Source organism: Cyanistes caeruleus, chromosome 8 (genome assembly GCF_971803275.1).
Source record: "Cyanistes caeruleus chromosome 8, bCyaCae1.hap1.1, whole genome shotgun sequence".
In the NCBI taxonomy this organism is placed as follows: domain Eukaryota; kingdom Metazoa; phylum Chordata; class Aves; order Passeriformes; family Paridae; genus Cyanistes; species Cyanistes caeruleus.
In genome coordinates, this window is record NC_141708.1 from 38,393,853 (window position 1) to 38,464,611 (window position 70,759).

Below are 70,759 nucleotides of genomic sequence, written 5' to 3' on the forward strand. Positions count from 1 at the left end.
GAGAGGAGAGAGAAAAACAGAGAAGGAGAGAGGGGAGAGAAGCTGAGAAAGGAGAGATAAAAGCAGAAAGGAGAGAGAAAAACAGAGAAAGGAAAGATAAAAGCAGAGAAAGGAGAGAAGCGGAGAGGAGAGAAAAGCAGAAAGAAGAGAAAAGCAGAGAGGAGATAAAAGCAGAGAGGAGAAAGAAGCAGAGAGGAGAAAGAAGCAGAGAAAGGAGAGATAAAAGCGGAGAGGTAAAAGCAGAGAGGAAAGATAAAAGCGGAGAGGAAAGATAAAAGCGGAGAGGAGAAAGAAGCAGAGAGGAGAGATAAAAGCAGAGGAGAGAGAAGAGACAGAGAGAAGAGATAAAAGCAGGAAGGAGAGATAAAAGCAGAATGGAGAGATAAAAGCAGAAAAGAGAGAAGCGCCTCACCGGAGCGGCCGCAGCCGGCTCCTCCCGGAGAAAATGGCGGCCGCCGCCCTTCCGGTGTTTAAGTGGCCTCGGTCCCCCCCCTCGCACCTGTGCCGGCCCCGCCCCGCACACCTGAGGCGGCCCCGCGCCGCGCACGCGCTCTGCTGTCCCGAGCTGCGCACGCGCTCCGTGCCCCCGCCCCTGAGCCGGCCCCGCCCCTCCTTGGCCTCGCCCCCCTCGTGCCGCTGTCCCGGGGCCGCCGGGGGCGGCGCGCTCGCACCGGGCGCTCCGCGTCCGCCAGAGGGCGCCCTGCGGGGTCCCGGGCCCACACGGGGGCTCCGCGGCGGGAATCGCCGCCGCCATCCCGGACCCGGAACCGATCCCGGACCCGAGGCCGATGCCGCCTCGATGACGGAGAGGCGGCGCCGCCCGGGACCCCTCGGCAGTTCCCAGGCGCGCTCGGGCTGTGCCCCGTGGCCCCGCTCCTCATGCGGCCCCGCCCCCCGTGCCGCCGGCCCGGGACTCTCGCTCGGCGCCGGGCGAGCCCCGGCCCGGGGGCTGCTCCCGGCGGGCTCCGCTCCGAGCCCTGCGCGCTGCGGCGGGGCCGCGGCTCGGGACGGGGTCTGCCGCGGGGCAGAGTCCTGCCGGTGTCCGCCGGCGGAGCGGTGCCGCCTCTCCCCCGGCCGGCCCCGGGTGGCGGGTCTCGGGGGCGGCGGAGCACGGCCGGATTGGGGTTGAGACAAGGCCGGGGGGACTGGGCACTCCCTCGCCGGGACTCGACTCCCCCCTCCTGCCGCGATGCCGGGACGGGGCTGACCGAAAGCGGGTGACGGAGCCCACAGCCGGAGCCGGGATGCGGGGGTTCGGGTCCTGCGGGTGTCCGCCCTGCGGTCCCGGGCGGTGCCGCCTCTCCCCCGTGGGGCGGATCGGGCTCGGTCCCGGGCTCGGCATCGCGGCGGGAGGGCGGCGCCGGCTGCGGGAGCGCTGCGGGTCCCGGTTCGGACGCGGCGCCCCCGCCTGGGCCCGGCCGGTCCCGCAGCCCCGGAGCGCTCCCGGCCCGGGCCCCCCGCTCCGCCGGCCCCGAGGCCGCGGCGGGGCCCGAGCCGAGCTGGGCGCCCGCGTCTCCCTCCTTCCCTTCCCCGGCGCAGCAGCTCCGTGGGGCTCCGGCCCGCCGCGCCCCAGGGGAATGAGGGAGACCGGCGGGGCGGCGCAAGAAGGGACACCCCGATCACAGCGGGTTTTGTATTTTAGCTTTACTCTCTTCCGGAGGCCAACGAGGAACCCGGCTGCTCCTCGGCTGGCTCACGGGGGTGGCAGATGCCTTCGCCACCCTGCCCAGTTAAGCCCGGGAGAGCTGGAGCAGCACGGAGGAAGGGCGGCGGTGCAGTCGCTAAGACGGGAGCAGGGGGAATTGACAGCTGCCCCTCCTCACCAGACTAAAAAAATACCCGTATGACTTGCAAGTGCACCTGCTTCACTTCCCTGCCCTGGCCCTGGCAGAGGCCGCCGCTGTCCCTCGGTGGATGAAGGTTCCTGACGGTGCAGCAGCGGCCGCCCGCCGCCTTCGGGGCGCCCCGGGGCAGCTCCACCTCGCTGTTCAAGGGGAGCTCCTCGGGAGCACGCACCACCCAGCGAGGTGTCCTGCCTTTGCAATGGCATTAATTCCTTCAGGAACACGAATAAAGTGTTTTTAAAGAGCTTTCTCATGAGTGCCTCAGGGGAAAAAAAAAATGAAATTACGGGACTAACATCCTCATCTTCATTTCTTGTATCAGAGGTGAAGTGTGAAGGCCCAGAGTCTACAATTCACCAAGTGTTCGGGAGGTCCTGGACAGAGGAGTCCATTTTGGGCTACCAAAAGCACTGGGTACTCCATACCTGGTAGAGAGCATCCACCTTGAGAGTAAATCCATCAACTCCGGGCATGCTGCTCACCGAGTGGAACTCGGACAGCTGGGAAGCAAAGTGGGCAGAGTCAAAAGGCACAGCGTGGAAATACTTACCCGTCACTTCTGTCTGGTTTCGGTGCTGGAAAGTCAGAGAAGTGTGGTGAGGGATGCTGTCTGCTTTCCCAAGGGAGGCTGGAAGCCAGAGCCCCACCAAACACCTGTGTCAGGGATCTAGTCCGAATGCCCCATCTCCACACGTACACGTGGGCACCGATTGAGGAACACACTCAAAGGGTGGGGGAAAACTGATCTGGTGTTCACAGCTGGCAGCAGCAGCAGCAGCAGCACAAAACATCCCCCACGGGCTCCCTTCCTCATCCCTTTGCAGCCACCGCCTGCCGGTTGCCAGAGCAAATCCCAAACGGGAAGAAGCAGGAGCAGAGCACTCACCAGGAGGAGGAATCGGTGCTTCAGGTACTTGTGGGGCTGGATGCAGCCGTACTGGGGCCCCTGGTTGTAGACGGTGCCCGTGGGGTCGAAGAGGGGCACGTGGCCAGCCCTGCCTGTGCACAGGTAGACCTTCTCCAGCTGCAGCTTGTAAGCGGCGTTGAGGTTTTGTTCGGGGGGCCAGAGCACGCGCCCGTACAGGATCTGCCCGGGGGGAGGTCGGGACAAAGAGGGGCAGGTGAAATTTCCCAAGCAGGAAAACGCTGCCAGAGCCAAGTGTCCGTGTTCAGAAGGGTTGGGGTTGTTTGGGAAGGGCTCGGTGTGTGGGAGTGACAAAACGCGGTGCCAGAGCACGCTGTTCTTTCACAGGGCTGTAAGATGTCAATTACTGCTGTAGAAGAGGCAAAGCTACACGTGGGTTCTGCCCTTTCCTCTCCAGGGAATGGAAGCTGTGAAAGCAGAAATGCTGGGCACAGGCAGAAGAGGAGAGGTAAATCCTACCCTTGGATAAAGCCCCCTTGTAATCCATTTCTGCCAGAGACCTTTCCGATTTGGTGGGGTCCATTAGAAAAACCTTCTCGTTGTTACAGAGCTGAAACTCTGTGTTCAGGGAGTAAACAACTGGAAGTGGGCGGTTTGTCTGCCGGAAGGCGATCGGGATCAAAAACCTGCAACTGGGACAAGGAAGGAAACAAAGGGGAGATGAGGTTTGGACGGGTGTGCACCCCAAAGGGGCCGAGCCTGCCCTCCTGCCCTCTTACCGCTCGGGAGCGTGAGCCGGGCAGGGCAGGGCAGGAGCTTGGCTCCAGGCTCTGCCCACGGCGGCGTGAGCTGCACCGTGCAGGGCATCAGGAAGATGGTGTATCCTCCAGAGTAATCCTTCCTGGGAACAGACAGAAGACCCTGCAGCCACCAAGCACAGCTCAAAGCTCTTCACCCAGGGCAGCACCTCTCCCTTGCCCCAGCAATGTCATCCAGCAGTCCCCGAGGGACAAGTGTGACTCTGGGATCAGTCTATCCACGAGGCCGCACTGCTGGAAACATTCCTTTCCAAGAGGCTGAGCTGATTTTTCTCGCAGTACAACGGTGCTCCAGCTCTGACCAAGCTCCTGAGCATTCCGTGCTATTGCTGGCGTGGCTGCTGGAGGGGTGCCAGGGAGAACGTGCTGCTGTGGGGGAAGCTGCTGGAGGGGACTGCACCCCCAGCCCTCACCTGTTGTAGGAGCTGGTTGCTCTCCAGAGCTGGTAGGGAGAATCAAAAGTCTGAGCGCTCCACAGCAGCTGCAGGGCAAATTCGATGCCTCCCAGGTGCTCTGGAGTTACCAAAGAGGACCTGACACCTGGCAGGCTGTGGTGCTCCATGACAAACAGCCCTGGGGGAGGACAAGGAGGTGACGGGAGGCAGAGCGCGGAGAGGCCCCACCTCACAGGGGCAGAGGGGCTCCCGGCGGGGACGGGGACTCGTTCCGCTGCCTGTGCCGTCAGAGCAGAGCTCTGTGTGACCCTGCTCTGTGTCCCTGCCAGGATCGCTGCCCTCACCTCTGAACTTGGCCTGCGTCTTGAACTCGATGACCGGCCGGCTGTCCTCGCGGATGTAGATGGGGATTATCTGCAGGCAGGCCGAGAGCGCGCTGTCCGTCTGGATCCCTGCAAGGACAGCAAGCGCCACTGGGAGCCCACACAGCACCCTCGCTCTCCTCTGCTGGGCTCTGCCAGCCCCAGAAGCGCTTGGGACACCTCCACAAGGCAGGGTTCAGCTGGGATCAGCCTCCAGTGAGCCAGCTGCACGCTCCCTCCGTCAGCCACCGGCTGCCTAAGCCCCCCGCAAGCACAGAGGAAGGCAATATTCCGAGTTCCCCGCTCCCTCAGGACTCTGGGGGCAGTGCAGGAGCTAAGGGGAAAACATGAAGGAACCACTTCTTCCATAGCCCTTGGAGCGCCTCAGGCTCACCTGTCCTCCAGAGAACGGTGTCGTAGAAGAAGGAGAACTCCATCTCGCTGCGGTGCTCCGGGGAAGCCCAGCCCCTCGGTGCCGTCACACAGATGTAGGACACGTAGAGAGGGACGTGGACTGTCAGGAAGGACTGAGCAGAGTCCCTTGCCTGGCAATAAAACCCCAGAAAGGGGGTTATGCGCCTTGCAGTGAAGTCAGAGGTGACTCTGGACGTTCTTTACGTGCAGGTACCTCAGACAAACCGGCGTTGTAATGCGGGGGCAGTGCTAAGGCTCCCTGGGACCATGGGACAAAGGAACTCTGGGCACAATTTCACCTCAAAACCCCCCTGATTTCCAAGGCTGTGAATTAAAAATGAGCAATTCTGCTTGCTCAGGCCTCCCAGAGGTCTCCATTTATTATCTGCAGAGTGCAGCTGTACTTTGCAGGCCCTGGAGAATTCGGGGAGATGTTCCAGCCTGGCTGGGGCCAGGCTCCACATGCTCCACTGGGCAGTTTCTCCGGCCAGGCGGCTCCTCTGGGTTTGTGCAAACAATTGGAGCTATAAAAGGAAACTTCATGAACTAGTTCCAGGCTGGCAGGAATTAAGAGAGATGATGCTGGTCCAAGCAATTTAATGGGAGAGCCTGGGGGAGATGGAGTGGGCTGCACGTGGATAACGCAGCCAGGAGAGGACAGTGAGACACCCCAAACAGGGAAAGCCACTCGTTTCTAGAGGAACATTTTTGGCTTCTGGTCTCTTAATTAGGGAATGAGCCAAAATATCCCATGTTGTGGAGCATGGCCTGAGCCGCCTCTGCTCATTTCTATTGGCCGAGAACACAGTCAAACTTATAAAAGGGAGCCCAGCTGAGAACGTTTTGTATTTCCAGTACGGCCCTACATTAAAAGAAACCAGTATTTTCCTGGCACTCTGAAGATTTAGAGAATAAAATAAATGGAAAATGAATGAAATGGAAAATAAATGAAATAAATGAAAAGCACCCAGACCTCCCAGCTAGTCCCAAATCCAATGAGATTTTTAGGCCAGAATCTCCGCAGCCCCACCGGTGCCTCCCCGCCCGCGTACCCTGTGGTTGACGCTGGTGAAGGGCGTGTTGTCCGTGATGGTCTCGAAAGGCCAGCGGGCTTCCGTTCCCGTCCGTGGGGGCGGCCACTTCCCAGCTGAACTGTATGGAAGACTGGTTGATCCCGGCCTCGCCGCAGCGCTCCTTCATCAGGGCGTACTTGGGGACGTGAAGGTCACAGGGAGTGACACAGACGAGGGGGTAGCCTGGGGAGGGGGATTTCTTCGCACCCTCCTTGGTCACTTCTTCCACGCGGTCGTAGTGACCAGCCACGGTGACCACCTGTGGGAAACCAGAGGGCAGCACTCAGCTGGAGCCGAGGGAAAGGGTGGAAAAAGCCATCCTCGCCTCCCACGTTGCCACGGCAGCCCCACTTTCTATTTCCCAAATCCCACTGCGGTTTCCACTCTGTGCTTGAAGGGCACCAACTCACATCCACTCACCACGGGAGGTGCTGGGATAATCGGGCTCCCTGCTGCCTCCTGATCCAAAATAGTCACTGTGGCAGTGCTGCTGTCTCCTAGAACTGCTTCCACAGGATCATCTGGGCCCAGCACCAGAGAAAAGGACTCGTGCCACTCCCGGTCTTCGTTGGACATGATCTCCACCTTAAACATGATGTGGGCCACGCCTGAGGGAGCGAGTACAAGAAAAACAGAGAGAAGTGGATTCATCACCAGAGACTGCTCTGAAGTTCTCATCCGGACCCTGCTCCCAGCTGTGACCACGGAGACATTAGGATAAAATACGCATTATAAATTTTATTTCCACTCATTGCTGCTAATAATTTACCCAGAGGAGCCCACTATAAACATAAAACTCCAGCTATGACAACTGATCCAATCGATCCGGTGATAGATTTACTAGCAGATGCCATCTGAGGATTAATAGCGACTGTCTTGTAGTAGCTGCCTGAAGGAAAAATCTGGGATGCAAAGCACATTCCCATCCCTCGTCTTCCTCACACCAGTGTGCAGAGCCATTTGGTGAGGGCTTCTTGGTCCAGCAACGTGGTCTGAGGTGATCACAGGCCTATGTTCCTTCAGGAGGACTTGACTCTGCCAAGTGCCAGCGCTTCCTCCTCTGCTCTGATCAGCCTTCCTTTAAACACATCAGCTAATTTTGAGTAACAACATTACAGCAAACTTCATGCTTTTCCAGTGGCTTTTCCCAAACCTCCTGGAAGTCCCTGGCGCGCACAAAACGTCCCTGGTCGCATCCCCACCTCAGACCCTCCCCGCCAGGCCCCTTCACCTGGGCTGAACTTGAGCATCCAACTCTTGGGGTAGTAATCCACGCCGGCCTGTGCCGAGCCGTCGCGGGCGCTGCAGCGCACCTTGGACGTTCTGTTCTGGTCACCTCTGCGGATCACCGGGATGTTCAGCACAGCCACTCCCTCCGGGCCCGGCGGCTCCCGGCACCTGGTACGCGGCCTCTTCGAACTCGATGCTGGGGGCTGCAGGCACAGCAGGGAGGGGAAAAGCTCCGGGTTTGCACCCCTGACTGGCTCAGCTCAGCTCCTTTCAGACTCGTCTACACGCCTTCGGAGCGAGGGGCTCCTCAAAGCAGGGGCCAAAAAGGCTTGGGTGTGACTTAGGGCAGAACTTAACGAGGGCGTTGGGTTACAGAGGATGGCAAATGATTCTCCCATCCCTGGCATCCCTCTTCTCCCCCCACAGATCTCTCCAGGCTGTGATGCTGTGGAGGGAGAGGAACATCTCCCAGGGGAAGCACAGCAACTTCCAGCAATGGAAACAGGAGAGGTGGTGCGTCTGAGCTCTCTTAGCCAAGCCCTCCCTTCAGCCCAGCACAGGGCTGTGACCACGGCACCGAAGGCATTCACTGCAGCCCTGGGACTGTGCCGACTCCCTGGGAAGCAGCAGGACATCCTTGCAGAGCAGCCTCACTCACCATCTTCCTCATTGGTGACAGTTACGGTTGCCACGTCCATCTTCCCAACCCGAGCTCCGCTCCAATGGTTTCCAAGGGGGCTACTCAGATAGACCTGGAACTGCTCTTCTGGTTCGAAGGCAGAGTCATCACTGATGTGGACGCTGCAGTTCTTCACCTACAGCCAAGTGAAGAGGAGAAAGCAGCGCACACTGATACATCTGATAAAGCCCCGTAAAGGCCAGGCTGTGCCTCACTATCCAGGGTTGCTGTCCATCCTGGAAGAAACCCTTCTATTTTTAGGGCTGCTACTTCAGTGTGGACAAAGCACAGCCTGTTACAGGAGGAGACACATCAGCAAAGACATCTCTTTCCACAATCCCACAGCTCTCTGTAGAACAACCCTGAGTCCTCCTGATGCATCACATTTACATTTCATAACGTAACCAGTTTCAGCATGAAACGCACAGCCCCTTCAGAGTGGCTCACGCTGCTAGGACAAGAATCTGTGCCACCTGAAACCAGCCTGGACAACTCTGCCAGCTCCCTCTGACGACAGAGAGCCGAGGAGGAGACGTGAACCTCTCTCCCAGCACCGGTTCTTCGCTCCCCCACGAGGCAGGTCCAGCTCACCTTCTCCCCTTTGAAGAAGGTGACGCGAGACTCCTCTGCATCCCTCCTCTCCGCGAAGTCCTCCGTGACCTGCGCCGTCTGGCTCCGCGTGTAGCACCTGACGGAGGACTCGTAGCTCAGGTCCCCCGTGCGGAAGATGGGGATGTGCAGGGTCCCTTCCTTCTCCTTGGCCGTGTAGGTGTCCTTGGTGAACTGCATGCTGGGCACTGCAGAGGGGCAGAAACAGAGCCCAGCAGAGCTGAGGATCCTCAGGGAGCCAAGGGGCCAGAACAGAGCAGATAGAGCTGCCAGGGGTAACTTACCGTCTTGGAAAATGTCGTTAATGGCCACGACAGCCTGGAACGGCTTTGCCAGCTCGGCTCCGTAGGGGGAGCTGAGGTAAACAACAAATGTCTCCAGCCCTTCTATCACTGGGTACTGAGCATCGTCCAGGATTGTCAGGGGGCAGAACTGGGAGGAAAGTGGAATTCCTGCTGTTAGACGTATAAAGCTTTCATCCCTCTCAGCACTCACATCTGGCAGTCTAGTGTAAAGCCATTATGTCACTGGGTTTTCTGAATCCATTAATCAATGCAAAGAACGTTCTACGTGAATCCAGCTTATCATTTCAGAGAACAGGGCAGCCATCCTTATCATGGAAGAGGTGGCACGACCAAATCTCTCCTGGCTGGAGTGCTGATGGGATGGGAGTCTGTGCTTAGCAGACTCATTAACAGTTCTCAAGTGGCCCAGCGAGGATATTCAAAACAAATGGTAGATATGCACAGAAACACAAGACAAGTGTCACCAGGCAAAGCAGACCCAGCAGGAATCCAAGTGGCTCCTCACCTCTTCTGTCTTGCCTGGCCTGAACTCTATTTTTCTGGAGCTGGGGACATAATCAACTCCCGGGCTGGCCGAGGGCGGGTCTGACGTCCGAGTGGCACACCACACCGACGTGGGCGTGGAGAGGTCGGGTCCCTGCCGGAGCACTGGGATCTCAATGTGTCCTGCAGCAGCACGTGCACATGAGAGAGAACAAACTGAGAGAGCACAAACTGAGAGAGCAGCCACGTTCCACAAACCCCTGCCTTGCCCTGAAGCACTGCTCCTGCCCCCAGGCTCCCCCTGGGCACACAGGGAACCAGAGCCCATCCGCACATCTCTGAAGTTCTGCTGTGCCCCGAATCGCTCCTTCTGGCACCTCCTGGTGGTGAAAGCTTCTACAGTGAGCATCCCAACACGACCACCTGCTCCTCACCTGCAGCCTCGCTGACAGTAAAGGTGGCATTCCCCAGGAACAGCGTGGAGGCGTCGTTGGGACCGGCGATGACCGCGTTGGCTGAAGCCCGGCTGCCGATGCGGGCGCTGTTCGAGGTGTCGGCCAGCACCACCTCAAACTCCTCTTCCTCTTCATATTCGCTGTCGTCGATCAGAGTGACATCACAGGTCACCAGGGTGACACCTGGCCCCAAAATGAGGCGGCTCTCATCCGACAGCCCCCGGGACTTGAAGTCGGAGCCGGATTCCAGCACGTGAAGGCTGCTGCCCTTGGCCGATTGGGGGACGGTGTAGCAGATGCAGACACGGTGCTGCTGGCATCCCCTAGGAAGCAACAGGGAAACTCCATAGATCTGTGGAAATACTTTTAATCTGTTTGCTGGAGATACTGGTCACTTAAAAAATAAAGCAGCATTCGGAAAAGAGGGCGAGGAATGAAAAAGAACACCGTCCCTGCTCCTGAACTTGCATGGCAGCTGGCTTAGACATGACTTCCAGGCATGCTCCTAAATCCACACTCAGAAAACCGGTGGCACTTGCCTATTAACATGCAGCCCAGTGACAGGGTCCACATAAAACACTGTCTAGGTCACAGAGAAGCAGCAAACAAATACAAGGGTTTGCTCCTGCTGGGAGCTGAAACAAATCCAAACCCAAGAAGCTTTAACAGCAGAGACAGGAACAAACACACTGCGTGTAGCTTGACGTTTCACAGTCGTGCCACATAACATCGGAGAAGACCCCAAACCAACAAGCAGGCACAGCCCAAGGGCTCGCTCTCTGTCACGAGGGTTCCCCCATGGCCCTCCCATGGGGCTCAGCATGTCTTGCCCAGCCCGACCCACCTTTCCTTTGCACGGGAGCCGAGAGCAAGCCGGCGCTCTCGCTGACGTGGAAGGCGTTCCCGTCAAACTGCAGCGTGGGCTCGTCCTCGGGGTCCGCGACGGTGACGGTGGCCCGGGTGACGTTCCCCAGCAGGGCGTAGGCCGGCATGCTGAGCTCTACGGAAAAGCTCTCCGTGCCCTCGAACACGTCGTCGTCGTTGATGGTGACGGTGGCAGGACTTGGTGTCCTCCCGCTCCTCGAACTGCACCTGGAAGGCAGAAATCCGGCTGCTGTCCTTGGACCGGGCTCTGGAGCTTCCCGTCCTTCCCGTCTCACCCTGCTCTGAGGCGTTCCCTCTTCTGACAGCAAATAACTCGCGTGACTTTAGGAATAAAACACACCCTCCTCGGTGTTTTTAGCACTTTTTGTCTGTTCTTTCCTCCAGGCTCTGTGTGAGGCAGGTGTGGTCAGGCCCACCCACCTGCCCCGCATACTCCACGTAGTCCTGCTCCCCGGGCCGTGATGCGGCTCCAGCGGTGGCCGTTCCCTGCTCGGTGCGGCACAGGACAATGCTGTACCGGTTGAGGTTCCCCACCCGCCTCACGGCGACGCTGACGGAGCCGGCGCTCTCCCTGACCTCGTAGCTGGAAAAAGGGATCGAGCACACACAGGTAACGGGCTGGGGAGCAAACCCCGTGCGGGGCTGCGGGGGTGAGCGTGGCCTCCCTGGGAGATCCGAGGAACAATAACAACCGGGGACTTGGGCGCGGGGCAGCTGCTCCACGCTTTAGGCCCCTCTCCTCACTGACAGAATTGCCTTCCCATGCTGCAGGGAGCTCAGCTAAGAGCCCAGCCCCCAGCCAAGTGCCCCTCGTGCCACTTACCTGCCGTGAGTAAAGCTGAGAAGGGACCGCTGGACGTGGAAGACGTTGCCGCTGACCACGTTGAGTTTGCTGTCCTTCACTAGGAACTGAAAGCTGTCCGCGGTCTCCTGGACCATCTCCTCGTGCGCCACGTACCGAATGAGGCCCTGGTTCACATCCTCTGCCGGGAGGGAACGTCCAAGGAGTTGGGACAGAAATCCCAAGGCAGCTTTGGAGATGAGCAGTGTGGGTCTGCACGGCCACATGGAGCGAGGATCACAGGGAGCAGTTACCCCCTCACCTCCCCTTCCCTCAGCCCTGCAAGAGTGAACTCTCCCCACATTTTGCTGGCTCTGCACAGCTAGCCACACCACTGTGATGAACACCTCCTGCAAGATCTATAACCCCTCTTCACTGCCCCAAGTCACAGCTCCAGCTCTAACAAGCCTGGAGAACCTGGGACAAGCTGCAGGACACAGGTTGGTGTCTCCAAGAAATTACAGGATTTCTGCAACTGACAGCCAAGTTCAATGCTTACTGTCAACACACTTTGGAGATCTGCCCCTTGTCTTCTCCCCTCACACCTATTTTTCCCTTATTTTAACAAACTGAATCAAGTGATGGAAAAAAGCAGCAGGACACAGCCCAGCTCCATACCCTGTGTAAAGGTGGTCACAGCTGTGCCCGGCTTCAGCTTGTTCTCCACGTGGCCATTTCTGGGACCGGCTGTTATCTCATAGATCAGCTGTTCGTCATCTGTGTCAGGATCTGTCATCAGTAATTCCTTCTTAGTGATGAGATTGGTGGCCTGGATTAAAGCCAAAACCAAGGGAGTCAAACTGAAGCTCCAGCAGTGCAAGTCTGATTGTTCACACAAAAAGCCCGACCATCCCTCTGTTAAAACAGACAAAGGGAAAATCTAGGGATGTGAAAGCACAGAGCGGCCTTGAACTGAGATATCCCACAACGTGTTTGACAACACAACAAAGATTCAAATTTTGCCTCGCATCTGGTTTAATTAAGCCAGGTTTAGTTTAATTAAGAAGACAGATGTGGCTCAAAGAAAAGCAAATTCCAAAGCAGCTGCCCAGCCTTATTTAGCTGGGGCTAAAAGCTAGGACAAATCTTTGGGTTTAACTTAGAAAGTTCTGTTCCACGAGCTGTGCTGACGCTCAGATGAGGCCCTGCTTGGCAATAAAACATCTGCAAACAGCCTCAGATTGAAGGACTCACTCAAGACAGTTCGCACAGCCTTGGAGAGCCTCCAGGAGAGCACTTTTCAAATGCCCTCAGGTGGATCTGATTCAGTTCTACCACATTTTGCTTTCTCTTCAAAAGCAGAATGTTTTTGACAGCAGGAGAAAGAGAGAAAATTGAGCTGCTCGAGGAGCAGGAGTGCTTTTCCTGAAGTGAGGAGTTTGAGCTGAGATAGCCATTTCTTAATGCAATTTCTTACTACAGCGTTTTCCACTCATTTTTTTCTGGGAAGAACCAAAGTGTTGCTTTACAGTTAGTGCTGGCTCCTCAGAAACAAGCTGAGAGTTTTATGGGGTTTTGTTTGGATTTCAGCACAACAAAGGCATTTGTTTCACAGCAAGAAACTCCTGCACCGTATCCTTGGAAAGCCATCTATCTCTGCCGCACATCATCAAGACATCTCCACCGTCAGCAAAGCTAAAAATGTACCCTGGGGAGGGTATTCTCCATCCCAAAAATCAAAGTGCTGAAGGATGAGGATGCTCTCCTGCGAAGCCCCTTCTCCTGGAGCAGCCTGAGAAGCAGCCCAAGCTGAGGCCAGGCAGCTGTTACCTTGCCATCCGTGTACTCCAGTCACTGCAGGCCCAGGTTGGTGACCACCCTGGGTGTCCCGTCATCCACAGGGAGGATGTCCACCTGGAAGCGCTGCGGTGCTGCCGTCACCACCTGACACCAGTTCAGAGACACGGGGGTTACTGTGCGAGTCAGAGCCTCAGCCACCACGTCACCAGCTCGGCTCCCTTCGGCTCTGCTGGCACCAAGGGCAGAGTTTGCAGGGAGGGGAAGAAGCAAAGACGTGACCGAGAACGTTCAGTCAGCATCTCAGTCCCCCCTGCCCCGAGAGGAGGCAGATCCCTGTGAGCTCCCAAGGCCCCCTCCCATCCCTTCTCCTCCCTGACCTTCTTCCCTCCCTCCTGCACCACGAAGAGGGGGCTGGTGCCGTCGGAGACGGTGAGGGTGAAGCGGTCCCTGAGCGCGCTGCCGCCGCCGTGCCTGCAGCTGCCGCGCTTCTGGTAGATGTGATGTCATCCCTGGTGAAGGTGGTGGCCTGCAGAGGACGCTGCCCGCGGCCGCTGCGCTCCATCAGCCCGTGCCGGGGCGGCTGCACCGCCCCGAACGTCAGGGACTCCACCTGTGCCCGGACATGGAGGGGCAAAGCTGGGGACACGACCTCAGGACACTGCCCTTCCAGCTCAGGAGGCCCGGACAGGGATTCTGGCCGGGCAGCTCCCCTGCGTTGGTGTTCCCAACACAAGGGTTAGCACAGAACATTCCTGGTTCCCCCTGAGCCCCGCCCTGTCCTTGTCCCTCTCCCAAGGGATTTTGTTTTGTAGGTGTCTCCCTATAAAACAAGGCACATCCCACCGAATTCCTGCTTCAGCTGGTCTGAGACAGCTCCCACCCACCCCTGTGCCTGCTCCACGAACACAAGAGCAGCCCCCAGTCCTGCAGCCATTCCGGGCAGTGTGTCCCTTGCCACTTCTGCCAGGGCAAAAACCTTGGGGGCAGGATTTTGGCTCAGGCAGCCAGATCTCTCGCTGCAGGGGAAACAGCAGTGAGATAGAGCCAGTGTTCGACAGCTCAGCCTCTGGCCAGACCCAGGAAGAAGAGGAAGTGCCATTTCCATCCATGCTGAGCATAAATTCAGCATTAAGTCTTTAAACACAAGCCCAGATGTGCAGCACAAGAGGGGAGCAAGGAGGCTGGGGGTGGTCCTGCCTTACCTCTGTGTCAGCATCTGTCGCTTTGAGCTCAAACTCCGTGATGGTTTTTCTCACCCCTTCCTGAACTGTCATCCCAAAGATTTGCACGATGGGCAAGGAGTCATCCACGGGGTTTATGGTGATGTCAAATGTCTGGCTCACCTGGGACAGGAAGAAAAGCTTCCCTTGCCAAATTCAGCCTTCCAAGAGTGTGACTTCACCGCAAGAGCACAGCGATCCCCAGTTTGGGTCTCTTCATTTCAGCCTTGTCTGAGCTGCTAAGCCCAGATTACTTCTTTATCCCTCCCCACTCATTAATTCTCCCTCTTTCTGTGATATTTACGGACATCCACTTTCCCTCCCTCTCTCACTCAGTTTTGCTCCTCTCCCTCTATGTGCAGCTAGACTTCTTCTCTTTCAGAAAGCAGGAAAAAGGCATTTCTCCAGGGGCTGGCTGTCGTCACTACGCTGTCAGTGCACTGGATCAAAGCTGAGCTCCAGCAACAGTTGGCAAGCAGCTGAAAACCAGGCACCCAGCTCTTGGTGAGCCCACAGGGCAGGTGGCTCCCTGTTCCCTGCACAGGCCTTCCTCCCTCCCTGACCTGAGCGATGTGGGAAATCCCACAGCAGGAGAAGGAGGAACAGCCACATCTGCCCACTCAGGCAAAAGTCAGGCTGGGACTGACCTCGTTTGTCCCATCAGACACAGAAAAGGTGAAGGCATCCGTGTGCTTTTCCTCCTCACTGGTGTGGATGTACTGGATGCTGCCAGAGGCCAAGTCTGCCTGGCTGAAGGAACTAATTCTTGTCCCTGGAAAACGAACAACAGGGAGGAAATGTGCAGCAGAAAGAGCAAGGCAGGGAAAAACTACGGGAAGCAGGACATATTTAGGCATGAGGACTCGGTTTTGGCTGGTTCTGATCCAAGGCAGGCTGCCCCGTGAACCCTCAGCTGAGCCAGGGATTTAGCTGGCACAGAGCCTCCTAAAATTTCCTTCTCAAAAAGAAGTCCAGGCTTCTTTTCATCTCCTCCTGTTGGGAGTGGGCCTCCTGGGGCAGAGAAGCTGGGAGAAAAACTGTCCATGTAACACTTGGATTGTCGCTGCTGGGCAGGACTAAGCCAACCGTGGCATCGCTGGGGATGAACCGAAGGCCTCCTGGCCTCACAGCAGTTTTCCAAAATGCCTTCCAAGGATCTCTTCTCTCTGCCCTTCCTTATACCCCTGCATTTAGTACCCAGTCCCATTTTCAGCACTGATTTATAGTGACATCTTTACAGCCCATTAGGTGTGACACAGCCACAGAAAGGTACCTGACAAGCATTTTAAAAAACACTTGAGCATTTTTAAATCTCTTTGCTACGTTCAACAGTTTTTACTGCTGCTGTCAACCAACATCCTGACAAGAAGTTTGCCACCAATATATCACACTAAATGGCTGCTGACAAGTGCTGGCCACACTACAGAAGACACCAGGATCTGATTTAAATAAATGAGCCACAATGGAACGATCAGCTAATATTTCCTCAGAGCTCATCAGCTGGAAAGGTTTGGGTTCTCTTTTGAACACTTCAGTATTCTCTCCTTAGGTTTAGGTCATTTGAATCATTACAGCTACTTCTCAGTCTGTGACTCGGTAGCCTTATTGGTCCCTCACAGACATGAAAAAGCAGAGAAATCAGAATCATCATCAGATTTTAAATAACAGGAGGAATAAAGCCCTTAATTCAAGTCTCCCAAGTACAAGATTCGCTGGTTAGTTTGCAATTTAGACAAAGATACTGCAAGTTTTTAATTTACTCTCACAGCAGAGAGTAGTTTGCTTATTATAACTCATTCACTATTCCTGCCCTTTCAACATGTTTTTGTGAGAAGATGAGGCAAACCACACACCCAAACTGAGCTGTACAGGGACCGTCTGCATCTTGAAAACACAGAGCAGATATTTCCGCTTTCATCTCACGTTAACGAGAAATATAAAGTTAAGAAGAAATACAACCTTAGATGAATATAATAAAATCAGAAGAGCGTATTTTATGACACCACAGATCAAGATTAATTCATCAGGGAGAGGCAGCACACTCGCACAGTCAGCAGGCACGAAAGGCAGCTCTGAAATTCAGATCACATCTGCAGAACTGACCAACCCCCTTCCCTGAACAACCAGAGTTCATTATCCAGCACAACCATCACACCCCAACATCGCTTCCTGTTAAACTCAGTAGACGGTTCCCTTCCTCTCTCCACAGCACAGCTTAGGGAAACAGGCTGGGCTTTAGGGATCAAGGGACATACTGGCCAAGAGGAGGACAGAAAGCACCAAGGAGGACAGTCTGTGCACCAAGATGAGCCGTTCCCAAGGACATTAAGGGATGGATTCTTTGCTGTTCACAGCAAAGGCCAAAGGTTTTCCTGGGAGAAAAGGAAAACCTACTGCAGAAGCAGCAGTAGGGCCAGAAACTGGCCCAGAGGCTGAATAAATCCTAAACTGGGATTATTGGGCTGCTCTGCCTCCACTCACCTTATTCCCTAACCCTCTGGGCTCATTTATTTTAGCTTTGATTTCTAACAGGAACTGGAATTGTGTGTCGCTGCCTCTGGGCATGTTTTTCCTGCAATGAATGTTTAGGGCTCAAAAGCCTCCAGCATTTTGCTGCTGTGAGAGCCCAACACCTCCCAGCTCACCTGGGGAAGCCACGTGCTCCAGATGCCCCAGCTGTGGCTGCCAGGTGACCTTCAACTGGAGCTGGGAGGCTTCGCTGTCCTGGTCAGTGGCCGAGAGCTGGAGGGTTCTGATTGTCTTTGCCGAGTTCTCATCCAACACCAGCCCCTTGTTAGTGATGATGGAGGGGGGAAATCTGTCCTCTGGAAGGGTTAAACACAAAGCTGAGTTAGGAGATGCTTCTTCCCGTGGGTGCTTGGGCAGGAAAACAAAACACACGCACAAATGTTTTGATAATTCCAAACCAGGAACTTTAGGCCTTGCCATTGATCGGGGTTGATAACATTATAATGTCTTATAGACGATCTCAACAAAATGTGAAAGATACTAAGGGGAATTTTTCTACCTTTTCACTGAGTTTGTCAGAAGCCAAAGAATGAACCCTTACATCTGCAAAATCTCCCCGTGCCCCTCACTTCAAAGGCCTTGGAATTGACGGCGCATCAAAACCGAGTCTCAAGAATTACATTTCGCCTTGCAGTACATGTGGGATGGAATCTGGGAGCAGCCCTGAGCGCTGCAGCAAAGAAAGCATAACTGCCTTTTACCTATGACATGGATGTAAAAAACCCGGTCCATCAGTTTGTTGCCATCTGCATCCATCACATCAAAGGTGAAGGGGAAGTTTCCACCAGGATCCCTTTCCTGTGGCTGGCATTTTCACCACATGCCCTGGAGAGAGGGACAGCAGAAAAGAGATGCTTCCTTACAGGCTGCAGCTTCTAATTCTTACTTTGGAAGCAGGCTGACCCCATCAGCTGAGGCACCTGGGGCTTGACAGAGCTCCAGAATTTGGGTTTCACAACTTTCTCTCTTTATTCTTTTTCTCCTGCTGAGAGAGCTGTTTTAACATCTGTTCAATGATACAGGGTTCTGCTCTAATCTTACTTCTTTCCCTCCCTCTCTCATAAAGAATCACAGAATCATGGAATATCCCAAACTGGAAGGGACCCATAGGGATCATCAGGTCCAGGATGTTAAGAGTGTGTTATCCCCTTCTTGCCTCCCTGCCCCACCTGCCCCAGCCCCCGTGATTTCGCGGTCTGTTCCTTTGTCCCCAAACCCCACGGCGGATCCCGCGGCGCCCCCTCCCCTTCCCCATCCTCATCCCTCTCCCGTCTCCGACGTGGCAACCGGCGAGCTCCCCGCTCCGTGTTCCACACCCCCCCCAGCCTCGTCACCGGTGTCGCAATCCCCGCCCTGCCCGCCCCCGGCTCTGCCCTCACGGCCCCCGTTCCCTCTGTCCCCACAGGCGTCCCTCCCTTCCCGCCCGCTTAGAGCGGCGCGCCCCCGCCCCTCGACCGCGCGGCCCTCGTTACTCCTACCCCAGTTCCGGCACGCTCCGCTCCCCTACAGCCGCTCCGTGCCGCCCGCGCCGCCTATGGCGCCCCGCGGGCTCCGCTTTCCCGGCAGCCGTGCAGTCGCCGTTCCCGCCGCCGCCGCCGCCGTTCAGCGACGCCGCTCTCAGCGGTGCCGCCGGGGCCCATTCGGAAGTCGCGCCGTCCCACACCACTCCCCCATGCTGCCCTGCGGCGCTGACGTCATCCACGCATGCGCAGTCACAGGTTCTATCGCCGATGCTCCTGCCGCCGCCCGCGGCTGCCCCGTGCCCGCTCGCAGCCGCAGCTTTTCCACCGCCCTCCGTACCGGCCTCTCAAGCCGCGGGGGGGAGAGCAAGGACGGGCACGGGGCCCCGGCTCTACAACTGCTGACAGCCGCGTCGCCTCTGCCACCGCCCGGCCCAGCCGCTGTCCGGTCCCCGCCGTGCGTCTTCACGTCCCCGCGTCCACCACCGCAGCCGCCCGACGCCGGCACACGGCCCCCGCCTGTCTCTGCCCCGCTGCTAACACCGGCACAATAAATAAACGGGAATTGGGGGAAAATCGGGAACTGGGGGAAAAAACGGGAATAAAGAAAAAAACACTGGAAATCGGGAGAAAAAAAAAACCGGGAAAGAAAACAACAAACCAGGAATAAAGAAAAAAAAGGGAATTATGGGAGAAACGGAAATTGGGAAAAAAGGTAATGGGATCAAAGGGAACAGGATCAAAGGTCCCGAGGGTGCTGAGCGCCTTCCAGAAGGTACAGGATGAGTCCCGAGCGTGCTGAGCACCCTCGGTACTCATCCTGCATCCTCGGGATGGTGCTGAGCACCCTCGAGACGGCGCTGAGCACCCACGGTATGGTGCTGAGCACGCTCAGGACTTATCCTGCAACCGCGGGACTCATCCTGCACCCTCGAGATGGTGCTGAGCACCCTCAACACTCATCCTGCACCCTCGGGATGGTGCTCAGCACCCTCGGGATAGTGCTGAGCATGCTGAGGGTGCTCAGCACCATGCCAAGGGTGCTCTGCACCATCCCGAGGGTGCAGGATGAGTGTTGAGGGTGCTCAGCACCATCCCGAGGGTGCTGAGCGCCTTCCAGAGGGTGCTGGATCCGTCCCAAGGATGCTGAGCACCTTCCAGAAGGTGCTGGATCCGTCACGATTGTGCTGCGTGCCTACCCGATGGTGCAGGATGTGTCCCGATGTTGCAGAGTGCCTTCCAGATGGTGCTGGATCCATCCTGAGGGTCCTGGGCATCTTCCAGGAGGTCCTGGATCCATCCTGAGGGTGCTGATTGTCTTCCAGAAGGTTCTGGATCCATCCCGGGGGTCCTGAAGGCTGCTGAGGTTCTCCCGGTGTTTTGGACTGTCCTGGGTGATCTGGAACCTCAGCACCGAGCGGGGTCCAGCAGAATAGTCTAGAACCACCGGACTGGTTCCAGAAACTCTGGACTCGCAGGATGGATTTTGGGGTGAAACCCTGGGGGATTTTGGCGCTGAAATTTGGGGATTTGGGGTGAAAATTGGGGGATTTTGGGAGGAAATCCTGGGAGGCTTTTGGGGTGAAATTCGGGATATTTCAACATTTTCCTTCCTAATCCACGAGTAAAGGGAGATGTTGGGATTTGATCCAAAAGATCTTACAACCAATTTTGTGGTGAAACAGAGAAAAACCGTGAGCAGCCAACTCACTGGAAAACTGTATATTAAACGCAGAGAAGCACAAAGTGTTTGATGCTGTTAGAGTTCAAAATAACAAGGAAAAATGGTGGGGAATTTACCTGCCTTGGAACAAAGTATGACCCCATTCCATACTCTCAGCTCCCGCTCCCCTTCCAGCGTGGCTGTGACCCGGGCTGGCCGTACCGCTCGGTGTCTCTGGACCTCACAGCATTTCTACGTGGCTGCTGCACCCGGGTCCCCAGCACGTCCTGCTCTGGCCGCCTTCCCCGAGCGGTCCCACGTGCACCAAGCGGGTGCTACAGACCACAGGGGCCTCTTGGCTGCAGAGCTGGGTGATGGGAGACAACAAAGCAATGCCCAGGATGCAGCTGTTCAAGCCAGCCTCGCCTCACGGAGCATTTCTTTCTCACCTGTCCATGGTTCTCTCTCTGTGTGTGTCTGTGCTCCTTTTTAAACTGCAGGGCTGGGAGGCCTGGCCATTCCACCGGGAGTGCTCACCCTGGGAGCACCAGTGTCTACCTTGGGAGGAAGCAAGCTGCCACCAGAATAAAAGCAGGGTGGAGCTGCTCCCACTCCAAGGCAAGAGCCTGCAAGGCCCATCCTTTGGGGACTCGTCTTTTGTGTGAAGGCACATTGTCTAGCAGAGGAAGAGGTTGGTACCTGGTGGAGCAGGGCCAAGATTCCATTTTCCCCAGGCAGCTCCCTCCTCTGCCTGCTGTAGCGCTGGCCAGGGCTGGGAGAGGAGGGGGAGTGTGTTCAGCACTGCTGCTGGAACGGAGTGGCCCTCTCAGGAGGATCCCGGTTGCTTCAGGACCTTGCTTTTGCACTGGTTTGTGTCCACAAAGGAAAGGCATGCAGAAGGCAGCACCATCACCCCAGCCCTGCAGTCAGGAGTCCATCAGCTTTCCCCACAGTGAACGTGGTTAAGGTCTCCTTAACCAAAGGAAAACTCATCACCACTACAGATGTACAGAACAGCAATTTATCCACTCCGACACACTTTTCCCATTATGTGTCCAGAAGACTCCAAGTACTGACTTTACATGTCCACAAGCGTGGCCAAAGCCACACATACAGAGCAACACCAAGTTTTCAAGGTGTACCAAGAGAAACAAAGATTTAATAACATTATTTCTTAGACAACTGTTGGGGATGAAGTCAAATGTAAAGAAAAAATGGAAATGTAAAAAATCATGGATGTTAGTGCACACAGATAGAGAGTTTCTGCTTTTGAGCTCCGCAGATGTTTTTTTCTTTCCTCTTTCCCTTCTTGTGTGAGCTGCCTTTGAGTCAGTTATGTTATGTTGAGCTCTTGTGGGCACAGAGCGGTACTGCCGCTGTGCCCCGACCGGGGCCCTGCCCCGCTCCGCTGGGTGACGGGGGGGAGGCGGCAGCGGGAGCTACGGCAGTTCCGCGGCTGCCGAGCCTGGGGAGGGAGTGAGCGGGGCGGTGTCTGTAAATAGCAGGGAGGGGTGAAATAGCGTTAAGTGTGTAAAGTGACACGGCTGGGAGCAGGGACACTGCGCTAAAAGGAGCGGCGGCCGTGCAGGCCGGCGGCTAAGAATAGCAGCAGTGGCGGGCGGCAGATCAGTTTCAGCTTCACGGACGGACTGCGGGGAGAAGGACGGTGAGCAGCGGACCCGCAGCAGGCGAGGGGCGGGCACTTAGGTATTTTGCTAAGGTGTTTACCTCGGCCAGCACCTAATCGGGCAGTCCAAGTCCTCGCAGAAGAGGAACCGCTGCGAGGGAAGAGGCGCTCAGAGCCCGCAGCGAGCTGTGCACGCCTTCCCCACCGCCGCTCCCTGCTCCGCGCTGCCATCGCAGCTTTGCGAGCTGGCACCACACCCGGGCGAGTTGGCGGCTACGCCCCTCCCCGCCCCCTGCCCCGAGTGCCGCTGGGGCGCTCCGATAGAGGCTCTGCGGGGGCCTTTTAGGCGGGACCAGGGCAATAGAGAGGGCCGGAGAAGGGGATGGGAGTCTGGCGAGAGGGGCACAGGGCGACCGCGGACCCTGCGAGCACCCCTGGCTCCGCCTAACTGAGCACCTCGCGCTCCCATGGGCCGCAGCCTCAAAGCTTCCGCCAATCCCGGTGGATTGGTTCTAGGTTATGGTTCTAGGTCAGGGTTCTAGGTTATGGTTCTAGGTCATGGTTCTAGGTTAGGGTTCTAGGTTATGGTTCTAGGTCAGGGTTCTAGGTCATGTTCTAGGTTATGGTTCTAGGTTATGGTTCTAGGTCAGGGTTCTAGGTTATGGTTCTAGGTCAGGGTTCTAGGTCAGGGTTCTAGGTCAGGGTTCTAGGTCAGGGTTCTAGGTGGCCAATCACAGCCGCCCTTTGAATCCAGGCGCGGTCCCGCCAAGCTCAGCCCGCTCAGTCGTGGCCCGTTCCCGCTCCCCCGTTTTGCTGGGGTGCCGCTCCGGCCGCTGTCGCTTTGGGAGCCGGCGGAGCCGAGCTGCCGCAGCCCCAAGAGGTGCTGTTGGGTCCCGGGAAGGGTGGGCGGGGGCTCCCCGTTCAGGTCCCGGCCGTAACTTCGCCCAAAGAAACGGGGAGAAGGGGGGGAGCGGGCGGGATCGCGGGAGCGGGGCCTGAGGGGACAGCGGGGGGTCGCGAAGGCGAGCGCGGCGGGAACGGGCGGGCTGGGATTGGCGGGCCCGGCGCTGCCTCGGGCTGTGATTGGCTGGGCTGGCCGGTGTGGGCTATAAATAGCGTGAGCTGGAGGGGTGCGGGCCTTAGTTCGGCGGCGCGGCGGCGAGCGGCGGAGAGGCGGGCGGTGGCGGGAGGTGCGCGGGTGTGATCCAGGGAGCGCCGGTGCTCCAGGACGGGCAATGGAAATACTGAGGCTGGAGCTGGATAAATGCCATGGGGGAAGGGGATGGAGCTGCAGCTCAGGGCCTGCAGGAGGTGCCTGGGGGATTTGCAGCCCCTGTCTGCTGGTACCAAGGAGAGTCTGAGGGTCTGGGGGCTGGGAGGGCTCCAGGGCCTGAGAACCAGCCCAAGGGCACCTTTTGGGATGGGCTAGCAGGGGCCCAATGGCTATTCCCAGCCCCTGGTAATGCCTGGGGGGGGTGAGGGGGGGCCTTTGGGCAAGTGCTGGGCTGAGACCCAGGGGGAGGGGGAAGGTACCTGTTGGGCTAGAGGCCTCAAGTGTCCCCAAAGTTGGGCTCCCATTAGGGTGGGTAGGACAGTATCTAGAGACATTGAAGTGATAGTAATAACTGACTTGTGGCCTTATCAACAGCCCTGGGTTGCAGTGAGAAGCGGGAGCAACTTTCAGCCACCAGAAGTGGGAAGCTGAGGAGCAGGAACTCAGGAAGCAGAGCTGGAGCAGACAGAAACATGGTAGGGTTTAGGGTAAAACTGTTGTGGGGCTGGGATAAGGAATATGGAGCTGGGATGCGAACTGCGTGGCTGGAGCTGAAATCAGTGTAAGGGCGGGGATAGGGCCTTGCAGAGCTGTTCCTCCAGTAAGGATGGTCAGGTTGGGGCTGGAATGTGAGTTCAAGAGCTAAGCTCAAACCACAGAGAGCTAGAGCTAAAACAGAGATCCTGCCTGGAGAGCCAGAAAGCAGCATGATGTGGCACTGCTGGGAAGATGAGGAGGCAGAAGGATAGCACAAGAGCTGGCAGTCAAATAAAGCTTGTGGGACTGAAGCTGAAGTCACTGGGGCTGGGATGGGGACTGCTGCAAACACTGTTCTGAGGGCATAGTGACTGTACATGTGGGAAGCAAGCATAGAATGGTACACAACGGGGCAGGCTGTAAATACAGTAAAGATTGCTTTGGGGTTGGGATGGGGTTGGAGTGGCATTTCTCAGCCTTAAGGTGAAACCTCAGAGCTGGAACCAAGAACAAAGACCCTTTGTCTCAACCTGGAGCAGCTTCACCTAGCAGAGCGGAGGGAAAAGGAAGTGGATGTGGAGCTGGAAGAAGAGAGCTTGCAGTGAAATAAAGCTCGTGGGCCAAGAGCTGAAATCACTGGGGCAGGGAAGGGATCACTAGGGCTGGAGCTATAATCACTGGGGCTGGGATAGAGACTGATAGTGTTATTGACACGGCTGGGTGAGATAACTGTGGTAGCATTCATATGCTGAAATCACTGTAGGTCAGTAATATTGATGTTGGGGCAGGGTCAAAGGGCTGAGGTCAAGTGCAAAAGGTCAGGGGTCAATGGTTAAATTGGAAAGTCAGGGATTCAAACTTCAAGGGTCACATGTGAATGGTCAGTGTTCAAAGATCAAGAGTAAAGGGTCCCAGGTGCAATGTTATGGGTTAATTTTCCAAGGTTATGTGGTTCAAGGTCAATTATCAGGGAATCAAACTTCAGAGAGCTAAAGTCAAGAGTCAAAGGTCAAAATTCAGAGGTTAAGAGTAAAAGGTCAATGGGAGGTTGCCAGGGATTTGCAGGGAAGAGGAGTATTTATAAACTTTATCCATATTTCCCTGTAATTCTGGGTGTTTGGATTTCATTTGTGCTCGTCAGGATAAGCCATAAACAAGCCCCTGAACTCTGCATCCATGCGTCAAGCACTTCCACAGAAAGGCAAGTCAGCAGTGATTCTAGAGGAAAAATTAGAGGTGATGGCTTATGATCCATGGGGAATTACATTGGGAATTGTGAAACTCAAACACATGGAATTGTGGAGGTGGAATTCCATTTTCAGCCTTGGGCACCAGGAGGAGGAGAAGTGTCCTGATCCATAGCAAGGAAAGCCTGGTGCCCCAGTGTGTCAGGTGCAGACAATGTCCTGTCCAGGGAATGAGCGACAAGTTCCTTCTGCCCCTCCCCTCACCCGTAGGATGGCAACAGCACAAACTGAATTGTGAGGTTGATGAGCGCTCAGAGCAGCCCCAGGTGTGAGCAGTTATGGTAAAGAATGGGTGGGTCCTGCCCGGGGCTATTTTAGGGGGAGGGTTTCTGTCACTTCGCTTGAGCATGGAGTGTGGAGCAGTTGGAGCAGAGGGATTTTTGGTGAGCTCCTGGGGGATATTTCATGGAGTAGTACTGGGAGTGTCTCATAGGATCTGGGAGAACAGCTGGATACACCTGGACATGGAGCATTGTTTAAAGCAGCATCTGAGCCAAGTAAGCCTGTGTGGGTTCGCAGGGATTTGCAAAAGGGATTTTCCCTTTTGATTTCATTTTGCCGTTTGCTCCCCAATTCCCCCCGGAAGAAATGGGTATTATGAGGACAAAAGGGGGGCATAAATTGAGGGAAGAAACTCCTGTTATTATCTATTTTTACACTGGGGGGAGTCCACCTATGATTTTAAGGGTGCTGATTGGAGGAAAACCTGCCTTTTCCAGGGTGTTAGGGGTATCAGTGAACAGTGAATCCCCATGTTCCATTTTAAATGGAAGGGGGGAAATATTGTTGCTATTTTATGGGTTTGACTTGAGGGGAACCCCCCACTTTCCATCATCCTGAGGTTTAAATTGAGAAGGAAGCCTTATAGTCACTACTTTTTAAGGGTCTGATTGAGTGTTCCCCTTTTCCTATCATTTGAGAGATTTCAATCAAGGGAAAAACAACTTTTTACTTTTAGGGGATTAAATTGAAGGGGGGGAGCACTCATTTATTTGCTATCGTATTGGTTTAAGAAGGCACGAACACCCCCCCATTGCCTCAGTTTCCGGGGTTCAATTGACAGAAACACCGGCTTTTCCAGCATTAGGCGGGGTCACATGGAGCCGTGGCGCTGCTTTTGAGAGCGATTCTGACCCCTTACAGCCCTGCACGGCAGCGCTTCTGGCATTCCCTGGGGAATTTGGCGGCTGGGCAGCCCCCGAGGAGTGACAGAGCCGTGCTGAGGCCGGGCGGGCAGGCGGGAGCCGCGGCGCGGAGCTGTGTCTGTCCCGGCTGCTCTGTCCGCTCCGGGCGCGGGGCTCGGGCACCGCCGGGGCCCCTTCGGGCCGGTCCCGGTGCCGCTGGGCGGGCCGGGCTCTCCCGGGGCCGGAGCTGCCCCCGCCCGCCGGAGGAGCCGCTTTCCGGCCGGGAGCGCGGGGCCGCCCCCGGGTGCCGAGTGCCGCCGCTGCCGGGGCTCGCGTGGCTCCCCCGGTCCCCCCGCACCTGGAGCGGCGCCAGCCCGGGAGCGAGTCCCGGCGGGGGCGCTGGGGGACACTTGTGGCTTGTCAGCTTCAGAGTGCGCTGGCAAAAGCCGCTGGGAGGAGGGGAGGGGGAAAAGCCCGACCTGCCGGGCTTTTTGTCTCGGGGCTTTGTCGATATTGCTCTTTAGCCGAGCTGTGCCTTTAAATAACGATGTGGCGCCTTCTAGAAACTGTGTCCAATACCTTTTGTACCCTCGCAGGAGGGCTTCGAGCTCAGGTTTTTCCATTGCCGAGTTAACTGCAGGTCCGAGCTGGCAGCGTCCCGTGCATCTGGGGTGTGTGAATCTGTTTGTGATGTTCATTTCCCCTGGATGCAGAGCTGGGCTTTTCGGGCAGACTGTATTTCTCAAGCCTCGGGGTTTATTTAAGCCTTACACGCGATTTTCTGGAGACGCGGGCCGAGTGAGAACTTTGTCTTGGTGCTGTACTGGGGAATGGAATGCAGGGGGTCCCCGCAATATCCCCGTGGAAGCTGGAATGTCCGAGGGAATGGATGTGACAATTCTCGGGGCTGAACCTGGCTCCCAGCGCTCTGCAGCGTAGGATGCGAGAGAGCAGGGCCGGGGGACAGCAGGGTAGGGACAGCGAGGGGCTTCGTGCTCTGGGTTTGGTGTTGATGTTTCCAGAGCCAGAGCAGGTTGATTTGGTTCAGGTGCACTGGAACAGGATCCAAACCTTGGAAAGGTCTGAGACCAATTGGGAGGAAATGTTTTAAAATGAATGTATTTCTTGATAGAAATCAGGTTTCAGTTAGTTTTTTAATAGATTTTAAAGGAAATTTTTTTTTTGAGGAAAAGTGAAAAAAATGTTTATTTCAATAAGTAGGGCGTAGGAAGAAGAATGAATAACGTTAGATAGTTTATTTGTTGTGGAGTAGAGATCAGGAGATTTAGAAGGTTTTGTGGTTTTTATTCACGTGTGTTTGGGATGTGGCGTGGGGTGTTTTGGTGGTAGCTTGGGTTTTGGGATTGGAGTCAAGTTGAACAGTTTTAGAAGAAGTTACTATGGTTTTGGCAATTATTTTGTATTCACTAATCAATGATGTCAGGAAAATTAATCCACAAACACCAGAGGTTTATGTCCAAAAAGGAGACAGAGGAGTCCTTTTACTTTATTCAAATAAAGGGAGAGGCCATGGGGCATTCCCCTGGGGTTTCTCAAATTTTTGGAGGGCACAGCCTCCTTTTTTATCCTAATTCCCAGCCACTTGTCCCTTCTCCCTTTCCCCATAGGCTGAGGTACTTGACAGGTACAGACTGCCTGGAACGCCTGACACCTGGGGTACCTTTTCCCCCTCCACCCCCAATGCATAATCCCTTCTTAACTTTTATGGAACTCATAGTGTTCTTTCAGTGCCTCTTTGATCTTCTACTGGAATTCATCCCATTGTTTCTGTCGTCTGTCACTGATAGCTACATCTTATCAACTGACCCACAGCTTGTTTGTAAAGACAAGCTCATCATTCCTTTCAGTGTGATGTGTGGAGTTCAATAGGGTTGCTTTTTATTTATGTTTAACTTTGCTGATGTGATAAGAACTGTTAGTGAAAGAGCATAGCATCTGTTTTTGCTGGTGGTTGTATGGCGTGGCTTTTGTTTGTGTTACCTGTTTTGGGGTTTTTTTTGTTAGTGAGATTAAACTTTATTTTGGGGTTAATTTGTGATTATTTTAAAGATGTTAGTGCAATTTAGGTTTTTGATTTGGGGGTGCTGTGATGAGACTGCTTTATTTGTTTTATGTGGTATTGGTGGTGTGGATAGAGGGAATACTTGTTTTTAAAATTTATTTTAGTATTGTTAGTTGAAGTGTTAGGATGCATTGTGTTTCAGTGTTGAATCTTTTTGAGGCGGTTTGGATTTTTTCTAGGTTAAGATTTTTTTCCCTTGGCTGGTGGAGGTATTGTGACTTTATTGATCATATGGGTGAGAATTTGATGCTGTTTGTTTTTTGGTTATTTTTTTTTTTAGGAATTAGATTTTTGCAGTAGACCTGGAAGAATTCACTTTATTTCAAAGCATACTAGTTTAATCACATAAAGGTTCCCATATTAACTCGTCAGTCTTTTAGATTCTTTTTCTCATTTAGGTTTTCCAGAATTTACTGTTGATTTAGCAATCAAGCAGGGATGGCACTTCGTTCTTGAAAAGATGGCTATGGAAAAACCTGTGTCTAACAACAAGTACCTGACAGAGGGCAATGATTTTGCTGTTATTACAGGGCCAAATACGAGTGGCAAATCAACTTTGGCATGGAACTGCTGGAGGAGAGGAGTTTCTGGTGGGCTCCCAGTGGCATCTGATGGAGTGACGGTGAGAGCATCTCATAGGGTCTGGGGGAGCACGTGGATGCACCTGGACGTGGAGCACTGCATAAAGGAGGTGGTGAGGGACAAAGCTTTCTGCCAGGAAGCAGCACCTGAACAGCTGAGCCAGTGTGGATTTGCAGGGGTGATCTTTCTCCTTTTCCCTTTTGATTTCATCTTGGCAGTCCTTCCTCAGTGCCCTCTATCTGTCACAAGAATTCCAAAAATAAAACGGCTGAGTGAACAGTGAAAAGAAGGGGTATAGGTAAGGTGGAGTTCAGGTGTACCCCACCCCAAACCCTAAACAGCAGCCCTAACAGCGCTCCCGTTTCCTTGAGACAGCTGCAGGCAGGAACCCTAAAGCAGCAGAGTGCCAGAACCCCCGAGAGGTGCAGGCAGTTCCCTGGTGCTAGGGCCAGCCAGGAAGAGATAGTGGGGGGACGATCCGCAGGGTTGGGGAAACAGGGGGTTTCCCGCCCCGCCCCACCCTGGGCTCTCTGTCCCTCCGCAGCCGGGGATTGCTCCCACCCCTCCTCGAGGCGGCGGTTGGTAAGGCTTCGTGCCTGGCCTCCGCAAAGAGTTCGGCTCTGTCAGCCTCTGCCCTGTCTCAGGGCCAAACTTAGGTAGGGTAGGGAGCAACTGTGGATTGCCTAGTCCGGGCTAAGGGACATCTCTTGGGGCCTATGGATAAGGAGCATCCCCGGTTGCAAGCGTAGGGTTGTAAGTTTGTAGGGTTCAGCGGGGCAGCTTGGCAGTGACACGGAGAGGCTGAGGGAGGGCTTCAGAGGTCAAGGGCTCGAGGGCTGGAGACAAACAGAGAAAATAAAAGGGGTATAGGTTGGGATATAAGGTAGAGTACAGGACTATTCAAACCCTAAACAGTAGCCCTAACAGCGCTCCCGTTTCCTTGAGACAGCTGCAGGCAGGAACCGTAAAGCAGCAGAGTGCCAGAACCCCCGAGAGGTGCAGGCAGTTCCCTGGTGCTAGGGCCAGCCAGGAAGCGATAGTGAGTGCTCGGGCCTACTGCTGTCATATAAGCTGGGGTTTCTATCCTTGGGGTATCCTGGGCTCCCTGTCCCTCACTGACTGGAGAGTCTTCCTCCCCTCCTTGAGGTGGTGGTCATTTGGCTGTCAGCCAATACTGCTGTGAAGCAAGCCTCTGCCTCCCTGTGGGGTGAAGTGTGCAGCCCATGAACCTGGGCATTCTCTAGAGAAGGTAAGTGCTGGGTTTTCACAGATGTGCCACTAAGATCCTGCATTGATATTTGGTCTTCTTGGTTGTAGCTGACCAGGAGACGACATCCTAGCAATGGCAGGAGCTTCCCAGATGGCGAGGAGGCCTTCCTTCACACCCCATGTGGATCCACCCCACCAAGCATCCGAGAGCTGAGTCGAAGGCTACAACCCGCAGAGGGGATGAAAGCGGGGTGCCGGGTCGGGGCTCGTGACCTGGGATTTTTGAGTCAGCTTTGGGGATGGGGAGGTCCAGGCTGTGGCCCCTTAGGCCGCACGGTGGGAGAGCCTCACTTTTGTTCACAGTGCTGAGGTGTGCAGGACAGAGCAGCCTCGGGGCGTGGCGTGTCACTTGTCCGTCGTGCCTTCTGTGTCTTTTGTGCCTCTTGTGTTGTACGTGCCTTGCCCTATCTCTTCTGGGGGCTTACCAGAAACCCCAGCATCACTTATAGCATCTCCAATCTCTGGGCTCCTCGGCTCGGCTGCTCTCAGAGGCCTTGGAATCGCGTCTCTTTTGAAAAGCATCCGATCGGACGTCTTTTAGATGTTTTCTTCCGAGCTGTGTCAACAGCCGTGCGCCGCGAGGATCCATTGTTGCGGCTTAGGACTTGAAGAAACGCAAAGATAGGTAGGGGACTGCGGCCCTCAGGTTCTTGAGCATCCGTCTTGGCAGTTCCTGGAGTTAATTGTTCCATCAGCATCTTCTTCCTCCCGGGTTCTGTGAGCTTCATCAGCTCGCCTTCATTCTCACCCGGCTCATCTCGTTCCGCATTCTCTCAGTCCTTGCGGCCGTCCTTGTGGCCCAGAGTTTTGTCTCCCCATTGTGTCCCCTCGTCGGGTGTCTGGTGTGTCACGGGTGTCTGGGTGTAGTTGTCCCGGAGCTGCTCTGCCCTGCTGCCCAGCCTGGCTGTAGGTGTACAAGGCCAAGTCCCAGGCCCCTGTAATTTAAACTTTGTGATGTAGGGTGTAGCTGGGGTCTAGAACATATTCCTAGATCAACACAAGATGTCTGGAGCTGTGAAGTTACCCTGCAGCGCTTTGACTTTTGTCTCAGCTCTCTTTCAGATGCGGACGGATGAAATCGGTGGCAGAGCGCCCCATCCAGGGTAAGGGGGTTCCCCCGAGAAGGTAAGTCAGTGTTTGTCTTTGCAGGGCAACTGGAACCGGTCCCTGTGTTGTTACAGGTCTCCTCTTTGTCTTTATTTTTAGGAAATAGAGCCATCTAGCAGCAGTCAAGGTGAAGTGGGCAAGGTGAGCGTTGACCGGTGGAGGGAGGCTGTTGTTATCGCTGGGCTCTCAGTTTCAGGTGCGACGCCAAGCGTCCCTCCTTGTTTGCGTGCTTTAGGCGGTCCAGTCGCGTTTCGTCGAGACCCCGTCGCCAGCCGGCCGGCACGCCTGCTTCGCCGCTCCCGTGAGCCCTGCGGAAGCGTCACAGGGACCGCGTGACGGAGCCTTTTCCACGTAAAGGGGCCGTGTGGCTGGCCTTCGGGAAGGGGCCGAGGGCTTCCCGTGAGTTGGGGATGTCGGGGGGAGGAGCGAGGGCCTGTTCAAGTCTCAGCAATGCCACATCACTTTTTCTTCTCTTAACTCAGGCGCGCCCTGTGCTGATGGCGTCCGGCACCTGGCATGTCCGTAGCATGTGGCCTCAGGACACAGCCATTCATAGGAGACCGTGAGTAGCGGAATTGTCGGGTTTTGGCCGACGCCCTACAAAGATCAGCTGCTGATTTTCTGTTTTATTTATTGTAGCTGACCTGGAGATGATATCCTGGAGATGGCAGGAACTTTCTGGATGGCGAGGCGGCCTTCCTTGGCGCTCCGTGTGGATCCTCCCCAGCGGGCATTCGAGAGCATAGTCGATGACTGAGATCCGCAGAGTGGATGAAAGTTGGGACTAGTCGGGACTCGTGACCTGGAATATTTGAGTCAGCTTTGGGGACGGGGAGGTCCAGGCTGTGGCCCCTTAGGCCGCACGGTGGGAGAACCTCACTTTTGTTCACAGTGCTGAGGTGTGCAGGACAGAGCAGCCTCGGGGTGCGTCGTTTCACTTGTCCATTGTGCCTTCTGTGTCTTTTGTGCCTCTCGTGTTGTATGTGCCTTCCCTTATCCCTTCTGGGGGCTTACCAGAAACCCTGACGCCGTTCTTAGCATCTCCGATCTCTGGGCTCCTCGGCTCGGCAGCTCTCAGAGGCCTTGGAATCGCGTCTCTCTTGACAAGCATCCGATCGGATGTCTTTTAGACGTCTTCTTCCGAGCTGTGTCAACAGCCGTGCACCGCGAGGATCCATTGTTGCGGCTTAGGACTTGAAGAAACGCAAAGATAGGTAGGGGACTGCGGCCATAAGATTCTTGAGCATCCGTCTTGGCAGTTCCTGGAGTTAATTGTTCCATCAGCATCTTCTTCCTCCCGGGTTCTGTGAGCTTCATCAGCTCGCCTTCATTCTCACCCGGCTCATCTCGTTCCGCATTCTCTCAGTCCTTGCGGCCGTCCTTGTGGCCCAGAGTTTTGTCTCCCCATTGTGTCCCCTCGTCGGGTGTCTGGTGTGTCACGGGTGTCTGGGTGTAGTTGTCCCGGAGCTGCTCTGCCCTGCTGCCCAGCCTGGCTGTAGGTGTACAAGGCCAAGTCCCAGGCCCCTGTAATTTAAACTTTGTGATGTAGGGTGTAGCTGGGGTCTAGAACATATTCCTAGATCAACACAAGATGTCTGGAGCTGTGAAGTTACCCTGCAGCGCTTTGACTTTTGTCTCAGCTCTCTTTCAGATGCGGACGGATGAAATCGGTGGCAGAGCGCCCCATCCAGGGTAAGGGGGTTCCCCCGAGAAGGTAAGTCAGTGTTTGTCTTTGCAGGGCAACTGGAACCGGTCCCTGTGTTGTTACAGGTCTCCTCTTTGTCTTTATTTTTAGGAAATAGAGCCATCTAGCAGCAGTCAAGGTGAAGCGGGCAAGGTGAGCGTTGACCGGTGGAGGGAGGCTGTTGTTATCGCTGGGCTCTCAGTTTCAGGTGCGACGCCAAGCGTCCCTCCTTGTTTGCGTGCTTTAGGCGGTCCAGTCGCGTTTCGTCGAGACCCCGTCGCCAGCCGGCCGGCACGCCTGCTTCGCCGCTCCCGTGAGCCCTGCGGAAGCGTCACAGGGACCGCGTGACGGAGCCTTTTCCACGTAAAGGGGCCGTGTGGCTGGCCTTCGGGAAGGGGCCGAGGGCTTCCCGTGAGTTGGGGATGTCGGGGGGAGGAGCGAGGGCCTGTTCAAGTCTCAGCAATGCCACGTCACTTTTTCTTCTTTTAACTCAGGCGCGCCCTGCGACGACGCTGCCTGGTCCCGGCGTGGCCGTATCGTGCGGCCTCAGGACACGGCCGTTCGCAGGAGACCGTGAGTAGCGGAATTGTCGGGTTTTGGCCGACGCCCTGCACAGATCAGCTGCTGATTTTCTGTTTTATTTTTTGTAGCTGACGGAGAGACGACAGCCTGGCGATGGCAGGAACTTCCCGGATAGCCAGGCGGCGTTCTTTGGCGCTCCGTGTGGATCCTCCCCAGCGGGCATCCGAGAGCTGAGTCGAAGGCTACCACCCGCAGAGGGGATGAAAGCGGGGTGCCGGGTCGGGACTTGTGACCTGGGATATTTGAGTCAGCTTTGGGGACGGGGAGGTCCAGGCTGTGGCCCCTTAGGCCACACAGTGGGAGAGCCTCACTTTTGTTCACAGTGCTGAGGTGTGCAGGACAGAGCAGCCTCGGGGTGCATCGTTTCACTTGTCCATTGTGCCTTCTGTGTTTTTTGTGCCTCTTGTGTTGTATGTGCCTTCCCTTATCCCTTCTGGGGGCTTACCAGAAACCCCAGCATCACTTATAGCATCTCCGATCTCTGGGCTCCTTGGCTTGGCAGCTCTCAGAGGCCTTGGAATCGCGTCTCTTTTGACAAGCATCCGATCGGATGTCTTTTAGACCTCTTGTTCCGAGCTGTGTCAACAGCCGTGCGCCGCGAGGATCCATTGTTGCGGCTTAGGACTTGAAGAAACGCAAAGACAGGTAGGGGACTGCGGCCCTCAGGTTCTTGAGCATCTGTCTTGGCAGTTCCTGGAGTTAATTGTTCCATCAGCATCTTCTTCCTCCCGGGTTCTGTGAGCTTCATCAGCTCGCCTTCATTCTCACCCGGCTCATCTCGTTCCGCATTCTCTCAGTCCTTGTGGCCGTCCTTGTGGCCCAGAGTTTTGTCTCCCCATTGTGTCCCCTCGTCGGGTGTCTGGTGTGTCACGGGTGTCTGGGTGTAGTTGTCCCGGAGCTGCTCTGCCCTGCTGCCCAGCCTGGCTGTAGGTGTACAAGGCCAAGTCCCAGGCCCCTGTAATTTGAAATTTGTGACATAGGTTTTACTTTGGAATCTAGAGGCTTTTCCTAGATCAACACAAGATGTCTGGAGCTGTGAAGTTATCCTGCAGCGCTTTGAGTTTTGTCTTAGCTTTCTAAGCATTTTATTATTTGCTGCCCAATGTGGGGTTCAGAAGAGTAAGGAAAACCCATGCTGATTATGTTGTATTGGTGCTTAATGTGTGCTGGGATAAAGGACTTTGTAATGGTGTTACTTAAGTTCATGTCTCTCAGGGTGGAGGCCTTTATGTTGTTCTAGTCTCTGAGCTTTTTGGAGGTTTTAATGCCTTTCTTGTCCCTAAGTTTATTTTCTTATCCAAAAATAACTCCTATACTGTCCCTACTACATAACTTTCACAGTAAAAGAGAACAGATTACTATAGCTGTTATGCTAAGGTCAGTAATAATGATGGATAAAAACTTGATAAAAGTACTGAAATTTGTACCAAATAGCTTTAGTTTATTGTTTCTTTGGCCTACCCTACATCCCAATCCCAGTAACATGTTTTAAAAGTGTATTAGTAATTATACCCTGTTTATTAGAAGAGGAGCAAAAAACCCCACTACACTCTTTTTACTAATAATTCATACCCCATCATAAAAGTAAAACAAAACACAAAAAGCTATATAAAACCTAACACAACCCAATCTGCTTAAAAAAACCTCAACAGCTTACTAAACTGAAAACCATTCAATGAGCCCTAAGCATTACTAAAAACAACCTAACCACATCTCTACCTTCTAATTCATAAATAATAATCAATGCTCTATAAAAATAACTAAAGATTAACATTAACAATAAAAAAAATTAAACTACTAAAAAATAAGAAATCACTACAAAAACAAACTAACTGTAAAAATCCATCATATAATATATTCATATCCATCATATATATATTCATATCTCAAAAAATACAACTAATAAAAACCACCGAAGCAATAAACAGGTACATGCAACTACAAAAAAAAAAGATCAAAAATAAACTGCAGTTAACCATACAAAACCAAATTGTTCCTAACTCAATAATCTCATAATACCTTGAATCATCAAAATAAAAATACTATCTCCAAATAAACACAAAACCAAAAAATAAATTTAACCATAAACAATATTTTTCACATTAGCCATAAGTTTAAAACATACTACAATCAAACAAATGAACCTCCTCTAAGAAACAATAATCCAAATAGAAATATAAGAAACCTAACGAATTAGCTACATTACTGTACCCCCAAACATACATAAGCACTACATACTCACAATAATAAAAATACATCAATAAATAAATGAAAACCTACCCTATACCTCACACTGCTACTCAAAACATCATCCTTAACCTTAAAAAACAAGCCCTTTAAAAACATAATGCCCCTAAAAAATTAAATCAAACCATAAAACTCATTTCAAAAACAACCTTATCAACACCTCAACTAAAAAACATAATATTCAGTAAATATACCATATCCCTTATCATGCACCAAGTACAAAAAAAAAAAACCAACAAAACTATTAAAAACCATTTTAAAAACATTAAATAAAAAAGTCTTTCAAATATTAAAAAACATCTAGCAAAAGCCACCTAATTCATTAACACCCCAAACTCCACCAAGCAAACTAACCCTACCCAATCTAAACCCTGGCATATCATTAACAAAACCAAAATCCCAGTAACAAATAAAAAATGTATTTAAAAAAGCAATTAAAATCAATTCCAGGTTAAATAGAAAAAACTCCATAAAATTGTCTTAACTCAAAAACCAAATGACACATGATAAATAATATGAAAAAATAACACAATGTATACCTCAAAAAATATATACCTCAAAAAAATCTAAGCATTAAATAAAAAATACGTATAAACCTCACTTTTTACTCAATATCTCTACTCTGTTGTACTCTGTACAACAAAACAAAAGTCTCCCTTACTTTGAATTAATTTTTAACAAACTAAAACAAAAAAATTCTCCAAACTATATATATTTTTTTCTTTCTCTTGAATCTATTCAAATGTACTCTAAACTAAAAACCCAAACACCAAAAACTCACACATCCAGCCCTCGGGGGTCTGGGCCTCAACGCTTTGCAACACCAAAAAAACTGATATATAACTAAACAAACAAAACTACACTTCCCAACAAGAACTTTCTAAATTGACCATCTCTTCAAACAACAAATAATTTTATTATTTATTATTCATTTGTTTATAATTATAAATACTTTACTCATTAAATAAACATTTTTTTCAATTTTCCTCCAAAGAAATCTTTTCCCAAACCAATTAAACAAAATAAAAAAACCACTTAAATTTTCTTTATTAAAAACCCTTTTCAAAACTTTTCTCCCAAATTTACCCTAAACCAGGAAAAATATCTCTTGTGCATTATACATATATCAATGTAGTATATAAATATATATTTGATAAAAATAGACATTAAAAAAATGTTTGATTACCATTTCAGGTAAAGGGGCTGTTTGGTGTTTATTAGGTTAGAGGTAGAGCTTTTAAATAAATAATGTAGAAATTAAAATGCACAAATCTATAAGATATAGACATAAAAAAGAAATATAAGTAATATAAACATAGACATGTAGATTAATATTAAATAAGATATATATATAGATGTTATATATGCTTATATGTTATATATGCTGCTTCATCCCCTACTGCAAGGTCACCGATGACAACAACACCCCTCCATGTTCACCAAAATCATATTGCCAATATTTCCAATAAATAGTACATACATCACGGCAGCCATGTAAATCCACCACACCGCATCAGCACATGCACACTGCTGTACCATCCACTAACCAACCCACACAGCCCTCCAAATAAACCACACCACCCAGGCCCACCAAAACACGTGTGGCACAGCATCCGGAAACCACACAAATGTACAGCACCGCGTTTGGCCAGAAATGCATGACCACAACCATTTTTAACCACAAATAAATGCACATCACCATATTCAAGCCAAAATGCATCTGCAGACCACCATATCGAACCAGAAATACACATGAACCACCATAGTTACCTAAAAATAAATGCACAGCACCAAATCTGAACCAGAAAAACACAACCACCACCATTCCACTGCTGCTGGAATGGAGTGGCTCTCTCAGGAGGATCCCGGTTGCTTCAGGGCTTTGTGTCCACAAAGGAAAGGCATGCAGAAGTCAACACCATCACCCCGGCCCTGTAGTCTGGACCTAGAAAGGCTTCCAATAAAGTAGGTGCTGCTGTCCAGGGCAGTTGGAGTTGTTCTGTGCCTTCTTTGGGGGGGAAGAGCAAAGGCTGAGGGGGACGGGGTGGAGACTGGGGGGCTCCCGTGTCCCTTGGGGCACGCCGAGGTCCCCGCCAGAGGGAGGGACACGCTGCGCTGGAGGAGCAAGGTGAGCGGGGAATGGGGAGGGCTTGTGCTGGGTACCCTTGCCCAGAGGGGACCCCGAGCTGCCAGGAAATTCCCTGGGAGGGCTGGGTGCAGAATCCAAAAACCTGTGGAGTTGTTCTGGTTTTTACGGTAGGTATTGGCAAGGGACAGGAATTGACCTCTCCAAATCCCCTTGGAAAGGAACCCCCTCTCTGTGCACTCCGTCGTTAGGGTTTTGTTATGTCAGGAACGGCTTAGGGTTAAGAAAGTGGGTTTTGTCTTTCCACCTCTTACTTCCCTGTAAAATGGGAGTGTATAAAACACATGTGTGCATCCCTGAGGTATTAAAATGCACCGAGAGAAATTTCTGGGCCTAAGGTCCATAGAGACGAGCGCGTCCTGCGCTCGGGGTTGAGTAGGGATTTATATTTTTGTCATTCTGACCTGTTAGCTGAAAGAATTGGGAGAGTTTCCAAGAGAAAGAAATGCAAATTTCAAAAAGCAGAACGTTAGAAAGAGAAATATATAAATGTATACATGTAAAAATAAATATAGGGAAGCTAGGTAGATCTATATATATAGAGAGAGAGCCATAAAAAAGAAAGAAATACAAGTAATCCAAGTCTAGACAAGTAGACTAATATTCAGTATGAAAACTATATGGATAGACGCTAATATAATATATTTTAATATCAGTTCTGTATGATATCTCTGTATAGATAAAGAAGATCAGTATGATAGACATAAATATTACAAAAATTTAAATGTAGAGTCCTTTTGTTATTTATTTGGATAGGGGCATGGCATATAAATGAATAATATAGAAGTGAAAATATACACATCTATAATAAAGAAATAAATATAGGGAGATAGATTGGGAGATAGATAGATAGATAGATAGATAGATAGATAGATAGATAGATAGAGAGATAGAGAGAGAAAGAGAGAGAAAGAGAGAGAAAGAGAGATATAGCCATAGAAAAGAAATAAACACAAATTTTCTATATCTAGACAAGGTGGTTAATATTCAATATGAAAAATATACGGATAGATGGTAATGTATTTTAATATCTGTTGTGCATTATATCTCTGTGTGTATAAATAAAGAAAATCAATATTATAGAAATAGGTATTTTAAATCTTTCAATCAAGGGAATTACTGGTTTTTATTTGGTTACAGGCATGGCATTTAAGTGAATAATATAGAAATGAAAATATACACATCTAGAATAAAGAAATAGATATAGGGAGATATAGAGACAGGGAGAGAGAGAGCCATAAAAAATAAATAAGTACAGATAATCTAAATCTAGAAAAGTCGATTAATATTCAGTATGAAAACTATATGGATAGATGCTAATATAATATATTTTAATATCAGTTACGTCTGATATCTATGTGTATAGATAAAGAAGATCAATATGATAGGAATAAATATTACAAATATTTAAATGTAGGGTCCTTTTGTTATTTTTTTGGATAGATGCATGGCATATAAATGAATAATATAGAAATGAAAATATACACATCTATAATAAAGAAATGTATATAGGGTGATAGATAGGGAGATATATAGATAGGGAGATATATAGATAGGGAGATATATAGATAGGGAGATAGGGAGATAGATAGATAGATAGATAGATAGATAGATAGATAGATAGATAGATAGATAGATAGATAGATAGAGCCATAAAAGAAGAATTAAATACCAGTAATCCAAATCTGGACAAGTAAATTAATGATCAGTATGAAAACTATATAGATAGATTGTAATGTACATTAATATCTGTTATGCATTGTATCTGTGTGTATAAATATAGAAGATCAATATTTTAGAAAAAATATATTAATTTTTTTAAACAAGGGGCTTTTCTTTTTTTATTTTTTTAAAGGCATGGCATTTAAATGAATAATATAGAAATGAAAATATACACATCTATAAGAAAGAAATATATGTAGTGAGAGAGATAGATAGATAGATAGATAGATAGATAGATAGATAGATAGATAGATAGAGAAAGAGAGAGAGAGAGAGATAAAGAGATACAGCCATAGAAAAGAAATAAACACAAATTATCTATATCTAGACAAGCTGGTTAATATTCAATATGAAAAATATACAGATAGATGGTAATGTATTTTAATATCTGTTGTGCATTATATCTCTGTGTATAAATAAAGAAAATCAATATTATAGAAATAGATATTATAAATCTTTCAATCAAGGGAATTACTGGTTTTTATTTGGTTACAGGCATGGCCTTTAAATGAATAATATAGAAATGAAAATATACACATCTATAATAAAGAAAGAGATATAGGGAGATATATATATAGAGAGAGAGAGAGAGAGCCATAAAAAAAAGTAAATACAGATAATCTAAATCTAGAAAAGTCGATTAATATTCAGTATGAAAACTATATGGATAGATGCTAATATAATATATTTTAATATCAATTATGTATGATATCTATGTGTATAGATAAAGAAGATCAATGTGATAGAAATAAATATTACAAATATTTAAATGTAGGGGCTTTTTGTTTTTTATTTGTATAGAGGCATGGCATTTACATGAATAATATAGAAATCAAAAGATACACATCTATAATAAAGAAATGTATATAGGGTGATAGATATGGAGATATATAGATAGGGAGATATATAGATAGGGAGATATATAGATAGATAGGTAGGTAGGTAGATAGATAGATAGATAGATAGAGAGAGAGAGAGAGAGAGAGAGAGCGAGCCATAAAAGAAGAAATAAATACCAGTAATAGAAATCTGGACAAGTAAATTAATGATCAGTATGAAAATTATATAGATAGATTGTAATGTACTTTAATATCTGTTATGCATTGTATCTGTGTGTATAAATATAGAAGATCAATATTTTAGAAAAATATATTAATTTTTTTAAACAAGGGGCTTTTCTTTTTTTATTTAATGAAAGGCATGGCATTTAAATGAATAATATAGAAATGAAAATATACACATCTATAAGAAAGAAATATATGTAGTGAGATAGATAGATAGATAGATAGATAGATAGATAGATAGATAGAGAAAGAGAGAGAGAGAGAGATAAAGAGATACAGCCATAGAAAAGAAATAAACACAAATTATCTATATCTAGACAAGCTGGTTAATATTCAATATGAAAAATATACGGATAGATGGTAATGTATTTTAATATCTGTTGTGCATTATATCTCTGTGTATAAATAAAGAAAATCAATATTATAGAAATAGATATTATAAATCTTTCAATCAAGGGAATTACTGGTTTTTATTTGGTTACAGGCATGGCATTTAAATGAATAATATAAAAATGAAAATATACACATCTAGAATAAAGAAATAGATATAGGGAGATATATATATAGAGAGAGAGAGAGACATAAAAAAGAAGTAAATACAGATAATCTAAATCTAGAAAAGTCGATTAATATTCAGTATGAAAACTATATGGATAAATGCTAATATAATATATTTTAATATGAGTTATGTTTGATATCTATGTGTATAGCTAAAGAAGATCAATATGATAGAAATAAATATTACAAATATTTAAATGTAGGGTCCTTTTGTTATTTTTTTGGATAGATGCATGGCATATAAATGAATAATATAGAAATGAAAATATACACATCTATAATAAAGAAATGTATATTAGGTGATAGATCGGGAGATAGATAGATAGGGAGATAGATAGATCGGGAGATAGATAGATAGATAGATAGATAGATAGATAGATAGATAGATAGATAGATAGACAGAGAGATAGATAGAGAGATAGATAGACAGAGAGATAGATAGATAGAGCCATAAAAGAAGAAATAAATACCAGTAATCCAAATCTGGACAAGTAAATTAATGATCAGTATGAAAACTATATAGATAGATTGTAATGTACATTAATATCTGTTATGCATTGTATCTGTGTGTATAAATATAGAAGATTAATATTATAGAAAAAGATATTAATTTTTTTATACAAGGGGCTTTTCTTTTTTTATTTAATTAAAGGCATGGCATTTAAATGAATAATATACAAATGAAGATATACACATCTATAAGAAAGAAATATATGTAGTGAGATAGATAGATAGATAGATAGATAGATAGATAGATATAGATAGATAGATAGATAGATAGATAGATAGATAGATAGATAGAGCCATAAAAGAAGAAATAAATACCAGTAATCCAAAGCTGGACAAGTAAATTAATGATCAGTATGAAAACTATAGGGATAGATGGTAATGTACTTTAATATCTGTTATGCATTATATCTGTTCGTACAAATATAGAAAATCAGTATAATAGAAATAGATATTAAAAACAGTTAAAACAAGGGTTTAATTGTTTTTTATTTGGTTAGAGGCTTAGAGGCAGGGCTTTTAAATGATTAATATAGAAATGAAAATATACACATCTATAATAAATAAATAAATATAGGGAGATATATCTATGTATAAATTGAAATAAAAACCAAAAAACCCCCAAGTAATCTAAAACTAGACAAGTAGATTAATATTCAATATGAAAAATATATGGATAGACGTTCATATATTTTTATATTGATTATGCATTATATCTATGTGTAAAAATATAGATTAATATGATAGAAATAAATATTAATTACATTTAAGTGAAGGGGTATTTTGTTTTTTATTTGGTTAGAGGCAGGGCTTGCTAAGTTTCGATGGGGGGTGGGTTTTGGGGCGTTCCTCGGAGAAGAGTTTTTGGAAGGGGGTTGCACACGTGGTTTCTGGCCTCGCTTCTCTGCACGTGCAGGGGCGCCCCCCCGCCCGCCCCGGGCTGAGCTGTGCGGCAGTGCTGCCGCCGTGTGGGCACAGAGCGGTACTGCAGCTGTGCGCCGAGGCGGGCGGGGCCGGGCCGAGCGGGGGCCGAGCAGGGCCGAGCCGATCCGAAGCGGAGGGGGCCGAACCGAGCCGCAGCAGGCCGGAAAAAGCCGAGCCGAAGTGGGACGGAAAGAGCCGAACCGAAGTGGGCCGGAAAGAGCCGAACCGAGCCGAGCCGAGCTGCGTCGGGCCCCCCCCCCCACCTCCGGAGCCGGCCGGGAGGCCCCCGGCAGAGGCGTTGACTGGTTAATATTCAATATGAAAAATATACGGATAGATGGTAATGTATTTTAATATCTGTTGTGCATTATATCTCTGTGTGTATAAATAAAGAAAATCAATATTATAGAAATAGATATTATAAATCTTTCAATCAAGGGAATTACTGGTTTTTATTTGGTTACAGGCATGGCCTTTAAATGAATAATATAGAAATGAAAATATACACATCTATAATAAAGAAAGAGATATAGGGAGATTTATATATAGAGATAGAGCCATAAAAAAGAAGTAAATACAGATAATCTAAATCTAGAAAAGTCGATTAATATTCAGTATGAAAACTATAAGGATAGATGCTAATATAATATATTTTAATATCTGTTATGTATGATATCTATGTGTATAGATAAAGAAGATCAACATGATAGAAATAAATATTACAAATATTTAAATGTAGGGGCTTTTTGTTTTTTATTTATATAGAGGCATGGCATTTAAATGAATAATATAGAAATGAAAATATACACATCTATAATAAAGAAATGTATATAGGGTGATAGATATGGAGATATATAGATAGGGAGATAGATAGATAGATAGATAGATAGAGCCATAAAAGAAGAATTAAATACCAGTAATCCAAATCTGGACAAGTAAATTAATGATCAGTATGAAAACTATATAGATAGATTGTAATGTACATTAATATCTGTTATGCATTGTATCTGTGTGTATAAATATAGAAGATCAATATTTTAGAAAAATATATTAATTTTTTTAAACAAGGGGCTTTTCTTTTTTTATTTAATTAAAGGCATGGCATTTAAATGAATAATATAGAAATGAAAATATACACATCTATAATAAAGAAATAAATATAGGGAGATAGATAGATAGATAGATAGATAGATAGATAGATAGATAGATAGAGCCATAAAAAAGAAATAAATACCAGTAATCCAAAGCTGGACAAGTTAATTAATGATCAGTATGAAAGCTATACAGATAGATATACAGATAGGTAATGTACTTTAATATCTGTTATGCATTATATCTGTTCGTACAAATATAGAAAATCAGTATAATAGAAATAGATATTAAAAACATTTAAAACAAGGGTTTAATTGTTTTTTGATTTGGTTAGAGGCTTAGAGGCAGGGCTTTTAAATGATTAATATAGAAATGAAAATATACAGGTCTATAATAAAGGAATAAATATAGGGAGATATATCTATATGTAATTTTAAATAAAAACCAAAAAAAACCAAGTAATCTAAAACTAGACAAGTAGATTAATATTCAATTTGAAAAATATATGGATAGACGTTCATATATTTTTATATTGATAATGCATTATATCTATGTGTATAAATATAGCTCAATTTGATAGAAATAAATATTAATTACATTTAAGTGAAGGGGTATTTTGTTTTTTATTTGGTTAGAGGCAGGGCTTGCTAAGTTTCGATGGGGGGTGGGTTTTGGGGCGTTCCTCGGAGAAGAGTTTTTGGAAGGGGGTTGCACACGTGGTTTCTTGCCTCGCTTCTCTGCACGTGCAGGGGCGCCCCCCCGCCCGCCCCGGGCTGAGCTGTGCGGCAGTGCTGCCGCCGTGTGGGCACAGAGCGGTACTGCAGCTGTGCGCCGAGGCGGGCGGGGCCGGGCCGAGCGGGGGCCGAGCAGGGCCGAGCCGATCCGAAGCGGAGGGGGCCGAGCCGAGCCGAAGCGGGACGGAAAGAGCCGAGCCGAAGCAGGACGGAAAGAGCCGAGCCGAGCCGAGCAGCGTCAAGCCCCCCCCCACTCCGGAGCCGGCCGGGAGGACCCCGGCAGAGGCGTTGACTCCAATGCCTGCCGCCGCAGGTGCGGGCGCCGCCCAGCTACGGAGCCGCTGCGCCCCGCCGCCATCGTCCTCGCCCCGGGAAAGGCGGCGGACAATCGGGCGGAGTGCTCGGAGTCGGTCGGCGTCGGCAGGTTTTTCGGTCAGGCAAGTAAGTTAGACAGACGCGTTGAGAGCAGCGGGGGCCTTAATCTTGCCTCAACAAAGATGGCCGCACAGCCGGAAGTGGCTTCAGCCACAACAAAGATGGCGGCGAGGAAGGGCGGAAGTGACGTCACGCCACGCACAAGATGGCTGCCCGATCGTGGCCGGCTTGACCTCCCAAGGATGGCGGCCAAAAAGGCGGGAAAATGGAAGGACCCCCGGGCGGTGGGTGCGTGCGCTTTACTGCCTGACAAACACCCCGGCGCCGACGCCGCTCCGGCGCAATTTTCCGCGGCTTTTCCGGCCGTGCGGACACGGGCTGTGCGCTCGGCGGCGCCGGGGCCGGGCGCCAGCAGGTCGGGCGCCGACAGGCAGCGGTGAAGACGCCTCTCTCTGCCGGGGTCCTTGCCGCGGCCGCGTTCTGGGGCTTCTGGCACTCGCGACGACCCGTACCTCGCCGCCGCTGCTCTCGCTCCGTTCTCTCCCCCTCGGCCCCCCCCCGGGAAATGGCGGAAACCCCAATGGCATCGGGACCCAACGGTCGCTCCCCGGCCCCGGGACCGAAGCAGCCCGAGGAGGCGGCTGCTCTGTGTGTCGGAACGGTGAGAGCGGGGGCCGGGGCTGGGGCAGCTTATCAACCGAGTATATATTTGTAAGTATAAAGATGATCAAAATAGATATTAAAAAATATTGAAGAAAAAGGGGCTGCTTGGTTTTTATTTAGTTAGAGGCAGGGCTTTTAGATAAATAGGAAAAATACAAATAAATAAAATATTGAAAGAATGAATATATAAAGAAAAATATATACAAATCTATATATCTATAAATATATAGAGAAAAAAATATATATATATATGTAGGCGTAAAAATAAGTAATAGAAATATATACATATATGTTGATTTATAATCTATAATATGATTTCTGTACGTATAGATGGCAATATGATATCTTTTAGGATATGTTATGTGTTTTGTATATCAAGAAGGTATATAAATATGATAAAAAATATATATTAAAATATTTTTAAATACCGTTTAAGATAAAGGGACTGTTTGGTTTTTATTAGGTTAGCTTCGGGGCTTTTAAATAAATACAACAAAAATAAAAACATAGAAATGTATATTAAGTATATAAAGATATAGACGTATGTGCAACCAGAAAAGTAAAGAAATAGAAGTAATGCCAATATATACAAACAGATTTATATTTAATAGATATGTTATATATATTGATTTTATATATGTATTATATACATAATGAATATATATCATTAAAATGTATGTAATATATTTAATATATAATAACATACGTATACACGTTAAAATAATATATTTTGATACTTTATATATTGCTTGTCATATATAAATGAATATAGTATATAAATTTAAACATGTGTGGTGGAAATAGATGTTAATTTGTATTTTTTTTTTATTTTCATTGTTTTGGTATGTTTCTCGGAGGCAATCCTCCCCTTGCAGCTGCTGACAGCACGGAAAAGCTGTGTGCTTCGTGGTGTCTATTGCCCAGCTGGCAACGATTCCCTTGTGTTTGGTGCATTAAGTCACACCCAGCTGTGTGGGATGGCAGGTGAGCACATTGCCCTACCCTTTTAGCTTTTCTGGCTCAGGCACAACTTCCTTTCCTTTTGGATATGGAAAACAGGGAAGAGAGGGTAGTGTGACATTAGCACTAATTTCTAGCAGATTTTTAACTGCCCCTGATGCTCGTTCATCTTTGCAGTGTGGGTTTTCATGCTGACAAATCCTCTGCTTTGCCTTCTGCTCACAGTCAGCTGGGCCCTTTATTGAACAGATTTATCTGCTACAAGGCTACGCAGAAGGATGGAAAGGAGGAACACAGGGGGGAAAAAAAATAGATTCAAGGCATAGAGAAGGTAGCTGGTTTATTTGTATGACATGTAGCTTTTTTAGGATGTTTTGTTCTTTATATGGCGTTAATTTCAAAGAGAAGCCTGTGAACTTTGTGTTCCCCTTTTGGGGCTGGTTCTGGGGTAAGGGGGAAACACGAGGCCTAAGCACCTCTGGCTTATCTGTCCAAGGATCTGCCTCAGTTGTGGCTCCCATCCTTCTGAAGGACTCTTCAGCGCAGTGAGTTACCTTCTATAACTATTCATTGTTGTATTGTTGTTGTGAGACCTCATTGCTGGGTGAGAGGACCAGGGGAAATGAAAGGCTGTATGCCACTGTTACTTCATCACTGAATTCTTGCACTCTGTTAAAATCAAAACAAAAGGGATTTACACTGTCAGAAACACTTAACTGTAAGTTAAGGTAAAGGTCACAGTGCTAAAACCTAAGAGCAGATAGGGTTGAGCTCCTTTGTCTTCCCTCTCCGGCAGCTTTTGTGACTCCTGCCTCCAAGGTATCATCAGCTATCCCCTGGATCTTGCAGTGGAAGAGATGCTGAACCACCAGCTGTTCCATATTCTACACCATGTGTCTTTTTACCATGCTCCTCTGAGAAGCATCTCTCCCGTCTCTGTTTCTTTGCAGACCAGAAGGGATAAACTGGGATTCCTTTGTTCTTTTGCCTGTTAATAAAAAGGCCGCTTGTGGCTGTGTGCAGTGGCAACTGCATCACAGAATCTTAGAGGTGATTATTCACAGGTTAAGGAAATAATTCCTTTTTTTGTCACTGCTGCACTGAATTTCATAGGCGTGTCTGTGGCTTGATGCCTAAGATATTTAAAGCAGGTTTTATTCTTACAGGGGTTTTGCACACTAAAGTGTCTGCCCAGGTTTTGTTTCCAAAAGTGAGGTATAGTGCTGGGTGTTTAATTTGGTATGTTACTTGTTCTGTTGTGTAAATAACTGCAGCTCCCTCCCTGTGCCTGTGTATTGCAGGGGCAAGCGAGCGCTGGTTATAAAGGTGGCGATAATTAGGAAGAAGCTGTTTAAGCTTGGATAAATGTTTAGAGATCATTGCTTAGGGTACTGCATAGATGTACCAGAAGGAACTGCACCCTGGAAGTGCTGTGTGTCTGAAACCGACTGCACCTGCTCATTTTTAGCTCCTCTTTCTGACTCTGACTCTGCTCCTATTCCGACAGACCCGTCCGAGCCTGGCGTTCGCTACAGGCCTCCGCGTGGTGGGAGATGAGTCTAGGAGGAAATACCTTCAATCCACAGACGAGGCAGAAAGGACTCAGTACAAGGAGGACTGGACTCAGATGAAGGTAAAGTCCTTAACAGTCTATTTCTTCCCCATAACAAGTACTTCATTAGTGCATTCCTGGCCGTGTGCTGCAGGGCACGTTGGAAGTTACACGTGAGCGACGCTTCCGCTCGCGTCGAGGCGCACGCACGCGTTCCTCGTGCACCTTCTCCCTGCCTGACACGAGCTAACAGAGTCTGCCGAGGTGTGCCTGACCGGTTGTGAGGGCCAGATCTTTGTTGCCCTCATTTCAGTGAAGGAAACTGGAATTCCTTCTTGTATTCAGCACCACGTGTGGGTGTAAAGTTGAGCTGCCACGTGCCAGTTGAGAGCTGATTTGGTCAAGGAGAGGAATTCTTGCCTAGGAAGATTTGGCACTCCAGTTTCTCTTGCATGGCAGAGGCCACCCGAGATCGAAATGTTGCTACAAGTGTCCCGAGCTATTTCCAGTACGTACTTAAAAATGTCTGTCTGCAACTGAAGCGATTCTGTGCCTTATCCAGAGATGGTGCATTCTGGCTTTTCAGCGTGCACAGTGACGCTCCCGAGTTTTAAAGTGTCGATCTTTCTCTCGTAGGTTAAGATGGGCACAGCTCTAGGTGGCCCATAGCTTGGGGTTCATCTCAGAAGGAGGGACTTCATTTGGTCACAGAGAAGACGTGCCTTCCCTGCAAGGAGCAGCAAAGATAATGCACAGCCTCTCGGAGAGGCTTAAACTTGAGTAAATTTTTGTAGCCACTGATGCTGTTGAGGAAGGTACGTGGATTGCAGTCACCTGAGGATTGGTAACTTTTGACAGTGAGTGCAGCACTTGCCAGTGGCTCCCCTCCCTGGCTGCCGTGCTGTGGGTTTTGGCAGCTGCATTGTAAAATTTGTTGGTAGATTTTGGAGTCGCTTCCCCTGTAAGCGTTCAGCCAGGGTTCCCTTTAACAAACACACTGTGTGGCAGCAGCGCGTTGCTCTTCATAAAATAGAGATAAATTTCTGTGCTTCCTTTTTTAAGCAACTGAACTGCTCAAGAAACTGCTGCCTGAGATGGTGAGGTTTGAAGCCTCTCTGGAGGAGCTGGAACTCTCTAAGGACGGGGGCTCGTGATTCACCCGTAGATTTGCGCACATGCAATGTAGCAAACCTGACTTTGATTTCAGCCAAAGCTTAATGTCACTGTCAGAAAACTGAGTATGATTTTTGGCCCATAGTTGTTTACGAATGGTGTAAGCCATTATATAATCAAGTATATCATTGAGATGTGTCTAGTAGATGTATTATGGTTATAGTGTGTGTGTGTGTGTGTGTGTGTGTGTGTGTGTGTGTGATGATTTCATTATCATACCATTTCACTGAACAGTCAAGTTCATTGGAGTGAAATCTGATTACTTGCATTTTAAAAACTTGCCCACCCCAACCCTTTTTGATTTTTTTTTCACAGGTATTTTATAGGCATATTTCAACATTTTCCTTCCTAATCCACGAGTAAAGGGAGATGTTGGGATTTGATCCAAAAGATCTTACAACCGATTTTGTGGTGAAACAGAGAAAAACCGTGAGCAGCCAACTCACTGGAAACCTGCATGTTAAACGCAGAGAAGCACAAAGTGTTTGATGCTGTTAGAGTTCAAAATAACAAGGAAAAATGGTGGGGAATTTACCTGCCTTGGAACAAAGTATGACCCCATTCCATACTCTCAGCTCCCGCTCCCCTTCCAGCGTGGCTGTGACCCGGGCTGGCCGTACCGCTCGGTGTCTCTGGACCTCACAGCATTTCTACGTGGCTGCTGCACCCGGGTCCCCAGCACGTCCTGCTCTGGCCGCCTTCCCCGAGCGGTCCCACGTGCACCAAGCGGGTGCTACAGACCACAGGGGCCTCTTGGCTGCAGAGCTGGGTGATGGGAGACAACAAAGCAATGCCCAGGATGCAGCTGTTCAAGCCAGCCTCGCCTCACGGAGCATTTCTTTCTCACCTGTCCATGGTTCTCTCTCTGTGTGTGTCTGTGCTCCTTTTTAAACTGCAGGGCTGGGAGGCCTGGCCATTCCACCGGGAGTGCTCACCCTGGGAGCACCAGTCTCTACCTTGGGAGGAAGCAAGCTGCCACCAGAATAAAAGCAGGGTGGAGCTGCTCCCACTCCAAGGCAAGAGCCTGCAAGGCCCATCCTTTGGGGACTCGTCTTTTGTGTGAAGGCACATTGTCTAGCAGAGGAAGAGGTTGGTACCTGGTGGAGCAGGGCCAAGATTCCATTTTCCCCAGGCAGCTCCCTCCTCTGCCTGCTGTAGCGCTGGCCAGGGCTGGGAGAGGAGGGGGAGTGTGTTCAGCACTGCTGCTGGAACGGAGTGGCCCTCTCAGGAGGATCCCGGTTGCTTCAGGACCTTGCTTTTGCACTGGTTTGTGTCCACAAAGGAAAGGCATGCAGAAGGCAGAACCATCACCCCAGCCCTGTAGTCTGGACCTAGAAAGGCTTCCAATAAAGCCAGGTGCTGCTGTCCAGGGCAGTTGGAGTTGTTCTGTGCCTTCTTTGGGGGGGAAGAGCAAAGGCTGAGGGGGACGGGGTGGAGACTGGGGGGCTCCCGTGTCTCTTGGGGCACGCCGAGGTCCCCGCCAGAGGGAGGGACACGCTGCGCTGGAGGAGCAAGGTGAGCGGGGAATGGGGAGGGCTGGTGCTGGGTACCCTTGCCCAGAGGGGACCCCGAGCTGCCAGGAAATTCCCCGGGAGGGCTGGGTGCAGAATCCAAAAACCTGTGGAGTTGTTCTGGTTTTTACGGTAGGTATTGGCAAGGGACAGGAATTGACCTCTCCAAATCCCCTTGGAAAGGAACCCCCTCTCTGTGCACTCCGTCGTTAGGGTTTTGTTATGTCAGGAACGGCTTAGGGTTAAGAAAGTGGGTTTTGTCTTTCCACCTCTTACTTCCCTGTAAAATGGGAGTGTATAAAACACATGTGTGCATCCCTGAGGTATTAAAATGCACCGAGAGAAATTTCTGGGCCTAAGGTCCATAGAGACGAGCGCGTTCTGCGCTCGGGGTTGAGTAGGAATTTATATTTTTGTCATTCTGACCTGTTAGCTGAAAGAATTGGGAGAGTTTCCAAGAGAAAGAAATGCAAATTTCAAAAAGCAGAATGTTAGAAAGAGAAATATATAAATGTATACATGTAAAAAAAAATATAGGGAAGCTAGGTAGATCTATATATAGAGAGAGAGAGCCATAAAAAAGAAAGAAATACAAGTAATCCAAGTCTAGACAAGTAGACTAATATTCAGTATGAAAACTATATGGATAGACGCTAATATAATATATTTTAATATCAGTTCTGTATGATATCTCTGTATAGATAAAGAAGATCAGTATGATAGACATAAATATTACAAAAATTTAAATGTAGAGTCCTTTTGTTATTTATTTGGATAGGGGCATGGCATATAAATGAATAATATAGAAGTGAAAATATACACATCTATAATAAAGAAATAAATATAGGGAGATAGATTGGGAGATAGATAGATAAATAGATAGATAGAGAGATAGAGAGATAGAGAGAGAAAGAGAGAGAAAGAGAGATATAGCCATAGAAAAGAAATAAACACAAATTTTCTATATCTAGACAAGGTGGTTAATATTCAATATGAAAAATATATGGATAGATGGTAATGTATTTTAATATCTGTTGTGCATTATATCTCTGTGTGTATAAATAAAGAAAATCAATATAGAAATAGATATTATAAATAGGTATAGGGAGATATATATATATAGAGAGAGAGAGCGCCATAAAAAAGAAGTAAATGCAGATAATCTAAATCTAGAAAAGTCGATTAATATTCAGTATGAAAACTATATGGATAGATGCTAATATATTTTAATATCAGTTACGTCTGATATCTATGTGTATAGATAAAGAAGATCAATATGATAGAAATAAATATTACAAATATTTAAATGTAGGGTCCTTTTGTTATTTTTTTGGATAGATGCATGGCATATAAATGAATAATATAGAAATGAAAATATACACATCTATAATAAAGAAATGTATATAGGGTGATAGATCGGGAGATAGATAGATAGGGAGATAGATAGATAGATAGATAGATAGATAGATAGATAGATAGGGAGATAGATAGATAGATAGATAGATAGATAGATAGATAGATAGATAGATAGATAGATAGACAGAGAGATAGATAGATAGATAGATAGATAGAGCCATAAAAGAAGAAATAAATACCAGTAATCCAAATCTGGACAAGTAAATTAATGATCAGTATGAAAACTATATAGATAGGTGGTAATGTACTTTAATATCTGTTATGCATTATATCTGTGTGTATAAATATAGAAGATCAATATTATAGAAAAATATATTAATTTTTTTATACAAGGGGCTTTTCTTTTTTTATTTAATTAAAGGCATGGCATTTAAATGAATAATATAGAAATGAAAATATACACATCTATAAGAAAGAAATATATGTAGTGAGATAGATAGATAGATAGATAGATAGATAGATATAGATAGATAGATAGATAGATAGATAGATAGATAGATAGATAGAGCCATAAATGAAGAAATAAATACCAGTAATCCAAATCTGGACAAGTAAATTAATGATCAGTATGAAAACTATAGGGATAGATGGTAATGTACTTTAATATCTGTTATGCATTGTATCTGTGTGTACAAATATAGAAGATCAATATTATAGAAATAGATATTAAAAACAGTTAAAACAAGGGTTTAATTGTTTTTTATTTGGTTAGAGGCTTAGAGGAAGGGCTTTTAAATGATTAATATAGAAATGAAAATATACACATCTATAATAAATAAATAAATATAGGGAGATATATCTATGTATAAATTGAAATAAAAACCAAAAAACCCCCAAGTAATCTAAAACTAGACAAGTAGATTAATATTCAATATGAAAAATATATGGATAGACGTTCATATATTTTTATATTGATTATGCATTATATCTATGTGTAAAAATATAGATTAATATGATAGAAATAAATATTAATTACATTTAAATTGATGAGTTCGGTGGGAGAAATGCAGCACTCAATATGAATGATCAGCAAGTCTCGTTTATTGATAACTCTAACACCACTTATATAGCATCAATAATTAGGCTCATACATAGTGCAAAAAGCAAGCTCATTATTGGATACTTCATTTAAGGTCAACTCCACCTAATTCTACATTCCTGTGATCGCTCATCTATGCTGAATTCACATTCTTCTGATCACAGCGTCCTGCTCTCAGTTAACAGCTATCACCAAGGCCTTCCTGACTTTGCAACATCTCACACCAACTGTACTCTATTGTCTAATTCTTTCCCAGCTAACTGCTGCATGGGAATATGACCTTTGCTCTCTAGCCATTCCTCTATAATTCCCCTGTTTTCTTTTTGTACTAACAAAACTGTAGAAGTAGCCTTTTTTACCATGTTTTGCAAGCATTGCAGTATGCAAGGAATAAACAATAACACAATCACAATGATCAATATAACAACAATTGCCATTTGTGCCAAATTTTTTAACCATCCTGTGAGACCTAGGGATTGAAACCATTCCTCTAAAGGATTTGTTTCTATGGTTAATTTTTTCATATTGCTCTGTAGTTGTTGAAGACGAGCATAAATAGACATTGAATGATCAGAAAGATTCATGCAACACATCCCATCAAAATCCTCACAGCCATGGCCTTGTGCTAATAGCAAAAAATCAATAGCATCTCTATTCTGCAATACAGCATGCCTAACACTGTTCATATCCGAAAGCAAATCAGACAAAACCTTTGATGTAATATTAAACTGTTTTCCTGTTTATTTAAACTTTAATATCTGTTATGCATTGTATCTGTTCGTACAAATATAGAAAATCAGTATAATAGAAATAGATATTAAAAACAGTTAAAACAAGGGTTTAATTGTTTTTTATTTGGTTAGAGGCTTAGAGGAAGGGCTTTTAAATGATTAATATAGAAATGAAAATATACACATCTATAATAAATAAATAAATATAGGGAGATATATCTATGTATAAATTGAAATAAAAACCAAAAAACCCCCAAGTAATCTAAAACTAGACAAGTAGATTAATATTCAATATGAAAAATATATGGATAGACGTTCATATATTTTTATATTGATTATGCATTATATCTATGTGTAAAAATATAGATTAATATGATAGAAATAAATATTAATTACATTTAAATGAAGGGGTATTTTGTTTTTTATTTGGTTAGAGGCAGGGCTTGCTAAGTTTCGATGGGGGGTGGGTTTTGGGGCGTTCCTCGGAGAAGAGTTTTTGGAAGGGGGTTGCACACGTGGTTTCTGGCCTCGCTTCTCTGCACGTGCAGGGGCGCCCCCCCGCCCGCCCCGGGCTGAGCTGTGCGGCAGTGCTGCCGCCGTGTGGGCACAGAGCGGTACTGCAGCTGTGCGCCGAGGCGGGCGGGGCCGGGCCGAGCGGGGGCCGAGCAGGGCCGAGCCGATCCGAAGCGGAGGGGGCCGAACCGAGCCGCGGCAGGCCGGAAAAAGCCGAGCCGAAGTGGGACGGAAAGAGCCGAACCGAAGTGGGCCGGAAAGAGCCGAACCGAGCCGAGCCGAGCTGCGTCGGGCCCCCCCCCCACCTCCGGAGCCGGCCGGGAGGACCCCGGCAGAGGCGTTGACTGGTTAATATTCAATATGAAAAATATACGGATAGATGGTAATGTATTTTAATATCTGTTGTGCATTATATCTCTGTGTGTATAAATAAAGAAAATCAATATTATAGAAATAGATATTATAAATCTTTCAATCAAGGGAATTACTGGTTTTTATTTGGTTACAGGCATGGCCTTTAAATGAATAATATAGAAATGAAAATATACACATCTATAATAAAGAAAGAGATATAGGGAGATATATATATATAGAGATAGAGCCATAAAAAAGAAGTAAATACAGATAATCTAAATCTAGAAAAGTCGATTAATATTCAGTATGAAAACTATATGGATAGATGCTAATATAATATATTTTAATATCTGTTATGTATGATATCTATGTGTATAGATAAAGAAGATCAACATGATAGAAATAAATATTACAAATATTTCAATGTAGGGGCTTTTTGTTTTTTATTTATATAGAGGCATGGCATTTAAATGAATAATATAGAAATGAAAATATACACATCTATAATAAAGAAATGTATATAGGGTGATAGATACGGAGATATATAGATAGGGAGATAGATAGATAGATAGATAGATAGATAGATAGATAGATAGATAGATAGAGCCATAAAAGAAGAATTAAATACCAGTAATCCAAATCTGGACAAGTAAATTAATGATCAGTATGAAAACTATATAGATAGATTGTAATGTACATTAATATCTGTTATGCATTGTATCTGTGTGTTTAAATATAGAAGATCAATATTTTAGAAAAATATATTAATTTTTTTAAACAAGGGGCTTTTCTTTTTTTATTTAATTAAAGGCATGGCATTTAAATGAATAATATAGAAATGAAAATATACACATCTATAAGAAAGAAATATATGTAGTGAGAGAGATAGATAGATAGATAGATAGATAGATAGATAGATAGAGAAAGAGAGAGAGAGAGAGATAAAGAGATACAGCCATAGAAAAGAAATAAACACAAATTATCTATATCTAGACAAGCTGGTTAATATTCAATATGAAAAATATACGGATAGATGGTAATGTATTTTAATATCTGTTGTGCATTATATCTCTGTGTGTATAAATAAAGAAAATCAATATTATAGAAAGAGATATTATAAATCCTTCAATCAAGGGAATTACTGGTTTTTATTTGGTTACAGGCATGGCATTTAAGTGAATAATATAGAAATGAAAATATACATATCTATAATAAAGAAATAGATATAGGGAGATATATATATATAGAGATAGAGCCATAAAAAAAAAGTAAATACAGATAATCTAAATCTAGAAAAGTCGATTAATATTCAGTATGAAAACTATATGGATAGATGCTAATATAATATATTTTAATATCAATTATGTCTGATATCTATGTGTATAGATAAAGAAGATCAATGTGATAGAAATAAATATTACAAATATTTAAATGTAGGGGCTTTTTGTTTTTTATTTGTATAGAGGCATGGCATTTAAATGAATAATATAGAAATCAAAATATACACATCTATAATAAAGAAATGTATATAGGGTGATAGATATGGAGATATATAGATAGGTAGGTAGGTAGATAGATAGATAGATAGATAGATAGATAGATAGATAGATAGAGAGAGCGAGCCATAAAAGAAGAAATAAATACCAGTAATACAAATCTGGACAAGTAAATTAATGATCAGTATGAAAATTATATAGATAGATTGTAATGTACTTTAATATCTGTTATGCATTGTATCTGTGTGTATAAATATAGAAGATTAATATTTTAGAAAAATATATTAATTTTTTTAAACAAGGCGCTTTTCTTTTTTTATTTAATTAAAGGCATGGCATTTAAATGAATAATATAGAAATGAAAATATACACATCTATAAGAAAGAAATATATGTAGTGAGAGAGAGAGAGAGAGAGAGAGAGAGAGAGATAGATAGATAGATAGATAGATAGATAGATAGATAGATAGATAGAGAGAAAGAGAGAGAGAAAGAGAGAGAGAGAGAGATAAAGAGATACAGCCATAAAAAAGAAATAAACACCAATTATCTATATCTAGACAAGCTGGTTAATATTCAATATGAAAAATATACGGATAGATGGTAATGTATTTTAATATCTGTTGTGCATTATATCTCTGTGTGTATAAATAAAGAAAATCAATATTATAGAAATAGGTATTTTAAATCTTTCAATCAAGGGAATTACTGGTTTTTATTTGGTTACAGGCATGGCATTTAAGTGAATAATATAGAAATGAAAATATACACATCTATAATAAAGAAATAGATATAGGGAGATATAGAGACAGGGAGAGAGAGAGCCATAAAAAAGAAATAAGTACAGATAATCTAAATCTAGAAAAATCGATTAATATTCAGTATGAAAACTCTATGGATAGATGCTAATATAATATATTTTAATATTAGTTATGTCTGATTTCTATGTGTATAGATAAAGAAGATCAATATGATAGAAATAAAAATTACAAATATTTAAATGTAGGGGCTTTTTGTTTTTTATTTGGATAGAGGCATGGCATTTAAATGAATAATATAGAAATGAAAATATACAGATCTATAATAAAGAAATAAATATAGGGATATAGATAGTTAGATAGATAGATAGATAGATAGATAGATAGAGCCATAAAAAAGAAATAAATACCAGTAATCCAAAGCTGGATAAGTTAATTAATGATCAGTATGAAAGCTATACAGATAGATATACAGATAGGTAATGTACTTTAATATCTGTTATGCATTATATCTGTTCGTACAAATATAGAAAATCAGTATAATGGAAATAGATATTAAAAACATTTAAAACAAGGGTTTAATTGTTTTTTGATTTGGTTAGAGGCTTAGAGGCAGGGCTTTTAAATGATTAATATAGAAATGAAAATATACAGGTCTATAATAAAGGAATAAATATAGGGAGATATATCTATATGTAATTTTAAATAAAAACCAAAAAAAAACAAGTAATCTAAAACTAGACAAGTAGATTAATATTCAATTTGAAAAATATATGGATAGACGTTCATATATTTTTATATTGATAATGCATTATATCTATGTGTATAAATATAGCTCAATTTGATAGAAATAAATATTAATTACATTTAAGTGAAGGGGTATTTTGTTTTTTATTTGGTTAGAGGCAGGGCTTGCTAAGTTTCGATGGGGGGTGGGTTTTGGGGCGTTCCTCGGAGAAGAGTTTTTGGAAGGGGGTTGCACACGTGGTTTCTTGCCTCGCTTCTCTGCACGTGCAGGGGCGCCCCCCCGCCCGCCCCGGGCTGAGCTGTGCGGCAGTGCTGCCGCCGTGTGGGCACAGAGCGGTACTGCAGCTGTGCGCCGAGGCGGGCGGGGCCGGGCCGAGCGGGGGCCGAGCAGGGCCGAGCCGATCCGAAGCGGAGGGGGCCGAGCCGAGCCGAAGCGGGACGGAAAGAGCCGAGCCGAAGTGGGACGGAAAGAGCCGAGCCGAGCCGAGCCGCGTCAAGCCCCCCCCCACTCCGGAGCCGGCCGGGAGGACCCCGGCAGAGGCGTTGACTCCAATGCCTGCCGCCGCAGGTGCGGGCGCCGCCCAGCTACGGAGCCGCTGCGCCCCGCCGCCATCGTCCTCGCCCCGGGAAAGGCGGCGGACAATCGGGCGGAGTGCTCGGAGTCGGTCGGCGTCGGCAGGTTTTTCGGTCAGGCAAGTAAGTTAGACAGACGCGTTGAGAGCAGCGGGGGCCTTAATCTTGCCTCAACAAAGATGGCCGCACAGCCGGAAGTGGCTTCAGCCACAACAAAGATGGCGGCGAGGAAGGGCGGAAGTGACGTCACGCCACGCACAAGATGGCTGCCCGGTCGTGGCCGGCTTGACCTCCCAAGGATGGCCGCCAAAAAGGCGGGAAAATGGAAGGACCCCGGGCGGTGGGTGCGTGCGATTTACTGCCTGACAAACACCCCGGCGCCGACGCCGCTCCGGCGCAATTTTCCGCGGCTTTTCCGGCCGTGCGGACACGGGCTGTGCGCTCGGCGGCGCCGGGGCCGGGCGCCAGCAGGTCGGGCGCCGACAGGCAGCGGTGAAGACGCCTCTCTCTGCCGGGGTCCTTGCCGCGGCCGCGTTCTGGGGCTTCTGGCACTCGCGACGACCCGTACCTCGCCGCCGCTGCTCTCGCTCCGTTCTCTCCCCCTCGGCCCCCCCCCGGGAAATGGCGGAAACCCCAATGGCATCGGGACCCAACGGTCGCTCCCCGGCCCCGGGACCGAAGCAGCCCGAGGAGGCGGCTGCTCTGTGTGTCGGAACGGTGAGAGCGGGGGCCGGGGCTGGGGCAGCTTATCAACCGAGTATATATTTGTAAGTATAAAGATGATCAAAATAGATATTAAAAAATATTGAAGAAAAAGGGGCTGCTTGGTTTTTATTTAGTTAGAGGCAGGGCTTTTAGATAAATAGGAAAAATACAAATAAATAAAATATTGAAAGAATGAATATATAAAGAAAAATATATACAAATCTATATATCTATAAATATATAGAGAAAAAAATATATATATGTAGGCGTAAAAATAAGTAATAGAAATATATACATATATGTTGATTTATAATCTATAATATGATTTCTGTACGTATAGATGGCAATATGATATCTTTTAGGATATGTTATGTGTTTTGTATATCAAGAAGGTATATAAATATGATAAAAAATATATATTAAAATATTTTTAAATACCGTTTAAGATAAAGGGACTGTTTGGTTTTTATTAGGTTAGCTTCGGGGCTTTTAAATAAATACAACAAAAATAAAAACATAGAAATGTATATTAAGTATATAAAGATATAGACGTATGTGCAACCAGAAAAGTAAAGAAATAGAAGTAATGCCAATATATACAAACAGATTTATATTTAATAGATATGTTATATATATTGATTTTATATGTGTATTATATACATAATGAATATATATCATTAAAATGTATGTAATATATTTAATATATAATAACATACGTATACACGTTAAAATAATATATTTTGATACTTTATATATTGCTTGTCATATATAAATGAATATAGTATATAAATTTAAACATGTGTGGTGGAAATAGATGTTAATTTGTATTTTTTTTTTATTTTCATTGTTTTGGTATGTTTCTCGGAGGCAATCCTCCCCTTGCAGCTGCTGACAGCACGGAAAAGCTGTGTGCTTCGTGGTGTCTATTGCCCAGCTGGCAACGATTCCCTTGTGTTTGGTGCATTAAGTCACACCCAGCTGTGTGGGATGGCAGGTGAGCACATTGCCCGACCCTTTTAGCTTTTCTGGCTCAGGCACAACTTCCTTTCCTTTTGGATATGGAAAAAAGGGAAGAGAGGGTAGTGTGACATTAGCACTAATTTCTAGCAGATTTTTAACTGCCCCTGATGCTCGTTCATCTTTGCAGTGTGGGTTTTCATGCTGACAAATCCTCTGCTTTGCCTTCTGCTCACAGTCAGCTGGGCCCTTTATTGAACAGATTTATCTGCTACAAGGCTACGCAGAAGGATGGAAAGGAGGAACACAGGGGGGAAAAAAAATAGATTCAAGGCATAGAGAAGGTAGCCGGTTTATTTGTATGACATGTAGCTTTTTTAGGATGTTTTGTTCTTTATATGGCGTTAATTTCAAAGAGAAGCCTGTGAACTTTGTGTTCCCCTTTTGGGGCTGGTTCTGGGGTAAGGGGGAAACACGAGGCCTAAGCACCTCTGGCTTATCTGTCCAAGGATCTGCCTCAGTTGTGGCTCCCATCCTTCTGAAGGACTCTTCAGCGCAGTGAGTTACCTTCTATAACTATTCATTGTTGTATTGTTGTTGTGAGACCTCATTGCTGGGTGAGAGGACCAGGGGAAATGAAAGGCTGTATGCCACTGTTACTTCATCACTGAATTCTTGCACTCTGTTAAAATCAAAACAAAAGGGATTTACACTGTCAGAAACACTTAACTGTAAGTTAAGGTAAAGGTCACAGTGCTAAAACCTAAGAGCAGATAGGGTTGAGCTCCTTTGTCTTCCCTCTCCGGCAGCTTTTGTGACTCCTGCCTCCAAGGTATCATCAGCTATCCCCTGGATCTTGCAGTGGAAGAGATGCTGAACCACCAGCTGTTCCATATTCTACACCATGTGTCTTTTTACCATGCTCCTCTGAGAAGCATCTCTCCCGTCTCTGTTTCTTTGCAGACCAGAAGGGATAAACTGGGATTCCTTTGTTCTTTTGCCTGTTAATAAAAAGGCCGCTTGTGGCTGTGTGCAGTGGCAACTGCATCACAGAATCTTAGAGGTGATTATTCACAGGTTAAGGAAATAATTCCTTTTTTTGTCACTGCTGCACTGAATTTCATAGGCGTGTCTGTGGCTTGATGCCTAAGATATTTAAAGCAGGTTTTATTCTTACAGGGGTTTTGCACACTAAAGTGTCTGCCCAGGTTTTGTTTCCAAAAGTGAGGTATAGTGCTGGGTGTTTAATTTGGTATGTTACTTGTTCTGTTGTGTAAATAACTGCAGCTCCCTCCCTGTGCCTGTGTATTGCAGGGGCAAGCGAGCGCTGGTTATAAAGGTGGCGATAATTAGGAAGAAGCTGTTTAAGCTTGGATAAATGTTTAGAGATCATTGCTTAGGGTACTGCATAGATGTACCAGAAGGAACTGCACCCTGGAAGTGCTGTGTGTCTGAAACCGACTGCACCTGCTCATTTTTAGCTCCTCTTTCTGACTCTGACTCTGCTCCTATTCCGACAGACCCGTCCGAGCCTGGCGTTCGCTACAGGCCTCCGCGTGGTGGGAGATGAGTCTAGGAGGAAATACCTTCAATCCACAGACGAGGCAGAAAGGACTCAGTACAAGGAGGACTGGACTCAGATGAAGGTAAAGTCCTTAACAGTCTATTTCTTCCCCATAACAAGTACTTCATTAGTGCATTCCTGGCCGTGTGCTGCAGGGCACGTTGGAAGTTACACGTGAGCGACGCTTCCGCTCGCGTCGAGGCGCACGCACGCGTTCCTCGTGCACCTTCTCCCTGCCTGACACGAGCTAACAGAGTCTGCCGAGGTGTGCCTGACCGGTTGTGAGGGCCAGATCTTTGTTGCCCTCATTTCAGTGAAGGAAACTGGAATTCCTTCTTGTATTCAGCACCACGTGTGGGTGTAAAGTTGAGCTGCCACGTGCCAGTTGAGAGCTGATTTGGTCAAGGAGAGGAATTCTTGCCTAGGAAGATTTGGCACTCCAGTTTCTCTTGCATGGCAGAGGCCACCCGAGATCGAAATGTTGCTACAAGTGTCCCGAGCTATTTCCAGTACGTACTTAAAAATGTCTGTCTGCAACTGGAGCGATTCTGTGCCTTATCCAGAGATGGTGCATTCTGGCTTTTCAGCGTGCACAGTGACGCTCCCGAGTTTTAAAGTGTCGATCTTTCTCTCGTAGGTTAAGATGGGCACAGCTCTAGGTGGCCCATAGCTTGGGGTTCATCTCAGAAGGAGGGACTTCATTTGGTCACAGAGAAGACGTGCCTTCCCTGCAAGGAGCAGCAAAGATAATGCACAGCCTCTCGGAGAGGCTTAAACTTGAGTAAATTTTTGTAGCCACTGATGCTGTTGAGGAAGGTACGTGGATTGCAGTCACCTGAGGATTGGTAACTTTTGACAGTGAGTGCAGCACTTGCCAGTGGCTCCCCTCCCTGGCTGCCGTGCTGTGGGTTTTGGCAGCTGCATTGTAAAATTTGTTGGTAGATTTTGGAGTCGCTTCCCCTGTAAGCGTTCAGCCAGGGTTCCCTTTAACAAACACACTGTGTGGCAGCAGCGCGTTGCTCTTCATAAAATAGAGATAAATTTCTGTGCTTCCTTTTTTAAGCGACTGAACTGCTCAAGAAACTGCTGCCCGAGATGGTGAGGTTTGAAGCCTCTCTGGAGGAGCTGGAACTCTCTAAGGACGGGGGCTCGTGATTCACCCGTAGATTTGCGCACATGCAATGTAGCAAACCTGACTTTGATTTCAGCCAAAGCTTAATGTCACTGTCAGAAAACTGAGTATGATTTTTGGCCCATAGTTGTTTACGAATGGTGTAAGCCATTATATAATCAAGTATATCATTGAGATGTGTCTAGTAGATGTATTACGGTTATAGTGTGTGTGTGTGTGTGTGTGTGTGTGTGTGTGTGTGTGTGATGATTTCATTATCATACCATTTCACTGAACAGTCAAGTTCATTGGAGTGAAATCTGATTACTTGCATTTTAAAAACTTGCCCACCCCAACCCTTTTTGATTTTTTTTTCACAGGTATTTTATAGGCATATTTCAACATTTTCCTTCCTAATCCACGAGTAAAGGGAGATGTTGGGATTTGATCCAAAAGATCTTACAACCGATTTTGTGGTGAAACAGAGAAAAACCGTGAGCAGCCAACTCACTGGAAACCTGCATGTTAAACGCAGAGAAGCACAAAGTGTTTGATGCTGTTAGAGTTCAAAATAACAAGGAAAAATGGTGGGGAATTTACCTGCCTTGGAACAAAGTATGACCCCATCCCATACTCTCAGCTCCCGCTCCCCTTCCAGCGTGGCTGTGACCCGGGCTGGCCGTACCGCTCGGTGTCTCTGGACCTCACAGCATTTCTATGTGGCTGCTGCACCCGGGTCCCCAGCACGTCCTGCTCTGGCCGCCTTCCCCGAGCGGTCCCACGTGCACCAAGCGGGTGCTACAGACCACAGGGGCCTCTTGGCTGCAGAGCTGGGTGATGGGAGACAACAAAGCAATGCCCAGGATGCAGCTGTTCAAGCCAGCCTCGCCTCACGGAGCATTTCTTTCTCACCTGTCCATGGTTCTCTCTCTGTGTGTGTCTGTGCTCCTTTTTAAACTGCAGGGCTGGGAGGCCTGGCCATTCCACCGGGAGTGCTCACCCTGGGAGCACCAGTGTCTACCTTGGGAGGAAGCAAGCTGCCACCAGAATAAAAGCAGGGTGGAGCTGCTCCCACTCCAAGGCAAGAGCCTGCAAGGCCCATCCTTTGGGGACTCGTCTTTTGTGTGAAGGCACATTGTCTAGCAGAGGAAGAGGTTGGTACCTGGTGGAGCAGGGCCAAGATTCCATTTTCCCCAGGCAGCTCCCTCCTCTGCCTGCTGTAGCGCTGGCCAGGGCTGGGAGAGGAGGGGGAGTGTGTTCAGCACTGCTGCTGGAACGGAGTGGCCCTCTCAGGAGGATCCCGGTTGCTTCAGGACCTTGCTTTTGCACTGGTTTGTGTCCACAAAGGAAAGGCATGCAGAAGGCAGCACCATCCCCCCAGCCCTGTAGTCTGGACCTAGAAAGGCTTCCAATAAAGCCAGGTGCTGCTGTCCAGGGCAGTTGGAGTTGTTCTGTGCCTTCTTTGGGGGGGAAGAGCAAAGGCTGAGGGGGACGGGGTGGAGACTGGGGGGCTCCCGTGTCCCTTGGGGCACGCCGAGGTCCCCGCCAGAGGGAGGGACACGCTGCGCTGGAGTAGCAAGGTGAGCGGGGAATGGGGAGGGCTGGTGCTGGGTACCCTTGCCCAGAGGGGACCCCAAGCTGCCAGGAAATTCCCCGGGAGGGCTGGGTGCAGAATCCAAAAACCTGTGGAGTTGTTCTGGTTTTTACGGTAGCTATTGGCAAGGGACAGGAATTGACCTCTCCAAATCCCCTTGGAAAGGAACCCCCTCTCTGTGCACTCCGTCGTTAGGGTTTTGTTATGTCAGGAACGGCTTAGGGTTAAGAAAGTGGGTTTTGTCTTTCCACCTCTTACTTCCCTGTAAAATGGGAGTGTATAAAACACATGTGTGCATCCCTGAGGTATTAAAATGCACCGAGAGAAATTTCTGGGCCTAAGGTCCATAGAGACGAGCGCGTTCTGCACTCGGGGTTGAGTAGGAATTTATATTTTTGTCATTCTGACCTGTTAGCTGAAAGAATTGGGAGAGTTTCCAAGAGAAAGAAATGCAAATTTTAAAAAGCAGAATGTTAGAAAGAGAAATATATAAATGTATACATGTAAAAAAAAATATAGGGAAGCTAGGTAGATCTATATATAGAGAGAGAAAGCCATAAAAAAGAAATAAATACAAGTAATCCAAGTCTAGACAAGTAGATTAATATTCAGTATGAAAACTATATGGATAGATGCTAATATAATATATTTTAATATCAGTTCTGTATGATATCTCTGTGTATAGATAAAGAAGATCAATATGATAGACATAAATATTACAAAAATTTAAATGTAGGGTCCTTTTGTAATTTATTTGGATAGAGGCATGGCATATAAATGAATAATACAGAAATGAAAATATACACATCTATAATAAAGAAATAAATATAGGGAGATAGATTGGGAGATAGATAGATAAATAGATAGATAGATAGATAGATAGAGAGATAGAGAGAGAAAGAGAGAGAAAGAGAGATATAGCCATAGAAAAGAAATAAACACAAATTTTCTATATCTAGACAAGGTGGTTAATATTCAATATGAAAAATATACGGATAGATGGTAATGTATTTTAATATCTGTTGTGCATTATATCTCTGTGTGTATAAATAAAGAAAATCAATATTATAGAAATAGATATTATAAATAGGTATAGGGAGATATATATATATATAGAGAGAGAGAGCGCCATAAAAAAGAAGTAAATGCAGATAATCTAAATCTAGAAAAGTCGATTAATATTCAGTATGAAAACTATATGGATAGATGCTAATATAATATATTTTAATATCAGTTACGTCTGATATCTATGTGTATAGATAAAGAAGATCAATATGATAGAAATAAATATTACAAATATTTAAATGTAGGGTCCTTTTGTTATTTTTTTGGATAGATGCATGGCATATAAATGAATAATATAGAAATCAAAATATACACATCTATAATAAAGAAATGTATATAGGGTGATAGATAGGGAGATATATAGATAGGGAGATATATAGATAGGGAGATAGATAGATAGATAGATAGATAGATAGATAGATAGATAGATAGATAGAGCCATAAAAGAAGAATTAAATACCAGTAATCCAAATCTGGACAAGTAAATTAATGATCAGTATGAAAACTATATAGATAGATTGTAATGTACATTAATATCTGTTATGCATTGTATCTGTGTGTATAAATATAGAAGATCAATATTTTAGAAAAAATATATTAATTTTTTTAAACAAGGGGCTTTTCTTTTTTTATTTAATTAAAGGCATGGCATTTAAATGAATAATATAGAAATGAAAATATACACATCTATAAGAAAGAAATATATGTAGTGAGAGAGATAGATAGATAGATAGATAGATAGATAGATAGATAGATAGAGAAAGAGAGAGAGAGAGAGATAAAGAGATACAGCCATAGAAAAGAAATAAACACAAATTATCTATATCTAGACAAGCTGGTTAATATTCAATATGAAAAATATACAGATAGATGGTAATGTATTTTAATATCTGTTGTGCATTATATCTCTGTGTGTATAAATAAAGAAAATCAATATTATAGAAATAGATATTATAAATCTTTCAATCAAGGGAATTACTGGTTTTTATTTGGTTACAGGCATGGCCTTTAAATGAATAATATAGAAATGAAAATATACACATCTATAATAAAGAAAGAGATATAGGGAGATATATATATATATAGAGAGAGAGAGAGCCATAAAAAAAAAGTAAATACAGATAATCTAAATCTAGAAAAGTCGATTAATATTCAGTATGAAAACTATATGGATAGATGCTAATATAATATATTTTAATATCAATTATGTATGATATCTATGTGTATAGATAAAGAAGATCAATGTGATAGAAATAAATATTACAAATATTTAAATGTAGGGGCTTTTTGTTTTTTATTTGTATAGAGGCATGGCATTTAAATGAATAATATAGAAATCAAAAGATACACATCTATAATAAAGAAATGTATATAGGGTGATAGATATGGAGATATATAGATAGGGAGATATATAGATAGGGAGATATATAGATAGATAGGTAGGTAGGTAGATAGATAGATAGAGAGAGAGAGAGAGAGAGAGAGAGAGAGAGAGAGAGAGCCATAAAAGAAGAAATAAATACCAGTAATCCAAATCTGGACAAGTAAATTAATGATCAGTATGAAAATTATATAGATAGATGGTAATGTACTTTAATATCTGTTATGCATTGTATCTGTGTGTATAAATATAGAAGATCAATATTTTAGAAAAATATATTAATTTTTTTAAACAAGGGGCTTTTCTTTTTTTATTTAATGAAAGGCATGGCATTTAAATGAATAATATAGAAATGAAAATATACACATCTATAAGAAAGAAATATATGTAGTGAGAGAGATAGATAGATAGATAGATAGATAGATAGATAGATAGATAGATAGATAGATAGAGAAAGAGAGAGAGAGAGAGATAAAGAGATACAGCCATAGAAAAGAAATAAACACAAATTATCTATATCTAGACAAGCTGGTTAATATTCAATATGAAAAATATACGGATAGATGGTAATGTATTTTAATATCTGTTGTGCATTATATCTCTGTGTCTATAAATAAAGAAAATCAATATTATAGAAATAGGTATTTTAAATCTTTCAATCAAGGGAATTACTGGTTTTTATTTGGTTACAGGCGTGGCATTTAAGTGAATAATATAGAAATGAAAATATACACATCTATAATAAAGAAATAGATATAGGGAGATATAGAGACAGGGAGAGAGAGAGCCATAAAAAATAAATAAGTACAGATAATCTAAATCTAGAAAAATCGATTAATATTCAGTATGAAAACTATATGGATAGATGCTAATATAATATATTTTAATATTAGTTATGTCTGATTTCTATGTGTATAGATAAAGAAGATCAATATGATAGAAATAAATATTACAAATATTTAAATGTAGGGGCTTTTTGTTTTTTATTTGGATAGAGGCATGGCATTTAAATGAATAATATAGAAATGAAAATATACAGATCTATAATAAAGAAATAAATATAGGGAGATAGATAGATAGATAGATAGATAGATAGATAGATAGATAGATAGATAGAGCCATATAAAAGAAATAAATACCAGTAATCCAAAGCTGGACAAGTTAATTAATGATCAGTATGAAAGCTATACAGATAGATATACAGATAGGTAATGTACTTTAATATCTGTTATGCATTATATCTGTTCGTACAAATATAGAAAATCAGTATAATGGAAATAGATATTAAAAACATTTAAAACAAGGGTTTAATTGTTTTTTGATTTGGTTAGAGGCTTAGAGGCAGGGCTTTTAAATGATTAATATAGAAATGAAAATATACAGGTCTATAATAAAGGAATAAATATAGGGAGATATATCTATATGTAATTTTAAATAAAAACCAAAAAAAACCAAGTAATCTAAAACTAGACAAGTGGATTAATATTCAATTTGAAAAATATATGGATAGACGTTCATATATTTTTATATTGATTATGCATTATATCTATGTGTATAAATATAGCTCAATTTGATAGAAATAAATATTAATTACATTTAAGTGAAGGGGTATTTTGTTTTTTATTTGGTTAGAGGCAGGGCTTGCTAAGTTTCGATGGGGGGTGGGTTTTGGGGCGTTCCTCGGAGAAGAGTTTTTGGAAGGGGGTTGCACACGTGGTTTCTTGCCTCGCTTCTCTGCACGTGCAGGGGCGCCCCCCCGCCCGCCCCGGGCTGAGCTGTGCGGCAGTGCTGCCGCCGTGTGGGCACAGAGCGGTACTGCAGCTGTGCGCCGAGGCGGGCGGGGCCGGGCCGAGCGGGGGCCGAGCAGGGCCGAGCCGATCCGAAGCGGAGGGGGCCGAGCCGAGCCGAAGCGGGACGGAAAGAGCCGAGCCGAAGCGGGACGGAAAGAGCCGAGCCGAGCCGAGCCGCGTCAAGCCCCCCCCCACCTCCGGAGCCGGCCGGGAGGACCCCGGCAGAGGCGTTGACTCCAATGCCTGCCGCCGCAGGTGCGGCCGCCGCCCAGCTACGGAGCCGCTGCGCCCCGCCGCCATCGTCCTCGCCTTGGGAAAGGCGGCGGACAATCGGGCGGAGTGCTCGGAGTCGGTCGGCGTCGGCAGGTTTTTCGTTCAGGCAAGTAAGTTAGACAGACGCGTTGAGAGCAGCGGGGGCCTTAATCTTGCCTCAACAAAGATGGCCGCACAGCCGGAAGTGGCTTCAGCCACAACAAAGATGGCGGCGAGGAAGGGCGGAAGTGACGTCACGCCACGCACAAGATGGCTGCCCGATCGTGGCCGGCTTGACCTCCCAAGGATGGCGGCCAAAAAGGCGGGAAAATGGAAGGACCCCCGGGCGGTGGGTGCGTGCGATTTACTGCCTGACAAACACCCCGGCGCCGACGCCGCTCCGGCGCAATTTTCCGCGGCTTTTCCGGCCGTGCGGACACGGGCTGTGCGCTCGGCGGCGCCGGGGCCGGGCGCCAGCAGGTCGGGCGCCGACAGGCAGCGGTGAAGACGCCTCTCTCTGCCGGGGTCCTTGCCGCGGCCGCGTTCTGGGGCTTCTGGCACTCGCGACGACCCGTACCTCGCCGCCGCTGCTCTCGCTCCGTTCTCTCCCCCTCGGCCCCCCCCCGTGAAATGGCGGAAACCCCAATGGCATCGGGACCCAACGGTCGCTCCCCGGCCCCGGGACCGAAGCAGCCCGAGGAGGCGGCTGCTCTGTGTGTCGGAACGGTGAGAGCGGGGGCCGGGGCTGGGGCAGCTTATCAACCGAGTATATATTTTTAAATATAAAGATGATCAAAATAGATATTAAAAAATATTGAAGAAAAAGGGGCTGCTTGGTTTTTATTTAGTTAGAGGCAGGGCTTTTAGATAAATAGGAAAAATACAAATAAATAAAATATTGAAAGAATGAATATATAAAGAAAAATATATACAAATCTATATATCTATAAATATATAGAGAAAAAAATATATATATATATGTAGGCGTAAAAATAAGTAATAGAAATATATACATATATGTTGATTTATAATCTATAATATGATTTCTGTACGTATAGATGGCAATATGATATCTTTTAGGATATGTTATGTGTTTTGTATATCAAGAAGGTATATAAATATGATAAAAAATATATATTAAAATATTTTTAAATACCGTTTAAGATAAAGGGACTGTTTGGTTTTTATTAGGTTAGCTTCGGGGCTTTTAAATAAATACAACAAAAATAAAAACATAGAAATGTATATTAAGTATATAAAGATATAGACGTATGTGCAACCAGAAAAGTAAAGAAATAGAAGTAATGCCAATATATACAAACAGATTTATATTTAATAGATATGTTATATATATTGATTTTATATATGTATTATATACATAATGAATATATATCATTAAAATGTATGGAATATATTTAATATATAATAACATACGTATACACGTTAAAATAATATATTTTGATACTTTATATATTGCTTGTCATATATAAATGAATATAGTATATAAATTTAAACATGTGTGGTGGAAATAGATGTTAATTTGTATTTTTTTTTTATTTTCATTGTTTTGGTATGTTTCTCGGAGGCAATCCTCCCCTTGCAGCTGCTGACAGCACGGAAAAGCTGTGTGCTTCGTGGTGTCTATTGCCCAGCTGGCAACGATTCCCTTGTGTTTGGTGCATTAAGTCACACCCAGCTGTGTGGGATGGCAGGTGAGCACATTGCCCGACCCTTTTAGCTTTTCTGGCTCAGGCACAACTTCCTTTCCTTTTGGATATGGAAAACAGGGAAGAGAGGGTAGTGTGACATTAGCACTAATTTCTAGCAGATTTTTAACTGCCCCTGATGCTCGTTCATCTTTGCAGTGTGGGTTTTCATGCTGACAAATCCTCTGCTTTGCCTTCTGCTCACAGTCAGCTGGGCCCTTTATTGAACAGATTTATCTGCTACAAGGCTACGCAGAAGGATGGAAAGGAGGAACACAGGGGGGAAAAAAAATAGATTCAAGGCATAGAGAAGGTAGCCGGTTTATTTGTATGACATGTAGCTTTTTTAGGATGTTTTGTTCTTTATATGGCGTTAATTTCAAAGAGAAGCCTGTGAACTTTGTGTTCCCCTTTTGGGGCTGGTTCTGGGGTAAGGGGGAAACACGAGGCCTAAGCACCTCTGGCTTATCTGTCCAAGGATCTGCCTCAGTTGTGGCTCCCATCCTTCTGAAGGACTCTTCAGCGCAGTGAGTTACCTTCTATAACTATTCATTGTTGTATTGTTGTTGTGAGACCTCATTGCTGGGTGAGAGGACCAGGGGAAATGAAAGGCTGTATGCCACTGTTACTTCATCACTGAATTCTTGCACTCTGTTAAAATCAAAACAAAAGGGATTTACACTGTCAGAAACACTTAACTGTAAGTTAAGGTAAAGGTCACAGTGCTAAAACCTAAGAGCAGATAGGGTTGAGCTCCTTTGTCTTCCCTCTCCGGCAGCTTTTGTGACTCCTGCCTCCAAGGTATCATCAGCTATCCCCTGGATCTTGCAGTGGAAGAGATGCTGAACCACCAGC

At 46.5% G+C, this 70,759-nt stretch overlaps 4 long non-coding RNA genes and 1 pseudogene across 35 annotated transcripts in view; 4 read left to right on the forward strand and 1 right to left on the reverse strand.

Moving 5' to 3' along the window:
• Positions 1–1,629: 1,629 nt before the first annotated feature.
• On the reverse strand, positions 1,630–17,560 carry LOC147652038 (extracellular matrix organizing protein FRAS1-like; annotated as a pseudogene). Its single transcript, XR_015290316.1, has 23 exons — positions 17,449–17,560; positions 16,864–17,043; positions 14,866–14,990; positions 14,201–14,341; positions 13,376–13,608; positions 13,029–13,142; positions 11,877–12,027; positions 11,241–11,400; positions 10,838–11,000; positions 10,377–10,624; positions 9,512–9,855; positions 9,100–9,260; positions 8,574–8,721; positions 8,272–8,477; positions 7,660–7,816; positions 7,003–7,204; positions 6,192–6,379; positions 5,751–6,030; positions 5,140–5,198; positions 4,679–4,896; positions 4,267–4,374; positions 3,941–4,100; positions 1,630–3,610 (listed from the first exon to the last, which is right to left on the reverse strand). The product of XR_015290316.1 is annotated as an extracellular matrix organizing protein FRAS1-like (transcript).
• Positions 17,561–19,304: 1,744 nt separating this feature from the next.
• LOC147652039 (uncharacterized) lies at positions 19,305–34,356 on the forward strand. 25 transcript variants are annotated; one of them, XR_015289674.1, is made up of 12 exons: positions 19,305–21,536; positions 23,146–23,246; positions 28,232–30,655; positions 30,759–30,800; positions 30,895–31,058; positions 31,142–31,221; positions 31,299–31,474; positions 32,300–32,373; positions 32,455–32,496; positions 32,591–32,754; positions 32,838–32,916; positions 32,994–34,356. It is a non-coding gene; the product is annotated as an uncharacterized LOC147652039 (long non-coding RNA). The 25 variants fall into 25 exon arrangements; XR_015289684.1 differs by lacking the exon at positions 19,305–21,536 and adding an exon at positions 21,584–22,377 and having other exon boundaries at positions 28,232–30,677; positions 31,299–31,436; positions 32,311–32,351; XR_015289687.1 differs by lacking the exon at positions 23,146–23,246 and having other exon boundaries at positions 28,232–30,677; positions 31,299–31,436.
• A 10,443-nt stretch (positions 34,357–44,799) lies between these two features.
• LOC147652040 (uncharacterized) lies at positions 44,800–50,016 on the forward strand. 4 transcript variants are annotated; one of them, XR_015289946.1, is made up of 4 exons: positions 44,800–45,005; positions 45,815–45,941; positions 47,425–47,550; positions 48,106–50,016. It is a non-coding gene; the product is annotated as an uncharacterized LOC147652040 (long non-coding RNA). The 4 variants fall into 4 exon arrangements; XR_015289947.1 differs by lacking the exon at positions 44,800–45,005 and adding an exon at positions 47,783–47,977 and having other exon boundaries at positions 45,577–45,941; XR_015289945.1 differs by lacking the exon at positions 44,800–45,005 and having other exon boundaries at positions 45,706–45,941.
• An 8,295-nt stretch (positions 50,017–58,311) lies between these two features.
• On the forward strand, positions 58,312–63,555 carry LOC147652041 (uncharacterized). 3 transcript variants are annotated; one of them, XR_015289767.1, is made up of 5 exons: positions 58,312–58,546; positions 59,352–59,478; positions 60,962–61,087; positions 61,643–61,821; positions 62,069–63,555. It is a non-coding gene; the product is annotated as an uncharacterized LOC147652041 (long non-coding RNA). The 3 variants fall into 3 exon arrangements; XR_015289766.1 differs by lacking the exon at positions 58,312–58,546 and having other exon boundaries at positions 59,240–59,478; XR_015289768.1 differs by lacking the exons at positions 58,312–58,546; positions 59,352–59,478 and adding an exon at positions 59,545–59,999.
• A 6,114-nt stretch (positions 63,556–69,669) lies between these two features.
• The window catches only part of LOC147652042 (uncharacterized), a 4,318-nt gene continuing 3,228 nt past the window's right edge, over positions 69,670–70,759 (forward strand). Inside the window, exon 1 of one of the 2 annotated variants that reach the window (XR_015289949.1) lies at positions 69,670–69,910. This is a non-coding gene — a long non-coding RNA (uncharacterized LOC147652042). The other variant, XR_015289950.1, reaches the window with a different exon arrangement.